Raw genomic sequence first — 72,089 nt, 5'->3', positions numbered from 1 at the left:
TGAAGTCAATAGTTCCTGTCATCAAGTAACTTCTATTTTCATGGGCAAAGGGGTGGTTGTTGTTGGTGGTGTGGGGAACCTTCTCTAAGGAGCTGATATTTGAATCAAGATCTGAATAATGAGGTCGAGTCAGCTGTGTGAAGACTTTGAAGAAGAGCATTTTAGGTAGACTAGCAAGTAACAATGCCATGAGGCCAGAAGGAGAACAGTGTGTTGAGGAACAGCAGAAGGGTGAGTGACTGGAGTGCAGTCAGAGAGGGGCAGAGCGGAGATTGATGACCGAGACTGGAGAGGCTGGCAGAGAAGTGGTCACATAGGGACTTGCAGGGTAAGAACTTGGATTTTATCTTACGTGCAGTGGAGGGCCACTGGATGGTTTGATAAAGGAAAGTGATGTCGTCTGATGTATGTTTTAGAAAGTTCACTGGATGTTATGAACTGTGTAGGACCAGAGGGGTGACAGGCTGTTGGGACAATACAGGTGTGATATGATGATGGCTGGGACTAGGGTTTAGCGGGGGAATATAACTTAGTGTCTAGTTGAGCAGTTGGGAGCATAGGATTTAAAGTCCGATCTCAATTTACAGCTTCACCACCTAAAAGCTATTTGACCTTGAGTACATTTTTTAACTCCTGTAAGACTTAGTTTCCTCATCTGTAAAAAGGGAATGCTAGTAACATGTATCTATATCTTAGAGCCATTCTGGGATTAAATGAGGTAATTTATGTAAAACACCTGACATTATATTAGGCCAATAATAAGCATTTGATTAAATGGCTTCTGTTGTTATCATCTATGATGTAAATACGTACATGCATAATCCTTGCTTCTTTCTCCCCTACTCCCAAAAAGCTAGTGTGTCTTATGTTAACTGCTGCTAACCCATGAGTACTGAACCCTTGTGTTTTCCTTGAAGACACAGTATTTTGGGGCACCTTACCTCAACGGTCAAGCATTCTGGTACCTTTAGATACTTTATAATGTGTCTGTATATGGCTTATGATGAATTTATTCAGTAAGTGGCAGTAGTGTCTGATTTCTAACATTCTCTTCTTTCTACCTAATGAATCATTGCTTGAATACCTATCCCCCTTTCTCCAACCTCTTCCACAGGTCCTAAATGAACAGCAACCCATATTTCTTCCCCAACTGCAAACCTAATGTACTGAACTTAGTCAGATTGCTTTGACAGTTGCTTCCTTTCATTAAACGCAGCTTTGAGTTCTTCTTCCCTCAGAAAAACCTGCTTGCATTTTTCAAAGCAGGTTCTCATTTTATTAGTTCCTGATCAGGACTCTTCCAAAGTCTCTTGTTCCATTTGCCCATCTTCCACATTACCATCATTTGAGACTATAAATAATAAACTGTTTACTTCCTCCTCCACATTCTTGATGAATGAAATAGGACTAGATGTTGATTCCTTCCTCTTTGAAGGGATCGCTTTCCCTTCCCCACCTAAGGCTGGTGAGTGATGAAAGCATCCTCAGTCTTTAAGGCTAAGCTCAAATGGTTCTTTCCCTCTGAAGCCTCTCTACCACCAATGCCTGCAGAGTTCATTGCCCCTATTGTCCTACAAATTCTTATATTAAAGCAATAGCCATATTGTATTAGAATTGTTCATTTATATGTTTGTCTTGTTGTAATATACAACAAGAAGGAGCATATTTCATTCATCTCTGTAATCCCAACCACTTTAACACACCTGACACAATGTCATGGTTGCTGCTCAATGTAGTTTGATGAACTGCTGGAGGACTGAACAATCAAATCATTCTGTAGATATTGGATCATTTCCTTAACCTGCTCTATAATGTTTGCTTTAGAAAATGTTAAACTTAAAATCATGTAAAATTTTTATTTTGAAAAACTCAAAGTACAAGAAAGAAAGTTAAAAAAAAAGAACCCTAAACACTAAAAACTCAAAACACTCTCTATGATATGCACACTTTCAGCAACTATCTCTTTGTACATGGCTTTACACATATGTAATTTACATGTGCATTTACATAAAGCAATTATATATAAATGTTGAGAATTATATATATATATGTATATATATACATACATTCATACATATACATAAATGTTGAGAAAACCTGTACATCTATAGGATTTTTACATTTCATTAGCCACTCCTCCACTGGATAAGCAATGTTAAAAGCCTGCTGTGAATCTTTGCATATCTTTGTTCATGTTCATAAATAAGGTAACATACATACGTATGCATAAAAACATATAGGGGCACTATTTTACTCTTTACTGCACGTAGTTTTTCTCACTTAGAAACATTTCAGAGAAATGTTATCCACATCGTCTGGTATAGACTTAACACACTTTTTAAACTAGTTATGTAAAATGCAATGGTTTGAGTGAGAGACAACTTATTAAACCATTCCTCTATTGAGGACATTCAAGTTGATTCCAGTTTTTTGCCTACTAGAAAAAAAGTTGCAATTAATCTGGATATATACATATAATTTATTTTGTTCATATTCACTGTCATATACCTGTGGTTTTATTTTCTATGGAAGAAGGCCCCGGAAATGGAATTGCTAAGTTAAAGTTTATGTAAATTCTTAATTTTATTAGAGGTTGCCAGATTGAATTCCAAATGGCTTTAATATACTGCACATTTCCCTCAGCAAATGTATGAGATAACATATTAACCTCCACAACACTCCAGCAATGTGTGATAACATGTTTAATGGTCTTAAAGTGATATTTCCTTGTTAATTTAATTTCAATATGCCTGATTGCTAGTAAAGTTGAGTAATTTCACTTGTTTATTGGCAAGGTGGTTTTCTGCCTCATTGAACAGCCCTTTTTACCCTTTTTAACCACTTTCAATTAGGGTGTTTGTCTTTTCTTATTAATGTGTAGGAAATTTTTTATATGTTGGATATTGAACCCTTTATCTGTCATGTGTATTACAAATATATGTTCCTCTATTATTTGTCTTTTGGTTTTATTTACCTTTACATTTGCCATATGATTACATTTTAAGTTTTAAGCACTCAAATTTGTCAGTCATTTCTCTAGAGTGTCTAGGTTTTCCAGCTTGCATAGAAATTTTTCTTGACTCCTAGATTATACATAAGTTTTCAAAAATATATATATTTTACTTCAACATTTTTATCTTTAGATCATACAGAACTTCATGTTGTGTGAGATAGGAGTCCAAACTTATTTTATCCTTTTTAATACATATAAATAATAAATGTATGCAGTATTACTAAGAAGAAAATAGAGTCAGAAAACCAAAAAAAGCCCACTTTATTTTGGATACAAAGCCAGCTCTGAAACTTACTAGCTGTTGCCCTGAGAAAGTCATTTAATTTATGTGAACCTCTTTCCTCATTTGTAAAAGGGAGATAATAATGTCAACATGACAGAAGTTTTATGAGAATTAATGTATGTCAAACACAGTGACTGGCATATATAGTCAGAGGTCAACAAAGATAGCTATAATGACTGTTGTTTACCTCCCTCTGAAATACTTTTGCCTTGAACACACTTAGGAATGCTGATAGGCCCCATCGTGTCTTGCTTCATGGCTCACTTTGGTTTTGCATCTTTAATGGTGTTTTTATTATACAATGCTCCTAAAGTAAAAAAAAAAAAAAAAAAAAAAAAGAAAAACATTACAGGAAGTTGGCCTCAAAGCTATTATCAACCAGGTAGAGTGCTACTGAGGTGAACATTAGAGGACAGACTAAGGTAGCCTAGATCCACCTCACACAGAAATACATCCTTTCACAAAGGGAAAAGATCTGCTAGAAGCTCCTGCTTCTAGAAAAATAAGACAAGGATGTTAATAAATGTGATGACTTGGGGGAAGGTGGCAAACATATTTGAGGCTCCGAATTTCCAGAGAGAATTTGAGAGAACACTTTGCTCTATATGGCCCAGGGAAATTAACCAAAAGTTCCCTAACTTGGGTGCCCCTCATGCCCCAGATACCATCACTGACAGAACTGGAATTTGTAGTCAATACTAAGTACCCTTATAGATCACTTTTCATTTCATAGGAAGGAGAAATAACTTTCCTAAGCAGTTAGGAAAGTTATTTATTTATTTATTTTGAACAAACACACTTTTTTTTTAAACATCTTTATTGGAGTATAATTTCTTTACAATGGCGTGTTAGTTTCTGCTTTATAACAAAGTGACTCAGTTATACATATACATATGTCCCCATAGCTCCTCCCTCTTGCATCTCTCTCCCTCCCACCCTCCCTATCCCACCCCTCTAGGTGGTCACAAAGCACTGAGCTGATCTCCCTGTGTTATGCAGCTGCTTCCCACTAGCTATCTATTTTACATTTGGTAGTGTATATATGTCCATGCCACTCTCTCACTTTGTCCCAGCTTACCCTTCCCCCTCCCCGTGTCCTCAAGTCCATTCTCTAGTAGGTCTGCGTCTTTATTCCCATTCTGCCCCTAGGTTCCTCATGACCATTTTTTTTAAGATTCCATATATATGTGTTAGCATACGGTATTTGTTTTTCTCTTTCTGACTTACTTCACCCTGTATGACAGACTCTAGGTCCACCCACCTCACTACAAATAACTCAGTTTCATTCCTTTTTATGGCTGAGTAATATTCCATTGTATATATGTGCCACATCTTCTTTATCCATTCATCTGTTGATGGACACTTAGGTTCCTTCCAAGTCCTGGCTATTGTAAATAGAGCTGCAATGAACATTGTGGTACATGACTCTTTTTGAATTATGGTTTTCTCAGGATATATGCCCAGTAGTGGGATTGCTGGGTCGTATGGAAGTTCTATTTTTAGTTTTTTAAGGAACCTCCATACTGTTCTCCTTAGTGACTGTATCAATTTACATTCCCACCAACAGTGTATGAGGGTTCCCTTTTCTCCACATCCTCTCTAAGAATTTGTCCATTTCTTCCAGGTTGTCCATTTATTGTTTGTAGATTTTTTGATGATGGCCATTCTGACCGGTGTGAGATGATACCGCGTTGTAGTTTTGATCTGCATTTCTCTAATGATTAATGATGTTGAGCATTCTTTCATGTGTTTGTTGGCAATCTGTATATCTTCTTTGGAAAAATGTCTATTTAGGTCTTCTGCCCATTTTTGGATTGGGTTTTTTGTTTTTTTTGATATTGAGCTGCATGAGCTGCTTGTAAATTTTGGAGATTAATCCTTTGTCAGTTGCTTCGTTTGCAAATATTTTCTCCCATTCTGAGGGTTTTCTTTTCATCTTGTTTATGGTTTTCTTTGCTGTGCAAAAGGTTTTAAGTTTCATTCAGTCCCATTTGTTTATTTTTGTTTTTGTTTCCATTTTTTTAGGAGGTGGGTCGAAAAAGATCTTACTGTGATTTATCTCAAAGAGTGTTCTCCTTATATTTCCTCTAAGAGTTTTAGTGTGTCTGGCCTTACATTAAGGTCTTTAATCCATTTTGAGTTTATTTTTGTGTATGGCATTAGGGAGTGTTCTAATTTCATTCTTTTCCATGTAGCTGTCCAGTTTTCCCAGCACCACTTATTGAAGATGCTGTCTTTTCTCCATTGTATACTCTAGCCTCCTTTATCAAGATAAGGTGACCATATGTACATGGGTTTATCTCTGGACGTTTTTGGATGGAACGTCCTATAAATATCAATTAAGTCCATCTTGTTTAATGTATCATTTAAAGCTTGTGTTTCCTTATTTTTTTCCACTTTGGATGATCTGTCCATTGTTGAAAGTGGGGTGTTAAAGTCGCCTATTATGATTGTGTTACTGTCGATTTCCCCTTTTATGGCTGTTAGTATTTGTCTTATGTATTGAGGTGCTCCTATGTTGGGTGCATAAATATTTACAATTGTATTATCTTCTTCTTGGATCGACCCCTTGATCATTATGTAGTGTCCTTCTTTGTCTCTTCTAATAGTCTTTATTTTAAAGTCTGTTGTGTCTGATATGAGAATTGCTACTCCAGCTTTCTTTTGATTTTCATTTGCATGGAATATCTTTTTCCATCCCCTCACTTTCATTCTGTATGTGTCCCTAGGTCTGAAGTGTGTCTCTTGTAGACAGCATATATACGGGTCTTGTGTTTGTATCCATTCAGCCAGTCTGTGTCTTTTGGTGGAAGCATTTAATCCATTTACATTTAAGGTAATTATCGATATGTATGCTCCTATTACCATTTTCTTAATTGTTTTGCATTTGTCGTAGAGCCTGTTTGGTGGTGCTGAATCCTCTTAGCTTTTGCTTGTGTGTAAAGGTTTTAATTTCTCCATCAAATCTGAATAAGATCCTTGCTGGGTAGAGTAATCTTGGTTGTAGGTTATTCTCCTTCAGCACTTTAAATATGTCCTGCCACTCCCTTCTGGCTTGCAGAGTTTCTGCTGATAAATCAGCTGTTAACCTTTTGGGGATTCCCTGGTGTGTTATTTGTTGTTTTCCCCTTGCTGCTTTTAGTATGTTTTCTTTGTATTATTTTCTTTGTATTATTGATAGTTTGATTAATATGTGTCTTGGCGTGTTTCTCCTTGGATTTATCCTGTATGGGATGCTCTATGCTTCCTCGGCTTGGTTAACTATTTCATTTCCCATATTAGGGAAGTTTTCAACTCTTATCTCTTCAAATATTTTCTCAGTCCCTTTCTTTTTCTCTTCTTCTTCTGGGACCCCTATAATTCAAATGTTGGTGTGTTTAATGTTGTCCCAGATGTTTCTGAGACTGTCCTCAATTCTTTTCATTCAGTTTTCTTTATTCTGCTCTGCAGTCGTTATTTCCCCTATTTTATCTTCCAGGTCACTTATCCGTTCTTCTGCCTCAGTTATTCTGCTATTGATCCCTTCTAGAGACTTTTAAATTTCATTTATTGTGTTGTTCATGATTGTTTGTTTGCTCTTTAGTTCTTCTAGGTCCTTGTTAAACGTTTCTTGTATTTTCTCCATTCTATTTCCAAGATTTTGGATCATCTTTACTATCATTATTCTGAATTCTTTTTCAGGTAGACTGCCTATTTCCTCTTCATTTGTTAGGTCTGGTGGGTTTTTGCCTTGCTCCTTCATCTGCTGTGTGTGTGTCTGTGTCTTCTCATTTTGCTAAACTTACTGTGTTTAGGGTCCCCCTTTTTCCGGTTTCAGGTTCGTCATTCCCGTTGTTTTTTGGTGTCTGTCCCAGTGGCTAAGGTTGGTTTAGTGGGTTGTGTAGGCTTCCTGGTGGAGGGGACTAGTGCCTGTGTTCTGGTGGATGAGGCTGGATCTTGTCTTTCTGGTGGGCAGGTCCACTTCTGGAGGTGTGTATTGGGGTGTTTGTGGTCTTATTATGATTTTAGGCAGCCTCTCTGCTAATCAGTTGGGTTGTGTTCCTGTCTTGCTAGTTGTTTGGCATAGGCTGTCCAGCACTGTAGCTTGCTGGTCATTGATTGGAGCTGAGTTTTGGCGTTGAGATGGAGATCTCTGGGAGGTTTTTGCTGTTCAGTATTATGTGGATCTGGGAGGTCTGTTGTGGACCAGTGTCTTGAACTTGGCTCTCCCACCTCAGAGGCACAGCCCTGACGCCTGGCTGGAGCACCAAGAGCCTGTGGTCCACATGGCTCAGAGTAAAAGGGAGAATAAAAAAGAAAGAAGAACATAAAATAGAATAAAATAAAAACGTTATTAAAATGAAAAATAGAAAATAATTATTAAATTTTTTTAAAGTAATTAAAAAAAAGAAAGAAAGAACAGAGCAACCAAACCAAAAAACAAATCCACCAATGATAACAAGCACTAAAAACTATCCTGAAAAAAACAAAACAAAAAATGGACTGACAGAACCCTTGGACAAATGGTAATAGCAAAGCTATACAGACAAAATTACACACAGAAGCATACACATGCACACTCACAAAAAGAGAGAAAGGGAAAAAAAAATATATCGTTGCTCCCGACGTCCACCTCCTGAATTTGGGATGATTTGTTGGATATTTAGGTATTCCACAGATGCAGGGTACATCAAGTTGATTGTGGAGATTTAATCCGCTGCTCCTGAGGCTGCTGGGAGAGATTTCCCTTTCTCTTCTTTGTTTGCAGAGCTCCCGGGGTTCAGCTTTGGATTTGGCCCCGCCTCTGCGTGTAGGTCGCTAGAGGGCGTGTGTTCTTCGCTCAGACAGGACGGGGTTAAAGGAGCCGCTGATTCGGGGGCTCTGGCTCACTCAGGGTGGGGGGAGGGAGGGGCACGGAGTGAGGGGCGAGCCTGCGGAGGAAGAGGACGGTGTGACGTTGCAGCAGCCTGAGGTGCGCCGTGCGTTCTCCCGGGGAAAGTGTCCCTGGATCACTGGACCTTGATAGTGGCGGGCTGCACAGGCTCCTGGGACGGGAGGTGTCGATAGTGACTGGTGTTTGCTCACAGGCTTCTTGGTGGCGGCAGCAGCAGCCTTAGCGTCTCATGCCCGTCTCTGCGGTCCGTGCTGATAGTTGCGGCTCTCGCCCATCTCTGGAGCTCCTTTAAGCGGCGCTGTTAATCCCCTCTCCTCGCGCACCAGGAAACAAAGAGGGAAGAAAAAGTCTTGCCTCTTCGGCAGCTCCAGACCTTTTTACCGGACTGCTTCTCAGCTAGCTGTGGCGCACTAACCCCTTCAAGCTGTGTTCACGCCCTCAGTCCTCTCCTTGGTATCCGACCGAAGCCGGAGCCTCAGCTCCCAGCCCCCGCCCGCCCCGCAGGTGAGCAGAGAAGCCTCTCGGGCTGGTGAGTACTGGTCGCCCTGATCCTCTGTGCGGGAATCTCTCCGCTTTGCCTTCCGCACCGCTGTTGCTGTGCTCTCCTCCGTGGCTCCGAAGCTTCCCCCCTCTGCCACCCGCAGTCTCTGCCCGCGAAGGGGCTTCCTAGTGTGTGGAAACCTTTCCTCCTTCACGGCTCTCTCCCACTGGTGCAGGTCCCGTCCCTATTCTCTTGTCTCTGTTTTTTCTTTATTCTTTTGACCTCCCCAGGTACATGGGGGAGTTTCTTGCCTTTGAGGAGGTCTGAGGTTTTCTGCTAGCGTTCAGTAGGTGTTCTGTAGGAGTTGTGGCACATGTAGTTGTATTTGTGATGTATTTGTGGGGAGGAAGGTGATCTCCGCGTTTTACTCTTCCGCCATCTTGAAGCTCCTCCCGGTTCTGTGGTTTCTATGTACAAGCAGTGCTAACCAGTGCAAACCATCAAGTAAGAGATTCAAGCTGGTTTTTCTGTGACATCCACTGCAGCTGGCCCTGTTGGAAACTCTAGAGACAATCCTAGGTCCATTGTTAAGCACGGTAGCTGACAAAAACCTATCAAATTCCACTTCCAGGTCCTCATTTCTTTACATATAGCTCCCAAATTTTTATAACCACTTTTTCCAGAGCTCACTCATTACTCACACATTTATATTCCATGTTTATAATCAGAGACAGTAAACTGGAATATTTATTGCAGAGTGTCTGTTTCTTGCCACCTTCAAGACCCACTGGCAAAAGAACCGAAACTGATATGAATAGTGAAGACGATTCTCATGAACGTTCTTCTAAGGTATGATTTGTGTCATACTGCAATTTTCCATCTCATTATGACTCTCAATCCACAGCCTACCAGAAATATAACTATTTTAAAAATAAATAATTAAACTTGTTTCTACTTTGAGCCCCAATTTTGACAGAGAGGCAGAAATGTAACTTTAGTCACTTTGGGGTTTCCACGCCCTATTTCCAATATTGTATCAACTCTCCATTTCCCCCTCCCCCCAGGCCCTGGTAATCACCCTTCTACTTTCTGTTTCTGTGAATTTGGCTACTCTAGACGCTCAGATAAGTGGAATCAAACAGTATTTGTCTTTCTGTGACTGCATTATTTAACTTAGCATAATGTCTTCAAGGTTCATCCATGCTATAGCATGTGAAAGAATTTTCTTTCTTTTAGAGGCTGAATAATATTCTATTGTTTGCATATACTGCATTTTATTTATCCAATTATCTGTTGATGAACATTTGGGTTGTTTTCACCTCTTGGCTATTGTGACTAATGCTTTTATGAACACAGTGTGCAAATATTTCTTCAAGACCTTTCTTTCAATGCTTTTGGATATATACCCAGGAGTAGGATTGCTAGATCATATGGTAGTTCTGTTTTTAATTTTTCAAAAAAACCCACCATACTGTTTTCCATAGTGACTTTACCACTTACATTCCCACCAACAGTGAACAAGTGTTCCAGTTTCTCCACATTCTCACCAGCATTTATTACTTTATATATATATATATGTATTTAATCATAGTTATCCTATGAGGTGTGAGGTGTTCATGCTATTCTTGTTTCTCCTCTCCAGTGTATGAGAATATGTCTTCTTAGTTCCATTGCAAAGTTTGTTATGGGAAAATCAGAGTTGTGGTAAAGCCTTTGGCTACATATGCACATTATCTGCTTCCTAATAGACTATGCAGAATTGACCATGTGATTCACATGCCTCAACATTTCCCCAATCTCAAAAACGCACCAGGGGGATAGCAACCTAGGCGTCAGATTCACCATCTTAACCTGGATTCAAATTTATGCTCATGATTAGGGTGGGCAAGATTTGACTGGGGTACAAAAAGGAGATTTCACATTCAGTTTTAGATTCTTTTTACAATGTCCTCTAAAGCAATGTACATGGGTTTACAATCTTTGCTGCATTCCCACTGTGCAAAATGCAATATCTGAAATATATAGTGTTCAATGAAAGTTTAGTTATCAGTTAGGTGGAAGAGAGAGAGGGAGAAATGACAGGAGAGAGAGTTACAGAGAATGAGAAAGAGGTAGGGAGGAATGGTGGAAGGAATAAAATAAGGAAAAAGGAAGGAAGGAAGGAAGGGAGGGAGGGAGGGAGGGAAGAAGGAAGGAAGGAGAAAAGGAAAGTAAGGAAAGATGGAAAATAAGTCTATTGGTCCCAATTTCTAGGTATGGAGTCTGGTTAAACTTTTTAAAAAAGATTACACAGGTGATTTTGGAACCTAGTCAGTTGAAAAAAACTGGTATAGTCTGAGAAGATAATAAGTCCTGGAAAGGGCAGGCCTCTGAAAAATAACAACATTTAAGTAATGGGGACAGAAAGAGTCTCCAGTAAAAGAGAAGGAAAAGCAGCAGATAAGGACAAAAGAGTAAAACCCTGAGATAGTGGTGCCATGGAGCCCAGGGAAGGGAAAGTGTCTAGAAAGTCATATTCAACAACCATCTAAGGTTGTGAAAGGTCAAGTAAGGTTAGATTGAGGTATAATCACTCATGGAAGCATGAGTGTTGAAGTCATAGATTTGGAGTAAATGGGAGTTGAGTAATTTGAGCAAGTGAAAACATCTTATTTAAGAAGCCAGTAGAGAGTGAGAGGTTGAAATTACAGGAAATTAAAACAAGTAATCAATGAATAGAAATCCTGGAAGAGAGGGAGGTGGTGTGACCAAGAAGACAAGTAGATATATTAGTGGGAAAGAGAATACAACCACATAGAACCTGGTGTTGCAGGTTCCTGGTTTATAGTTAAATAGGTGACATGTGGAGGGAAGTTGGAGTTTATACCTAATCACTTTAATTGTATCAATGATATAATATTCAAAGTTACTGGGTGAGAATATAGGGGGTAGAAATTGGGTTGGAAGGCTTGAATGGAGTCACACATGTTTGGAATATTAGTTGCTAGAATGTTAGAATGGAACTGGGCACTGACCTGAAACAAGTCAAAAGGAGGATCATCGAAGCTCAGCTGAGTTTGGATACTCTGAATTTAGAATGATACCTTCAGACTTCTTCTCCAGCAGTGTCCAGAAACTCAGACACAGGAGAAGAGAACTATGGATATGAGACTGATACTGGGGTTTGATTTTGAAAGGGAGATGTACTTAAGCTGGAGGAACAGAAAACACAGTTGTAGGGATTGGTGAGTACAGTGCAGGTGAACGACTGCAGGCTTCAGGATGAGGAAGGAGGGAGGGGTTTGCAAACAGGGGAAAATGGAAGGTGGTTAGGGGACTAAAGAGGTCTAAGGTGGTGGAAGAGCAGTGGGCTAGGACACTAATGGGTGGTGACAAGGTCCAAGGCATGACCATGAATAGGGGTGACCGAAGTGGTATTCAACTGAAGATAAGTCCTACAGTTGATATCATGGGATGGAGAGCTTAGAATGACAGATTGGACAGTAGCAGAACATAGAACAGAGGGAAGCCCAGATGCCAAGGCCATTGATTAATGTGGTCTGTAAATAACATTGAACAAAACTGTGAAAGGTGAGAAGGGAAAATGTGATGTTACAACTCTCCTAGGCAGGAAAGTTTTACACAATAGTAAAGGAATAGTAGTTACAAAGCAGCCTTGGTGAATTAGAAGAAGGTCAGTCTCACTTATAGACTCCTGTGTCATATATGGTAGAGAAGAGTAAACCTTTCTACATAAACATGAGTTCTGGAGACAGAAAGTCTTGGTTCAAAGCCTCACTCAGCCGCTACTCTTCATGCCCATCATGTCAGCTCTCCAATATTCTATCTTTTAATTTGCAAAATTGATAATGATTATAGCATTTACCTCATAGAATTTTTGTGAGGATTAAAGAAATCAATCCAGGTATAGCACCTAACCTAGTGTCTGGTGCACAGTAAGTACTTAATCAATATAAGATAATATTATCTAAACACAAATAAATGTAAGATTTCTGAAGATGAGCAGTTGTATTTCTGTTCTCTACCTCACACTCTTCTCCCCCACCCCTATCCCCAACCTGATGCTCCCACAGTCTGCTGCATTGAAGTTACACAGCAACTTCATTCTTCTAATTGCTCAAGCCCAAAATAACCATTTTTGTCTCTTCTCTTTTTTGTTGTTTGTTTCTTCCTTTTTAAAAAAAATTTTATTGGAGTATAGTTGGTTTACAATATTGTGTTAGTTTCAGGTACAGCAAAGTGAATCAGTTATACATATACATATACCCACTCTTTTTTAGATTCTTTTCCCATATAGGTCATTACAGAGTACTGAGTAGAGTTCCCTGTGCTATAAAGAAGATGTGGTACATATATACAATGGAATATTACTCAGCCATAAAAATGAAGGAAATAATGCCATTTGCAGCAACCTGGATGGACCTAGAGATTGTCATACTGAGTGAAGTAAGTCAGACAGAGAAAAGACAAATATCATATGATATCACTTATATGTAGAAGCTAAAAAAATGGTACAAATGAACTTATTTACAAAACAGAAATAGTCTTCTCTTTTTTCATACTACACATTCAGTCTTTCAGCAAACTCTATTAGCTCTATCGTCAAAATGCATCCCGAATCCAATTTTTGCTACCAGTTCAGATATAGAAAGTCTCATGGAACTCACTCTTATTATCGAACCAAAATAAACTAAATAATGTATGCAATCATAGTTTAAAAAAAGCACATTAGTGAGCTGAAGACAAGATAATCCAATGACCTAAACTCCAGAAAGTGAAGAGCCCTTTACAGAAGGAAGACCCATTGCTGTTCTCATCTCTGGTGGAATTGCAGGAAGAGGAATTCACCATACACAGTGTAGGCAGAAACAATGTGAAAAACAAGCTTTCAACAGCTGCCTGTGAAATGATAGCATCAGAGAGACAGGGAAGGCCAGAGACTTAATCCGTATCTAAGGAGTGTGTATATGGTGCATATTTTCATTTTTCTTTCCAATTCATTTTCCACCCTGCTCTAGACCCAGGGAGGATGACCTCTGTTGTCTACAACAAAGGACTTCCTTACCTTTTTTTTCCTGCTTGGATCTGGCGAATGGGAGACATAGGCAGGATATTGGAATGTGGGGAGAAATTGAAGACAGAGTATTTATTCTCCTGGTTTCTTCCCTGACGAGTCGCCATTGTTGACTTCAGTTTGCCTACTGAAGGCCATAGCTCCTGTCAAGCTACCTGAATACAGAGTTACCTTCTCTGGGTTCTAGATACCACCCCCTTATACCTTCAGGTCTAGGCATGGTAATGTCTCTTCCCTCTTGTCAGTAAAGCCATATTGCACTAAACCTGGTAAGTTTATCTAAATCTTGCCAACACTTTTATTAATGGTCACTTTATTAAACTCTTCTCAAATTACCCAGTGTGAGTGTGATACCTGTTTCCCTCAAGGATTCTGGCTGATACAATACAGCCTCCAAGGTCAAGAGTCCTGAGTAGTGTATCCACCATGACAAAGTGGAACATAGTCCTAGATTGAATGAAAATAAAGTTCAGGGAAACCATCACCTATTGGCCCTTTGGGGTCATAATTAGACAAACGAGGTCTTCAGGTTCTCCCGGGCTTTCTCTGCCCTTTAGGTTTGTGGATCACGCATTTCCATAACTTGAACATATTGTGTACTACATGCAGGGCACCCAGAGTCCCTTTGAATATTTTGAAATTTAGTTCCTACAGACAGTGGCTTTTTCTTGAGAAACCTTTATTGAGATATAAGTGACATATGACACTGTGTAAGTTCAAAGTGTACAATGTGATTTGATCTATGTATATATTGCAAAATGATGACCACAGGAAAGATTACTGAACACATCCATCACCTCACACAGTTACTTGTTTTTGTGGGGAGAACTTTTAAGATCTACTCTCTTAACAACTTGCAAGTACACAATATAGTACTGTTAACTATAGTCACCATGCTGTACATTACTTCCCTCAAACTTATTTATTTTTATAACTGGAAGTTAATAACCTTTGACCATCTTCACCCATTTCCCTCAGCCCCTACCCCTGCCTCTGGCAACCAGCAATCTACTCTTTGTTTCTATAAGTTCAGTTTTTTAAGATTCCACATATAAGTGAGATCATACAGTATTTGTCTTTCTCTGTCTGACTTAGGCCACTTACCTTAATCCCCTCAAGTTTCATCCATGTTTTAGCAAATGCAAAAATTTCTTTATTATGGCTGACTATTCCATTGTATGTATATGCAACATTGTCTTTATCCATTCATCTGTCAGTGAACACCTTAGGATGTTTCCGTGCCTTGGGTATTGTAAATAATGCTTCAGTGAACATGGGAGTACAGATATCTCTTTGAGATAGTGATTTCATTTCCTTTGGAGAAATACCCAGAAATGGGATTGCTGGATCACATGGTAGTTCTGTTTTTTATTTCTTGAGGAACCGCCATACTGTTTTCCATAGTGACTATACCAATTTCATTCCCATCCAGAGTGTAGAAGGTTTCCTTCTCTCCATATCTTCACCAGCACACATCTCTTGTCTTTTTGATAATAGCCATCCTAACGGGTGTGAAGTCATACCTCATTATGGATTTGATTTGCATTACTCTAATGATAGTGCTGTTGAACACATTTTCATGTACCTGTTGGCCATTTGCATATCTTCTTTGGAAAGACATAGATTCAGGTCCTTTGCCCATTTTTAAATAGAAGTATTTGTTTTTCTGCTATTGAGTTGTATGAGCTGAGTGCTGGTTGCTGTTAAGCCCTGTCCCCTTTCTCAGTCCCTATCTGATCCCTAGTGGTTGAACCCCACAGATTCACCCAGTGATCCCCATGAGGCGACACTTGAGTGGGCCTTCCTGGAAGTGTTTTGTAATACCTTGGGCTCTCTTTTCCCACTGGAGGAACCATGGGCCCGGGGGGCCCTCTCAGTGTAGCACTGTGCTGGCCTGGGGGAAGGGTGATGTGGTCAAAGGGAAACTGCTCCTCCTATCCTTCCAGTGTGGTCTGTCTCAGTCTCTGTGGTCCAAGGAGGTGCTTCAGCCTCATCCCTGGGTTCTGGGATTTTCACAATGGAGTCTTCTATGGATAGCGGCTAGTTGGTCTTCTTGTAAGGGGGACCAAAATCATGAACAACCTATGTCATCATCTTACTGATGTCACCTTGACAGTGGCTCTTTCTACAGCACTGGGTAGCTCAGTCACAAGGCTGTTTACATAGGAGCGAGGCAAGAACAACATAGCAGTGCAGTATTCTGCAGATTCTTTTCACACAAAATTGTTTCATTTCTGAATGGATGGATGGCCCCATGGGTCAGGGCATTTCATGCTTGGGTGATGGAGAAAAAAGGCCATTAATTCTCAAAACTTTTTCCTCTTTGAGAATTTAGCTAGTTGGATAGTGAGGCTAAGAAAGTCTGTGATAACATTCAGTCAGTCGGTAGTAGTATGGCAAATTGAGAAACCTCAGTGTGACCTTTGATGGTTGGCTGGGGAGAAGCAGGTCCATCTAGGACTTAGCCTGTATCACTGTTACTTGAGTCATTTTCACCTGCATCATTCAGTGTGGAAAATATATGTGCCACAGGGACCTGACCTCAGGCTGTTCAAAATGCATACTTTTTCTAGTTTCCATGGAGATGGTTGCAGTGAGGCCAGCTCGGGTCCTGTACATGGCTGTGTCTAGGGAGTGTATTAGAACTGTGTCTGTGACCAATTCCACTCCTCTTCCAGGAGAGAGCATACATTACTATTCTTTGCGGGCATGGAAAAGGTCAAAGATCATGCCTTGGTTTTTTTTTTTATTTAACATCTTTATTGGAGTATAATTGCTTTACAATATTGTGTTAGTTTCTGCTGTATAACAATGTGAATCAGCTATATGTATACATATGGCCAAGCGTCCTCTGAATCAAAGAACACTAGTCAGAATACAGACATAAAGCAGGAAGATTGAGAGTTGGAAAACAGGGTAAATTTTGCTGTAAACTGGAAAAACTAAGCAGGAGAGGAGCCACAGACTGTGAGGAGCAGTGTGAGCAATAAAATACCCAGAGGTTTAGTGAGCAAGGGGTCACTCTGTCTGGATTGCCTCAGAGATGCCCACTGGCCACTAGACAAAGGGATATTTAGGGCATTGCATGTGTTCAAAATGAGAAGAGGAGCTTTCAAGGGATGTAGGATATACCTTCAGGTGGCAATCAAGAAATGGATGGTAGGAGGAAAGGGGGAGCTCCACCTACTTGGGGCAAAGACCCAACTCAGAAGGGTGTTTGGAATGATAGATAATGGAGATGGTGAAAACTCTGTGTTCTGTAATCCACTGATACTCCTTGAAGTCTATTATATTTGATGTCTCCTCTTTTCCAGCATGATCTTCAGTAGAACCCTTAAAGAGGGAAGATCTTGTTTTTGAGGAAGAAGGAAACTGCAGTATCTCTGGCTGTGCTGGGAGGGAGGGCAGGTAAACTCTAAGCATGTAAGTGAGAGAAGAGTGAGAGAGAGGGAGGGAAGGAGGGAGGGAGAGAGAGAGAGAGAGAGCAGAGTAATAACCCTAGGTTCAGTAGCCAAAGCAGGAAATGCAGCCAGAGGCTATTGATCAGTGAAAAGACCTCATGAGACCACCTCGACAGTTGGTTAATAGGAGAACCAAGAGAGTGAGCTACTACAAAAAATATGAGTCAATCAGGAACTAATTTTTATGAACACAAACTGAAAAGTTGTCCCTTTTATGGATGGCCTATGGTGCTGGGATGTGCTGAGGAGTATCTTCTTATAGATCTGTGTGAAAGCTTGCTGGTCATTGAGTGAAGCTGGATCTTGTCGTTGAGAAGGAGATCTCTGGGAGATTTTCGCCATTTGATATTACGTGGATCTGGGAGGTCTCTTGTGGACCAGTGTCCTGAACTTGGCTCTCCCACCTCAGAGGCACAGCCCTGACTCCTGGCTGGAACACAAAGAGGCTTTCATCCACACGGCTCAGAATAAAAGTGAGAAAATATAGATAGATAGATAGATAGATAGACAGATAGAAAGAAAGAAGATAAAATAAAATAAAGTTATTAAAATAAAAAACAAAAAATAATTATTAAGGAAAAATTTGTAAAATTAATAAAACCAAGAAAAAAACCAAAAAAAACTGGACTGACAGAACCCTAGGACAAATGGTAAAATCAAAGCTATACAGACAAAATCACACACAGGAGCATACACATACACACTGTTTTGCACAGCAAAGGAAACCATAAACAGGACCCAAAGACAACCCTCAGAATGGGAGAAAATATTTGCAAATGAAGCAACTGACAAAGGATTAATCTCCAAAATTTACAAGCAACTCATGCAGCTCAATAACAAAAAAACAAACAACCCAATCCAAAAATGGGCAGAAGACCTAAATAGACATTTCTCCAAAGAAGATATACAGATTGCCAACAAACACATGAAAGAATGCTCAACATCATTAATCATTAGAGAAAGGCAAATCAAAACTACAATGAGATATCATCTCACACTGGTCAGAATGGCCATCATCAAAAAATCTAGAAACAATAAATGCTGGAGAGGTTGTGGAGAAAAGGGAACACTCTTGCACTGCTGGTGGGAATGTAAATTGATACAGCCACTATGGAGAACAGTATGGAGGTTCCTTTAACTTTTCATATAAGTTTTACAATAATCCCTGCTAAAATCTAGGCAAGATATTTTTGTTGGTATATTGTTTATATATCTATATATAGTAGATATTATATGGTCTACAAAAAACCTTGTTTGGATTTTGGTAGGAATTATATTACATATATATATCAATTTGTGGAGAACTGACATCTTTACTTTTTTGAGTCTTCCAATTCATGGACATGCTATATGTCTCCATATATTTAGATCTTTTTTGGTTTCTTTTATTTTGTAGTTTTCAGCATACAATTCCTTTACATGTTTTGTTAGATTTACATCTAAATCTTTTACTTTTTGAGCAATTGTAAATGCTGTTATGTTTTTAAAATTTAATTTTGGTATCCACCTGTTCACCAGCTACCTGATCACAGATTGATCATTAAAGGGGCAGTGTTTTGTCCTTAAGGGAATACACACTCTGGATATGGTTTGCCTTCCCTGCATGTAATGTTTCTGCCAAAACTACCATCCACAGTCTTACAGAATGCCTTATTCACTGTAATGTTACTCCACACATCATTGCTTGTGATCAAAGAACTGACTTTGCAGCAAAAGAAGTGTGGCAATGGGCCCATGCTCATGGAATTCACTGGCCTTACCATGTTTCCCACCATCATGAGGCATCTGGCTTGTTAAAATGGTCAAATGGCCCTTTCAAGACTCAGTTACAGTGCCAGCTAGATGGCATTGCCTTTTAAAACTGGGGCTAGGCTCTCTAGAAAGCTGAATGTGCTCTGAATCAATGTCCCATATATGGTGCTATTTCTCTGATGGTCACAATTCATGGGTCCTTGGAATCAAGGGATGGAAATAAGAGTTGCACCACTCACTATTCCCCTAAGTGACCCACTGACAATTTTTTTCTTCCTATTCTTGTGTGCTGAGCTAGGAGAGACAGCTATGGAAGCTGCTATCTGTGTTCTCTCCTAGCCTACTAGACTCATCCAAGCTGCAAGATTGACAGGGCAGAGGTCAGTCCTCTGGGGAGCCTCCTCAGAATAGTCGGGACACTGGATGCACAAATCATCCTCTTATACCTCCCCCGACAAAATCCAGGATCTTGGGAGTCTTTTTCTGATAGTATGGCATTGAACTGGGGGCAAGGACTCTGCCAAGAGGATATCCTGAATCTCTCCACCTGCTTCAGTCTGGTTTCATGGTTGCTTAGAGTGCACGGGCTTTTCACTTAGTTTCTGGGTTTCTCACAAAGTGAATCTGTCCATGAATTATTGCTGAATTGGTGTGTTTGTGGGCGAAACAATGGCCCCCAGGTTCCTACTCTGCCATCTTCCTGATGTCACTCTCAAGGCTTTTTAAAAAGCTTTGTTAGGGTGGACCAAATATGTCTTACTCTAGCCTTACTACTAGGGTATTATTGTAGGCTGAAAAAAATGCTCCTTCCTCCCCCAGAATATTCACTTCTAAATCCCCAGAACCCATCAACATTACCTTTTATGACTGAAGGGTAAATATTATTGTATTTGTAAAAATATGTGACTAAGTTTGGGATCTTGAAAGGAGGAGCTTATGTTGACTTATCTGGGTAGGCACTAAATGCAATGTATCCTTATAAGAGAGAGGCAGAGAGAGTTTACACACCACACACACACACACACACACACACACACACGAAAGTGATGTGAAGAAGCTGGCAGAAATTGGAGTGATGCAGCCACAAGCCAAGGAATGCCAAGTCATCCATCAGTCAGCAGGAGCTAGAAGATACAAGGAGCACATTCTCCTCTAGACTCTCTGGAGGGAGTGCACCCCTGATGGCACATTAATTTTATGCTACTAGCCTCCAGAACTGTGAAAGAATAGATTTCTATTGTTTTAAGCCATCAAGTTTGTGGTAATTTGTTACAGTAGCCACAGGAAATTAATCCTTCTGAGATCTCTACTGAATGCTCCAGATTTCAGTAAAATTTATCCACTTTTGCTGGATGAAAGCCAAATGTTTCCCATTCCTGTGTGAGCACTAAAAAATTTTCAACCTAAATCTCTCTGGTAACTGTTATTTGCCTAGCCTTTTGGCATTTCACCCTTTGCATACACACCTTAATATTCACCAGAATAGTTACAAGGAACCCTTAGCAACTTTGTCTGCATAGTTTCCCCTCTCTGGTATTCAGCTTTGCAAATTCCAGCCACCTTAGCTTCTGTATCATCCAGACTCTGTCTTCTCAACTCATTGGTACTACTTCACTCTGCTTGGCTTCCTACTACATGTGTGGCACTTCAAAAAGTGGGCAGGCCAAAAAAAAAAAGAATGGCGTGGTTATAGGGCTCATCTCGGGGTCAGTTGGGGAACCGACCTCAATATTATAGCTTGAAAATCAGAGCATAATAATTGATAATAGCAAAGATATGCAAATTCACCATAAAGAGCAAATATAGTCTCAAGACATTAATGTAACTTAAGGAAAAAAATGTGTTAATATGGAGGTGGTTTCATCCTGTTGAGAGCACTCAGAAGATGAGTTAAAAAGGCAAATGTTGGCAGGGAAAATTGTAAATTTGTCCATGGGAGAATGTTTCCTAGAATAACATATTTTAACTCCTGGTAGTTGTAAACAAAATGAAAAAAAACCCAAGAGCTTTAGGAACCAAAGATAGTTAATGCAAGAGCTAGAATTCAGATGCTTGCTGTGTCTTCTTTTGCAGAGCTCATTAACCCAGTCATAGACATGGTAGGTAGCAGTCAAATATGTTGACATTTACCACACTACTTCATTACCTTCTTCTTTGGGAAAGGCAGGTCAGGATTTTGACCTATGGAAAAACAGTGCCTTCTTGAAGATTTTTCTGAAAGTGTATTTCTATGTCTGCTTCTGTGGACCATAGTCTTCTCAATTGGTTTGGTAGTTTTCCTGCCAAAAGTCTAGAAGTTTTTCTGTGATGTACTCTGGTTCTCTATTCTAGATTGTTGTGTCAGCGTGGGGGTGGTAGTGAATTCAGGTCCCAAGGGAACAGACATTCTAGAGAATGGTGGAAGTAAAATGTATGCAAATGAAGATGGCAGTTGGCATCAAAAGATGGTAATTGACAATCCATCATTCAAATGGTCCTAAGTAATCATCTTTCAGCACGGATGGTAGGTACTTGCCTATAAGCAATTATATAGATTTCTCATATGCATATCCTCCCCCAATATATATCAGTCCTTGACTTCCAGCCCTTGTGAAGATCTTGCAGTTCTCTTAGTACAGACCATTTAGCAGGTATTATTTGTCCTAGGGGAAGAAGACATGGCTGCTTTGAAAGAGGTGTTTCATGTGAAAGAATGTTTTATTTTGTAGTCAAACTCTTATAAGTACATGACAGTATTGAATTGTTAGTAGGTAGAACATCAGAAGTATTCCTCAAAAATTGGTTGTGCTCCATTTAGCCATTAATAGTGGATGCCATTATGAACAGCCTTCAATAGTATTCTTCAAACTTCGTGTTAGAATTGGAAACTTCAAAGATCCTGGAAGCAAAATAGATCAATATTTTAAATTATTATCTGTGCAAATGAATTGAGAAGCAGAAGAGGGATACTGTGTGACATTTTTAGTAAGGAATTCCATAATCACCAGATTGAAGTTATGGCAGTGGAAAGGGAGCAAGTTAAAGATAAATCCTAATGTTGTGGAATCCTAGAGACACATATAGGGGCTGTGGGTAGTACATTGTTTTTTCAAATCACTAAGGGTATTTCTTTTTTTTTTTTTTTTTTTTTTTTGCGGTGCGCGGGCCTCTCACTGCCGTGGCCTCTCCTGTGGTGGAGCACAGGCTCCAGACGCGCAGGCTCAGCGGCCATGGCTCACGGGCCCAGCCGCTCCGCGGCATGTGGGATCTTCCCGGACCGAGGCACGAACCCGTGTCCCCTGCATCGGCAGGCGGACTCTCAACCACTGCACCACCAGGGAAGCCCACTAAGGGTATTTCTTGTTCTGCCCACAGGTCTCCCAGATGCTACTATGTTGGAGAATGTTATAGTAGATATGGATCCTCCAAAAGTCTCTGTAAACTTTAATTAATATCTTGAATGATCACTGGACATAAAATGTCTTTGCATAGGCACAGTATTTGAGGACAGGTCTCCTAAATAGGAGGCAGCCTATTATTCTGTACTTTCCATTCTTGTTTCTGGATATACCTGACTTTCAGTCCAGCACCAGTATGCCCAGGTATTTGTGTACTTTCTCTGTCAGATCATTTTATTTAATTGTAGTTGGAAATGGATGCCCCTGAAATGATCAGTTTGGGTAATCTACCAGGGCATGCTTGTTGGTGCAAATAATCTGGCCTCAAACTCTGGTGATTTGGGCTGTCTGGTAAAATCAAAGGATTCCAGAAATGTGATATACCTAGCATTGTACTAGTGCCTTATACATAGTAAGCACTCAGTAATAATTGTATGGTGGCACAAGCTGAGCTTCTCGGTCTGCCTTAGGTGTTCCCAGCTATGTAGTTCTGAGTAAAGTCTCACTTCTAAATCTCAGAGAAAGCCTTGATGGTCAATACCCTAATTCCCATAGCATATGGTGGACTTAATGTAGATACAGCTTCCTGGAGACAGCTTCCTGGTGTTGAAATGGATGTCCCCAAAAGATGAGTCTTCTGGAGGTAGGATAATCCTCACTGTGTAGTTGGAGGCATTTTTCTTTATGGTACAAGACGATGCCAGGTTCAAGTACGATAATGTTAGGGCCAGAGAAAAGAACAAAATGTAGGGAAGTGAATAGGGGATTCTCATCTTCATCTGCTAGATGGCTATAACTAGTACTCCCCCAAAGTTTCATGTTATGAAGTACATAGAAAATGATATCTATATGGCATACTGGAATTGGACAAGATTACTCACAGCTGATGGCAACTGGCCCTCATGCTCTGGATGTCCCAGATCTTCATGGCCATTCCAAGGGACAAGAGGATCAATATTTCACAAACATATAATCCAGTAAGTAGGTGGGAAAGTTGCCAATGAAAAAAAAATCCTCTCCTCTTCTTGAATCAGTTATTGGGCTAACTAGAACTGTGGATAGAACCTGGTAAACACCAGCAATCCCAGGACAAATTGTATTTAACCAGGATGTTCCTAAGTTTAATAAGACCGATGCTTTATAGGACATCATGTGAACATCTTGGCCATACAGAATATATAGGCCATGGTCCAATAATTCTACCTTTGAACTTTCGAATGGGTCTTCTTCCAGAGTTATTCCAAAGTGGTGCTATTTCAGGTGATCGGGAAACTCTGTGATCTCATCATCAGAAGTAAAACCAGAATGTCATTGAGGTATACCATGATCTCTTGGTTAGGCAGTCATGTGGGATTTCAATTTATCTGTTTCTGAAAATGGATATTGAATAAGACAAGCGACAGAAAAATATTGCCTGAGACACATGTAGTCTACCACCTTCTGGACATCACTCTCACTCATGTTGAAGATATAACTCCAGTTTTATAAAAACGATGCCTCAAAAATTTTTGCAAAAGAAGATATAGCAATGGCCAAAAAGCATATGAAAAGATACTCAACGTCTTTAGTCACTAGGGAAATGTAAGTTAAAGCCACCATGGTATACAAATATAAACCCTTTAAAATGAGTAAAAATTTTTGGTCTTTTTTTCTTTTTAATTGGAGTATAGTTGCTTTACAGTGTTGTGTTAGCTTCTACTGCACAGCAAAATGAATCAGCCATACATATACATATATCCCCTCCTTTTTGGATTACCCTCCCATTGAGGACACCACAGTGCATTAAGTAGAGTTCCCTGTGCTATACAGTATGTTCTCATTTGTTATCTATTTTATACATAGTATCAATAGCATGTATGTGTCAATCCCAATCTCCCAATTCCTCCCACCCCACCCCTTTCCCCCTTGGTATCCATACATTTGTTCTCTACGTCTGTGTCTCTTTCTGCTTAGCAAATAAGGTCATCTATACCATTTTTCTAGATTCCACATATATGCGTTAATATACGATATTTGTTTTTCTCGTTCTGACTTACTTCACTCTGTATGACTAAAATGAGTAAAATTTAAAAAGCCTGAAAACTCCAGGTATTGACAAGAATGTGGAGCAACTGGAACTCTCCTGCATTGTGGTGGGATTGTAAAATGGCAAAACCACTTTGGAAAAGAGCTTGCCAAATTCTGATAAAATAATATACATTTACTCTTTGACCCAGCAATTCAATTCTTAGGTATTTACCCAAGAGAAAATAAAATATATGTCTTCACAATGAATTGTATGTGAATGTTGAAAATGGTCAAAACTGGAAACAACCCAAATTTCCATCAACAGCTGAACTGAACAAATTGTGATATATCCATAAAATGGAATCCTACTTAGCAATTCAAAGTAATAAGCTACTTCTATATGCAATAACATGGATGAATCTCAAAAATATTATGTGAAAGAAGATAGATACAGAAGGGTACATAGTATATACTTCCATTATATGAAACTCCAGAAATGATAAATCTATTCTAGATGATGAAAGCATATGCATGGTTGCCTGAGGCTTGGATTGGGGTGCTAGTTGACTGAGATAGGCACAAGGGAACTTCTGGGGTAATGAAAATCTTTTATATTTTGACTATGGTAGTTGTTACTTCCAGGGGGTATATAAGCTTGTCAGAACTCTTCATAAAGTACACTCAAAATGGGTGAATTTTATTGTATGTAAACTATATCTCAAAAAAAAAGATTTTAAAAAGAAGCTATGCTTTGCCAAGATGATCTGACAGGTCCTGAATCAATAGGTATGGTCAGAAGCTTATTGCCATGAGGCTGAGGTAATGCCTGGAAGAGGCAGAACTCTCCATTTTGTATAAGACTAGTACAGGGGTCTGACGTACTTCTCCTATAAGTTATCTGTATATTATTGGAAGGACTTGGCCTTGGGCTTAGAGAAACTATTCAAGTGCTTGACATAATCGTGGGCCCCAGATCCCAGATTAATCATATTCACATGTAGTTTTGCCTTCAATTCTGAAAGTGCCTTCTGGTAAGTGGCAGACTTGTCCGGAACCTCAGGCAAGGAAGTGACAGATGGTGTAGGGCCATAGTGGGCAGAGCTAGAGAACTTAGGCAGAAGTGCAAAATAAGATGAAAAACAAAGGTTTTCTTAAGATCCGAGGCACTTGGATCTCTATCTGTAAAGGCAATAGACCAGGGAATGGGTTATGAGCAATAATAGGCTGACAATACTGGGTTTTTTTGCATGTTATCTTATGAGCATGTTAATTCAGTTATCTCTATCCCTTCCAACATGGGATATTTAAAAGAGTTTCCATTTAAACTAGGATAACCTTGGATCTTGTCACTAGTGTAAAGGCCAGAGCATACCACCCAGAGTTCTATGTTATGAATTGCCCTTCCTACTGCCCTTGGCAGGTAAAAGGTGAACCTTCTACTCTTACCCTGGGACCCTGGTTAGTAGGAGTTTCCAATGGTGGAGATGGTACATATGGGCAAAATGGTTAGCTCTACTTTGGTACATATTCAGAGATTAGTGTGTCCAGGAGTCCTCTGGCATGGGTTCCTCTATTTCTCTAGTTTTGTGGACACATTTGTATTCATGCCCTGAGGCTTATTATTTTTTTAATTTTTAATTGAGGTACAGTTGATTTACAATACTATATTATATTGTATACCTTATACAATATAGTGATTCAGAATTTTTATAAATTGTACTCCATTTAAAGTTGTAAAATATTGCTATATTCTCTGTGTTGTACAGTATATCCTTGTAGTTTATTTATTTTATACATAGTGGTTTGTACCTCTTAATCCCCTATCCCTATCTTGCCCCTCCCCTCCCATCCTGAGGCTTATTATTTCTGAAAAAATAATACTACTCTGACTGATCCATCTAGTAGTTTCCCCTGAGACTCTCTGAGAACTCAGACTAAAGGGCCTATTCTTTCTAGTCAACCAATGGCACTATAGGCTGTCTCCTAACTGGTGGGGCTACTGAAAAAAAAATTATTGCCTAAGAGAATCGAGCTTGCCAGACTCTTCTCATGTTCTGTCAGAATCGGGTCTCTAGAGTCCTTCCTAACCTGGGGTTGCACGTTGCTGGTGAAATTTCCCCCTGAATTAAGAGCAACAGGGGGCTTCCCTGGTGGCGCAGTGGTTGAGAGTCCGCCTGCCGATGCAGGGAACCCGGGTTTGTGCCCCGGTCGGGGAAGATCCCACATGCGACGGAGCGGCTGGGCCCGTGAGCCGTGGCCGCTGAGCCTGCGCGTCCGGAGCCTGTGCTCCGCAACGGGAGAGGCCACAACAGTGAGAGGCCTGTGTACCGCAAAAAAAAAACAAAAAAAACCCAGCAACAGGGCAATGATGCTGGTTGAAAGCAAAGGTTCCCAGCTTTCTCTTTGCCCCTGAATGCATCGTGTGGAACACTGGAGGGCACTCTTGTGCTATTAGAAGTTGAGAGCTGTGGGAATCATTAGATGCCGCAATAACTGTGTGGGATGCAGAGAATTTTGCCCAGCCTCCTGAAGGATTTATCAGATGGTGCCACCAGGGCCTGGACTGGGTTTGGGGACATAAGGAAAAAGATTAAATACTGATTAGGAATTCAGGCAATGGTGGCCTAACTTTTTAGGCAGACCTCACCTGAGCCACGAGCATGAGAGGAGACATTAAATAAGTCAATCAAAAGGAATACATACTTTCAACTGTCATCTGCATGCAGATTCGCAAATGTGTATTTCCAGATTTTTCTTCTAAGCTTCATATATATATATATATATATATACACACATACATACACACATAATATACATACACACAACTGGCTACTTGATATATAGCCAATTGAATATCCATCAGACACCTTAAACTCAAAGTTTCCAAAAGGGAACTACTATTTTCCTTACTCTCCTTGCCATCGACTCTCCTCACATTTCCATCCCATGTCAAAACCCCTTCTTTGCCTCCCAGACTTAATCATTTCCCAGTATTCCCCATCTCATTAAACAGCACCACCTTGTTCAAGTCATCAAACTGGTGGTATCATCTTTGACACATTCTTCCTTCTATCTTCTTTTTCATTCAATTACCTCTTCCTGTTCATTCTATTTCCTAAATATCTCTTGAATTTACGCAATTTTCCACATTCCTCATTCCTGACTACCATCTCCTCTCACTTGGATTACTGCAGCGACCTTATAGACACTCTGCCCACATCCTGTGTTGATTCCTCCCATTTATTCTCCACCCAGCAACCAGACTCTATCTAAAATCTAAATCTAACCATGTTACTTCTCTGCTTGAGAACATTTAATGGCTGTTCTTAGCCTTCAGGATGATGTGTAAATGCTTTAGCGTAGGACTCCTTCATGTTTCTTTTGGACAACCTATTCTGTGCTATGTACTATGTACTATGTTAGAGACATTGGGGATCAATTCATAAATGAAACATATACAGTCTCTTCTTTCATGAAGCTTAATTATTAAAGTCATAACGTATTTGGAGCTTACAGTATAGTGCCACAGAAGGCCGTGCATGATCTGGTTCCTGCTCCAGCCTCTTATCTTGCCATCTCTTCCCTACCCCTTCAAACCCTATAGTGCAGCCAGGCAGGGCTACTTCCGGTTTGCCCATGCTTCTGTTTAATGCTTTCACTCCTCTGAACAGGCTATTTTCTTTCTGTGTGGAATACGTGCCACAACTTCTTCATCCAATAAAATCCTGTTCACCCCTCAAAGCTCATTTCAGATGTCATATCTTACAGGAAGCCCTCCCTGGTACCTTTATCCTCTAAGCCTGTGTTAGGTGTCACTATAATCCCATAGAATCTTGTGTTTATCTCCTTTACAGCATTTTACATACTGTATTATAATTGTTTGCTTCTTTGTCTCTCCCTTTTTGGTGAGAATCCATTTCACAGAAACCTTACCCCGGAGTAAAGTAGAGGGCCACATTAAGTTGCTCATGTTTGCCATCTCTCAATTTCTCTGTTGCCAGCTAGTGCTGACTCAAGGGCTTTAGCCCAACTGTAACCTGTGGCTCTTTGTTCAGTGTCTTTCATTTCAGCTATTTCTTCCAGCACTCTTCTTTAGAAGTGCCAGGGATAGACCAATAAAAAGCTGGGGAAGAGGTTCATCTGCCTGCCTTTCAACATTCCATGCTGGGGATACTTTACCCATACACTAGAAATTGAACAATGATGATGTAGGACTGAAAATGGCACTCCCTCATCTCTGACTTTCTAGACAAGCCCTGAGGCACCCAGTTATTCTCCAATTTGGATTTTCAGGTAGACATACAGTGACTTACTGTACTGAGAAGACTAAAGATGAAAGCAGACTTCACCATTTCAATTACAGTGTCACACCCTTTGGTTTATGTAGGGTTCCAGTTATATTTTAATATTTCTTGAATGATGGTCTACATGACCTCCTAGAATTGGGACAAAAGTTATGTTTGAATTATATACTCAAACTCCCGTGGATACCCTCATACCACCTTCTGTTTCAGTTGGTTCCATCTAGTTCACCATGAGAGCAACCAATTTTATGTCTGCCATTAGAAGTAAATTGGTGTTTAGATAGTTGTATTTCTGGGGTCCAGCTACTCAAGCCAATGTATTCAGAAAACGCTGGTAAATTTTTGACGATTCTAGAGTGGAAGTGCTATGTAATATCATAGATATTAGTGGTTATTTAACCTCGGTACACAGGAGGGGCACATGATTCAGCCTGGAATGAGGATAGAGAGTCACACTCAGCACTCATTGCTCTAGTTCCTATAGCACACTGCTGTGTTTTTGCTTGTTACTTACTGTTTACATACATGCATGTAAACATGCACACACACAAACACACATGTGGATACCAGAAAAGCCAGAGGGGCCCATCTTACAGTGAAACACAACGACGAGGTTGTGTTTACTACTGTGCATAAATGCTTAAAATTGATTATCATGCCCAGGTGCTTTGCACTGTACACTAGCAGGAGATGAAGTTAAATAACTCTACTGGAAAAGTGTTAGGCAGTGATAGTCTGGGCCACATGTGCCTCAAGGGCAATGAAACACTGGGAGCCGGAGGCAAGTGGCATAAACCTTTGTAGGACTAGAGTGGAGATATTCCTTGATGTAGCTTACCTGTCCCTGCCCCTGAAATTAGCCTTGTGGATTGTTTTTTGAGCTGTTGTTTACAAAAATGTGTTAAAATTAATTAATTAATTAAATACAGTTTACATTAATCTTAAACTCCATAAACATTCAGTCGGCTGCTCTTCAAATAGTGAGGTGACTGGGTGCTCTTGTCCTAAATGTCCTTGAAATCTCTAGGCTAACAGAAGGTCTACCTGCTTTTACCTGAAATATATTCCTAATTTGTCGCTACAAACTCCTTGCTCCTTCTGTCATAGCCAAGCAGACCCTTCACACTTGTTAAAGCTCTCCACCATGTGGAGAGCAGCCTTGTGAATATTTGAGGGTGAGATGAAGTTAGGACCAGTATTTTTTTTTTTTTTTTTTTTTTTTGCGGTACGCGGGCCTCTCACTGTTGTGGCCTCTCCCGTTGCGGAGCACAGGCTCCGGACGCGCAGGCTCAGCGGCCATGGCTCACGGGCCCAGCCGCTCCGCGGCATATGGGATCCTCCCGGATCGGGGCACGAACCCGTATCCCCTGCATCGGCAGGCGGACTCTCAACCACTGCGCCACCAGGGAGGCCCCAGGACCAGTATTTGATAGACCACTTTTCTCTCTTCCTCTCACAACCCCACTTTGCTACATTCTGGGTAAAGTGGTTCCACACTACAATCAGGAAAACATAAACATGGAGAATGCCATTGAGCCTAGTTCTAGCTTCGGCAGCAAAATATTCTAGAATACCTAATTGAAAACACTGTCAAAAGCACCTAATAAGGTCTTATCAGAGGTCTTAATAATTTAGGGGCTTAGGGATGATGCTGAAGGGAAATTTTGGAAAATCCCTGATAGTTTGGATCTCTTTTCATGCACAAGCTATTTTGTACGCCTTACGCCTAACTCAGGTTATCACTTAAAGTTGAACCCTAGTTCTGGAAAAGTGATACCTTTGAGCAACAACCTAGTAGATTTCTGAGGAAAGAACCCTAAACATGTTACTTTGCTTTTTTTTTGTTTTTTTGTTTGTTTGTTTGTTTTTGCAGTACGCGGGCCTCTCACTGTTGTGGCCTCTCCCGTTGCGGAGCACAGGCTCTGGACACGCAGGCTCAGCGGCCATGGCTCATGGGCCCAGCCGCTCCGTGGCATGTGGGATCTTCCCGGACCGGGGCACGAACCCGCGTCCCCTGCATCGGCAGGCGGACTCTCAACCACTGCGCCACCAGGGAAGCCCATGTTACTTTATTAAAGGAACCATATTGGATTTATTTAGAATAAAACAGTAAGCTATTTTGATTCTGTCTATACACGTATAACCCAAGGAAAGCCACTATGTGGCAGGATTTCTGTCATTCACAGGATGTAACTAGAGGCACAACCCCATACCAAAGGTTATTTGTAGGGCAGTCTCTGTGGACAGCCATCCAGTTTGGCAGATATCATTTTAGGGACAGCTGCCCATGATGCAATTAGAGGGGTCTTGGCTGCTATGATTTTGCTTTTGGAGGAGCTCCTTAAGTGATGGGACTCAAGGGGCTTCTTCCAATTCATACTTTTTCAGGTAGTTGATGTGAGGCATGACTGGGACAGTATGAATATAACATATTCACATATGACATATAGAATGGTATGATATTTATTTGTATATACAATATGGCAGCAACCATTAAACACATGATTTGAGAAGCCATCTTTATATGGTATGGTTTTATCTGCCAGCCAAATACAATCTGATTTCAGGGACAGCCTCTGCTATTGGTGTGAACCAGGTACCAGCTGACTCATTGGTGGACAAGAAGAGGGGAGGGTCCTCCAAACCATGTGACCTGAAGAACGTAGGGTACTTAAAGCACAATGGCTTATTTAGATATATTTGAGGAGTCACCTATCTATAATGTATGAATGTATGTATGTATAATGTATGTATGACTTCAGTGTAAAGAAGGCAGGAGTAGCTTGTGACATATGAAACTAGCCCTGAAGGGGACAGCAGAACCTGGCAAAAGGACTACATGAATATTGAAGCAATAACAAAGATACTAATAATATCAGAAACAACGAAAACAGAACTAGCCACCATTTATTGAACACTTACTATGTACCAGGAAGTATTCAAACCACCAACTTCTATACATTTTTTCAGTATTTCATTTTAAATATTACAACTTTGGAAAATAGGTATGATCCTCATTTTATACAGTAAGAAACTAAGGCTCAGTGAAGCTAACAATGCAAAATCATGCAGATATTAAGTGGTAGAGCTAGGTTTAGAACCCAGGACTGTCTGACTCCAAAGTCCATGCTTTTTTCATTAGACTGCTCAAGTTTCAAGAATACACTATAAGCTTCAGATGCATTGAGTCCTAAGCTTTTTTTTCCCTCTTGGCTTCAATCAGAGGAAGGATCGCTTATAGCTATCAGCTACAGAGTGGAGTAATGAAGAAGGATCTTTAGGAAGAAATACAATGATTCAAATAAACTAAAATCCCATTTAGTCACCAAGTTTTCTCAAATCTATCCTCAACCAAATGTCTCTGTAGTTCTCTCTAATCCATTTCCTCCACTCTGTGCCCACTTTGGGTAGGTCCTCTCATCTATATTATTGAAAAAACTCCTTAAATGGCGCCTTTGCCTCCAATATCTCTTCCCAATCCATCCTCCGCAGATATTCCCTAGAGAGATTTTCAAAACACAAATGTGATCAAATCATTCTCATGCTCAAAAGCCTTCAGTGGATCTCCATTGCCAAAGGAATGTGAGGACATCAACTCTTAGGTCCCTGATTAACTTTTTCAGCCTCAGATACTATGCTTTCAGCCATAACAAACTCCTATAGTTTTTCAAGCACAGCATACTCTCTTGGGACATTGGAATTCATCCCTATCTCAATTTCACGTGAATTAATTAAACTCTTTTCCTGCACGTAGGCCTTATTCAGGCCATCTTTTACTACATGTAGACTGCTAAATATTGCCAAGACAAGATCTCACACCTTTGTGAATTTATGCTTCTACATATTTATGGCTTTTAAGCTCTCGTTGACCCTCCATGTCATGATAATGTGATGTTTTCCTAGACTGCTCTCTTCTCCATTTCTCACAGTAGCTTACTGGAACCTCCATGAGCCTCTCTTTATCTTCTCCTTCATCATTTCTACCTTCACTCTCAGCACCTGACTTCTCTAATACTCCAAAAAATAGAAGTCATCAGGTTAGAATTCTTACACTTCCTGTCCCCTCCTCCTACAAACAGGTATATGTTTGATTCATCACTGACTCCTTCCCTCCTGCCTAAGAAAAATTCTTCTACCTGTGCTCTGGATTCCATTTCCTTTTATTTGCTGTAGAATAAAATAATTTACTTTGTTTTGTATTAACACCTCACTTCCCTTTTCTACTGACTCTTTTCCCTTATCCTGTAAGCATGTTCAAGTTTTTTTTTCCCCCCACTATGCTATCCCTTCTCTGGCTATCACTTTTTATCACAGTTCAACCTCTTGAAAAATGTAGTAATCACTAGCTCTAGTCTTCACAAATCAGGAAAGGTCTGTATGAAAAAGAGAGATTCAGGGACTAATATGTGTGGATGATAGGTTTATGTTGAAGGGAGGAATAAAAATGGATGTTAGGAGGGGTAGAGAAAGGAGTAAAGGAAAACAGTAAAATGGAAGTGCAGTAAAAAAGCTGGGGTAAACTGAAGTAAAAAGACAATGTGGAGTTGCTACATAAAACATCTACAGAGCGGGGAAAGAAGGACCATAGAGACATACACAAGAACATAAATACTACAGATTTCCTGAAGATGGACTTCAAGACATAGAAGTACAAGGAATAAAGAAATGGGTAATAGAAATTTAGATTGATCAAAGAGGAATAATATCTGTTTGCTCCTTTCTCTCCTTTCAATTTTAACTCTTTCCTATATCCGAAACTATACTTTTTTCTGCCTCTAAGAAAGAAGCTCCCACTTGCCTTCTTGTTGGAGCTAACATATACATGGTTAACTGATTTCACTTCCTCTTGATTTTTCAGGATCTTGCTTTAGTAGTTAATCCTCATGTTCCATGCTACCAATTTTACTATATAAATATATAAATATAAATATAAATATATATATATATATATCCCAATTTGTACCAAACTCCATTCCTTATGCTTACAGTCATACAGAGGAGTCTCCAATTTTAAGATCACTCATCCCTTAATCCTGATAAATTCATGAGCTATCTCATTTCTTACCTTCCCTTTATCACCAAACTTCACTAAAGAGTAGTCTACAATTGCTGCCTCTACTTTCTCACTTCCCCCCCACCGTCTAGCTTCTGCACCTTCCTGTCTACTGAAATACCTTATTTGAAGGTCTCCGATCACTTCCTAATTGCCAAATCTAATGCTTCTTAGAACACATTTTCATCTGTATCTCTGAAACATTCAGCATTGTTAATCACTCCCTTCCTTTAAATTCTATATTCCTTTGGCTTCAATAATATTTCAGTCTCTGGATTCTTCTAACTCCCATACAATGCTTTTTCTCCTTAACCTCCCATCTTTCTCTTCCTACCTCTGTGGGTATTCTCCATGGAAACTCCTTCTGACCTTTTCTCTGACTTTAGGCATGGTGATTTCATTCACCCCTATAATTTTAACTTCTTTCTATGTGGTAGAATTTCAATCTTTATCTGTATATTCAACAAACCTTCATATCCATGTTTCTGATGAATAACTTGATTTGGATGGCTTTCAAGCACCTTATGTTCACTTATATCCAAAGCTGAGCCCATTTCCCTTTGACCAAAGCCAGCAGCTCCCCTTCCTTCTTTCCTTTGTTAACAGCGTTGCTCTCTTCCTACTCATCCAAATAAAACATTTTGGATTTATCTTTGATTCACTCACTCACTCTTTTGGCAAAGATTTGAGAGTCTACTTTGTTACTCCTTTTTAAACTTCCAATGGCTTACTCTTTCCTATAGAATAAAAGATAAACTTCTTAGGTCAACAATATGCTCTACAGCATACCCCCACCTTACCTTTCCTGATTTATGACTCTTGCAGCCCATCCTTCGGCCAACAGGAACTAGCCATTCTGAAAATACACCCTATGACATGATACACCCTATTTACACTTGTGTGCATTTTTTCCCTGCCATTTGGAATATGATCATATCCCATACCATTAAATGCTATCCATGCTTCTAAACCCAGCTCAAATTCTTCAGTGTTAAAGAAATATAGTACATTCCTTCTTACCCATAGATAATTTATCTATTTACTTTATATCCATAACATACTGTTGTTTGCTTATAGTACACGTCCATTATTCATTTGACATGGCTTTGTTTGATGTTCTTGTTATTGAAAAGGCGAAAGAGACTACAATAGAGAGGAAGATTTTTGGTAAAATATCACCATGCAAATATGTGAAAGATGGGAGATCTGAATTGGAGGGCATGATCAAGGATGTCAGGGAGGAGAAGAGCTTGGATTTGTAAATTAAGGATGTGGTGCCCATTCTTCATTCTTCATAAAGTAAGTGGTTTTGGAGTGGAGGGACATTTCAATTACATCTCAGAAAAGGGAAAAGGGCCAGAGATAATTGGAAATTGACCAGTGAAGCTGAATACTTAGAAAATTGTGTGCAAAAATTTAACTTGAAAGATTATTTGGAAGCGTATGCTAACACTTTGCAATATGCTTACATAAAAGGGAAGTGATCCAGTAGGGTTGACTGGATTTATATGCAAGAGACGGTAGAGGTCCGACATATAAAATGAAAGATAGCACTTTTTCTGATCGTGCAAAGGTAATAGCCTAAATTAATTTCTTAAAAGCTTGGAAATTTGGCAGAGGTAAATGGAGGATGAGCAAATTCATATAAGTAAGAGAAGGCATTGAAAACGATGAGGAATGGTCAAGGGGAGAGAAGCCCAGCTTTCATTTCAAGCTGTCAGAAAGGATTGGTACAGATGAAAAAATAATTTGAAGAAAGCTCTCAAGGAAAGAAATGAAGCCAAATGCTTTGAAGAGAAAAATAGGCATTTTGAATTTTAGAACAAATTAATGTAGAGCACAGAAAAAAAATAAAGAAATTAGAACAGAAATAGGGAAAATCAAAGAGCAAGTGATAAATGTCTGCAATAGACAGAAAGTCTGGGTAATATAAGGAAGAGGCAAAGGCAAGCAAGTCTACTGGCATTTTCTCATGTGCATGAAGACAAGAAGGTTGCCACGTGCTTGAGAGATTATAGACAGGTAGGTTAAGGTGACTTTAAGTCAGTTATGAGAGTCCTTTATGGATTTATAATGCAGGAAAGGATATAGGCTAACATGGGGGTATGAAAAAACAAGCAACAAATGAAAGAGTGACTCAGCAACAGACTTCACAGCTCGGGTGTGAATGAGCATCATGAACAACTTGTTGATGAGAAAACATGAATCTGCTGCCTTATGGTTGCAGCACAATGGAAAATCTACAAGCTTTGGGGTTAGAGATGGGTTTTAGTCCTATTTTTACCTTAGGCAAATCTTTCCAGCTTCCAGATCCTTGGATTTCTCATCTGTAAAGTGACTTCACACTGTTGTGAAGCTCAAATGAAACAATATTTGTGAACATATCTTGAACAAAATTTAGATATTATTATTCTAGGACTTGTATTTGCATGGACTGAGCAAGTATTTATTTGTGGGTTTCTTTCCTCCCCCATCTTTATTGAGATATAACTGACATGTAACCTTGTGTAAGTTTAAGGTGTACAGCATAGTGATTTTATATATGTATATATTACAAAATGATTATATCTGTGGTTTCTGTGGTATATGGGATAAGAAAGAAATGACCAATATGATAAAACAAGGCGGGTTAATGGCATTTGAGCAAAGAAAAAGAAACTGGGAGTCACTGACATTACTAAACACTATTTTTAGAAATCTTTTTATTAAGGCTCATGGTGGCACTATTCATGATGCATGAGATGCAACACTATGTCTAAACGAGTGACAGGTGATCAGTGGACTTCAGAGATCATATGAGAAGCCAGAGGATATTTATTATCTTTAAATAAACACATTTTGTTTGAACAAAATGCAATTTTATATGCCTTACAAAGCTATTCTGGGTCAGAGAAAGGACTGTAATGTATGAGTAAAACACACAACTAAGTGACTTTGGACCCTGCTCTCTTCATATTTCTCTGTGCTCATGGAATGTTAGGAAAGAAATGAATGATGTTGAGGATGAGGTCACCCAACCCCGAGGCCCCTTATTATATTTGTGCTAAAGATCTTGCTTCTGAGAAAATGAATGTTGAATGTGAATGAAATTGCATGTAAAAACGAAAAAGGAAGGTTTACTCTAATGACCCAAGTTTCTTCCAAATCCGTATTGCTACAGCCTTAGTTTGGGTCTGCATCAGGTCTTAGATTATTGTTAACAGCCTCCTAATTGGCCCTATGTCCAGTCTTCTATCTCTTCAATCAATTTTACACATTTGCTGTAAAATTGAGCTTTTAAAAACACAATTCTGGGGCTTCCCTGGTGGCGCAGTGGTTGAGAGTCTGCCTGCCGATGCAGGAGACATGGGTTCGTGCCCCGGTCCGGGAGGATCCCACATGCCACGGAGAGGCTGGGCCCGTGAGCCATGGCCCCTGAGCCTGCACGTCTGGATCCTGTGCTCCGCAACGGGAGAGGCCACAGCAGTGAGAGGCCCGCATACCACAAAAACAAAACAAAACAAAAAACTCCACAATTCTGAACATGCTACTGATCTGCCCAAACTTTTCAGTAGTTACCCACCACCTATAGCAGGGCTCAGCAAAATTTTTTCTGTAAAAGGTCAGACAGTAAATGTTTTAGGCTTCACAGGCCACACACAGTCTTTGTCAATAGTCTTCTTAGTTGTTGTTGTTTTTGTTTTTACATCCATTAAAAAGTTGAAAACCATTCTTAGCTCATGGGCTATACAAGCCAACAGCTGGCTTTGGCCCTTTAGGCTGTAGTTTGTTAACCTATAGAATAAATAAAGTGCAAGCTCCTTAATATAGCATAACAATCTTCCCATAATTTGGCCTTCTGCTTTCTTTTCAAGTTTTATATTTTGCTAAAACACTTCCCACACCCTCTTCTGTGGGAGTTGAATTGGCAGTATCTGGAAGTACAGCAAACTGGGTTTTATACCTCTGTACTTGTTCACATTGCATCCACTAAAATTGTCCTTCTTTATCCAACTGGCAAACTATTCCTCTCTCAAGACTCTACTAAAAGTGTCATCTCTTCTGTTAAATATTTCCTGACTGCCAAGTTAGAACTGGTCTCTGTAACTTGTACAAATACGGATCGCAGTATCTGTAGCACTTCACTATGCTTATTTACTCCCAAACTCAAATGTGAGCCTCTCAAAGGCAAGAAAATGACTTACTTGGATTGTATTCCTAACATACGGTAGCCACTTTTTAAATCTTTATGGAATGAATGACCCCAGGCCTTCTGTTAGCAAGTCATTCAACACCAGCACTAACATAAAAAGCAGTCCTCTGAATTGTGCATGACCCATACATAGAAGCAAGTTACTACATTTTTAGTCGCTAGAAAAGCTTCCTGAGTCTCATTCTTACATCTTGTGGAGATTTCCTCATACACCCAGCAGGTCATGAGAGTGGTTACACAGATCCTCATGGCAGATTTTTTTTTTTTTTATCATTAATGCCATCTTACAGTGCCTGTGCTTTTAGAATCCAAATGGGGACTCAAAACCTATCTTCCAATAAACATACTTTAAAAAATTCTCCTAAGGCCTTTAGTATTATTAGTGATAGAATGATGACCTAAATAGGTGTTGGTGAACTGCCCTTGGAATGTTGCTATCCTGTCTCAGTGGGGAAAACGTGCTCAGAGTTCCAAGCTGATGACTTATGAGTTAACTTTTGGACATAACTCATTCCTAAGTTTGAGGCTGTCTCTACTTAAAATATATCAAGCATAGGTCAGAGGAACTGGAATAGGAGTCAACCAGATTAAGAGTAAAGCCATAAAAGTGAGAGCCAAAGGGAAATATGATATTACTGTGTTTCTAAAATTAGAGAATGGGCTGGTGAGGCTCCTCATTGCACACCCTGGAGAAAATGATGCATAAATGAAAATGATTTTAGAAAACAAAGAATAGGAGTATTTGGAAGCTTTTAGAAAATAGCAATAATATCTACATTTATTGAACGCTTACTATGTGCTAGGAACTGCTCTAAGAACTTTAAATAGACTATCAATTTAATTTTTCCAACAGCACAATAAGAAGGGTACTATTATTATCTTTATTTTATGGGTGGGGAACTTGATGCACAGAGCAGTTATTTGCCAAAGATGCCATAGCTAATAAATAGTGGAGCTTAAATTTGAACCAAAGCTTTCTGAATCCATTGCCCACAATCCAAATAGCTTCAATTATATACACGGAACCACCAACAAAGTGCAGTGTGGAATATAATTACATTATATTATACCTTTATAATATATTTTATATAATTTATATATTTACTTTAAATTTATTTTATTTAATTTTATTAAATATTTAATTTAATTTACTATTAATTAATTTATATAAATAATATATATTTATATATATTACACATAATATATCTAAATATATGTATACATGTATATATATAATTTGTCAGATAATATACCTTCAGAATAATCAACCTTTAGAAAGTGAAGAAAAAGGCCAAGGATAGAAAGTATTGTGACCAGATAGTCATCTACCCAAGAGAAGGCTCTGGGAATAAAGGAAATTTTAGAAGCAAGACATAACTACCTTCTGAATGTGCTATGGCAGAAGGTTTCTGGAGTCAATCAACTTAAGATGAGAAAAAGAATCAACAAGTTACCATAATACAAAGTGTAAAATAAATGTTGCTTGACAACAATAGAAACTGCATATGGCATCTTATTAAGTTGGGAAAAAGGAGAAAAATAATCACAATCTTGGCCATGAACACTTTTGAGTAGAGCAGAAATGCTGAAGCTCATGAATGTGTATGAGAAGTGGGAGTAGAAATGGCCAGAGGGTCACTAAAGCACACCATGGAAAAGAAGGCAGAGAAATAGAAGAAGGCAAAAGAATAACAATTTCAGTTTAGACATTTTTATAAGAAATTGATATGATGGAAATTTAATATTTGCAGAAACAAATGTTGGTTGAGAAAATATTTATTAATATGTATAATATGCAAACTATTTTAAAATAAGATATTATAAGTATAAACTAGAATAATTTATTTAAAAACACTTTTTAAATGATAAAGTGCATTACAAACAAAAGATATGTCTTGGCATGAGATATTTTCACCTAAATGTGGGAAGTGAGAGGTCATTTGTCTGTTAGGTTCAAAATTGGGTCAGACATCTATAAAATGTGATGTGAGGAGCAAATGCTCTATTATGGTTGCATAACCACTGCCCTATATATGAATTCTATCTATCTTGTGTGGCAAATACAAAGATGTTTGGTTGCAAAAATCTTGTGGTTTATATCCCAGAAAAGAAACTTCTTCCTGATGCGCTACTATGGCTGTAGCAGTCACCTTTGCCTACCTACTACTATTATTCTCTTTGTGAACTATTTTGCACACATTCATGGCTTTAGCTCTTAATATGGCTTGAGAAAATGTTAACATTCACGGTAGACTTGATGAGTGCCTAGTGATGACCACGGAAAGAATGCTCACTAAGATTTTCGTTGTTGTTTGTTTTTAAAAACATAAATTGAAATTTTATGGACTGAGTTTTCATTTTTATTCTTGCACATTGGAGAGGCTTATAAAGAGAGCCATTAGGATTTTTCATTTCCTTTGGCTAACTTCCTAAGTGCACCTTTTACATCCTTATTTCTCAGAGTATAAATGAGGGGATTTAACATGGGGGTAACCGCTTCATAAAATATTGAGATGACTTTGTCTTCTTCCTGATATTCCTTTGACTGAGGTTTCAGGTACATTTAGATGACTGTCCCATAAAATACAGTGACCACAGTTACATGGGATCCACAAGTGGAGAAGGCGTTAAGTCTGGCCTCCGCAGAACGGATCTTCAGCATGGCAACAACAATGCAAAAGTAGGAAATGAGAATGAAGGTGAATGGCAGAGGCAGTGTGAACACACTGATAACCAGACCCAGAATTAGACTGACAGGGGTGTCTGAGCAGACAAGCTTCAGCAGGGCCTGGATCTCACAGGTAAAATGGTTGATGATATTATGCCCACAATAATGAGCAGGGATTGCAATGATTGGTGTGACTGCTACTAAGAAGGCACTGGCCCAGGTTCCCAAGGCCAAATGTATGCAAACCCGATTGTTCATAATGATGGTGTAACACGGGGGATTGGAGATTGCAACAAACCTGCCATAAGCCATGATAGCAAGGAGACACTGTCATCCCCAGAAAGAGGGATGTGGTCATCTGGGCATAACAGCTGGTATAGGAAATGATGCAGAAGTCTCTGAAGCATTGGGCCAACATATATGGCTCTGAGCTGGTGGAGTAACAGATATCAAGGAGGGATAAATTAATGAGAAGAAAATACTTCGGGGTATGAAGTCGAGAATCCCATCTCACTACAACAACAATAGGTTGTTCCCAAACATTGTGACCAGCTGGAAAAACAGCTGTCCTAAGAAGAAGGCAGCCTGGATTTGAGGCTGTTGGGAAAATCCAACAAGGATGAATTCAGTCCCCTCAGAGGCATTGCCTCTCTTTAGACTGCCCATTTAATTGTCTCAAGTACTAGGAAAGAAGACAAAACATAATGTCACCTACATGAGGAAAATAAGAAGAGTAGCATCTCAATAGCCTGTTAGAGTTCCTGTTCTGCAGCTCTGATTATTGTGTGTCATTTGTTTTACTGGGTTAGACTCAGCTGTTCAAGTATCCAATGGTGGAAATACAGGTTTTCTCTTTGCTTTTCTGTCTTGTAGAACCGTATATCAGGAAAGGCTTATTAAGTTGTTTGGACTGTTAGATACTTATATTTCATTAAGTAAGACAATCATTAACAGTGGGTTAAACAGAATTATTACTCTCATAAAGGGGCGTAGCTAGATGATTGACTTTATTCTTGACCAAAAAAAAAAAAGAGGCAAATATGCTACATCTCCCCACCTAAAATGCTCGTTAATAGTCGGCTTTATTTAAGCTGGTTCATTAATTAGCAAGTAATAATTCTTTTTCTATGTTTTACCTTCAAATATTTTTTATTTTTTTATTAGTTTCTGCTTTATAACAAAGTGAATCAGTCATACATACACGTCTGTTCCCACATCCCTTCCCTCTTGCGTCTCCCTCCCTCCCACCCTCCCCATCCCACCCCTCCAGGCGGTCACAAAGCACCGAGCTGATCTCCCTGTGCTCTGCGGCTGCTTCCCACTATCTATCTACCTTACGTTTGGTACTGTATATATGTCCATGCCTCTCTTTCGCTTTGTCACAGCTTATCCTTCCCCCTCCCCATATCCTCAAGTCCATTCTCAAGTAAGTCTGTGTCTTTATTCCTGTTTTACCCCTAGGTTCTTCATGACATTTTTTTTTCTTAAATTCCATATATATGTGTTGGCATACAGTATTTGTCTTTCTCTTTCTGACTTACTTCACTCTGTATGACAGACTCTAGGTCTATCCACCTCATTACAAATAGCTCAGTTTTGTTTCCTTTTATGGCTGAGTAATATTCCATTGTATATATGTGCCACATCTTCTTTATCCATTCATCCGATGATGGACACTTAGGTTGTTTCCATCTCCGGGCTATTGTGAATAGAGCTGCAATGAACATTTTGGTACATGTCTCTTTTTTTTTTTTTTTTTTTTTTGCAGTATGCGGGCCTCTCACTGTTTGTGGCCTCTCCCATTGCGGAGCACAGGCTCCGGACACGCAGGCTCAGCGGCCGTGGCTCACAGGCCCAGCCGCTCCGCGGCATGTGGGAGCTTCCCAGACCGGGGCACGAACCCGTATCCCCTGCATCGGCAGGCGGACTCTCAACCACTGCGCCACCAGGGAAGCCCTATGTCTCTTTTTGAATTATGGTTTTCTTAGGGTATATGCCTAGTAGTGGGATTGCTGGGTCATATGGTAGTTCTATTTTTAGTTTTTTAAGGAACCTCCATACTGTTCTCCATAGTGGCTGTACCAATTCTCATTCCCACCAGCAGTGCAAGAGTGTTCCCTTTTCTCCACACCCTCTCCAGCATTTATTGTTTCTAGATTTCTTGATGATGGCCATTCTGACTGGTGTGAGATGATATCTCATTGTAGTTTTGATTTGCATTTCTCTAATGATTAAAGATGTTGAGCATTCTTTCATGTGTTTGTTGGAAGTCTGTATGTCTTCTTTGGAGAAATGCCTATTTAAGTCCTCTGCCCATTTTTGGATTGGGTTGTTTGTTTTTTTGCTAACGAGCTGCATGAGCTGCTTATAAATTTTGGAGATTAATCCTTTGTCAGTTGCTTCATTTGCAAATATTTTCTCCCATTCTGAGGGTTGTCTTTTGGTCTTGTTTATGGTTTCCTTTGCTGTGCAAAAGCTTTGAAGTTTCATTAGGTCCCATTTGTTTATCTTTGTTTTTATTTTCATTTCTCTAGGAGGTGGGTCCAAAAGGATCTTGCTGTGCTTTATGTCATAGAGTGTTCTGCCTATGTTTTCCTCTAAGAGTTTGATACTTTCTGGCCTTACATTTAGGTCTTTAATCCATTTTGAGCTTATTTTTGTGTATGGTGTTAGGAAATGATCTAATCTCATACTTTTACATGTCCCTGTCCAGTTTTCCCAGCACCACTTATGGAAGAGGCTGTCCTTTCTCCACTGTATATTCCTGCCTCCTTTATCAAAGATAAGTTGACCATATGTGTGTGGGTTTATCTCTGGGCTCTCTATCTTGTTCCATTGATCAATCTTTCTGTTTTTGTGCCAGTACCACACTGTCTTGATTACTGTAGCTTTGTAGTATAGTCTGAAGTCAGGGAGCCTGATTCCTCCAGCTCCGTTTTTCGTTCTCAAGATTGCTTTGGCTATTCGGGGTCTTTTGTTTTTCCAAACAAATTTTGAAATTTTTTGTTCTAGTTCTGTGAAAAATGCCAGTGGTAGTTTGATAGGGATTGCATTGAATCTGTAGATTGCTTTGGGTAGTAGAGTCATTTTCACAATATTGATTCTTCCAATCCAGGAGCATGGTATATCTCTCCATCTATTTGTGTCATCTTGAATTTCTTTCATCAGTGTCTTATAATTTTCTGCATACAGGTCTTTTGTCTCCTTAGGTAGGTTTATTCCTAGATATTTTATTCTTTTTGTTGCAATGGTAAATGGGAGTGTTTTCTTGATTTCACTTTCAGATTTTTCATCATTAGTGTATAGGAATGCCAGAGATTTCTGTGCATTAATTTTGTATCCTGCTACTTTACCAAATTCATTGATTAGCTCTAGTAGTTTTCTGGTAGCATCTTTAGGATTCTCTATGTATAGTATCATGTCATCTGCAAACAGTGACAGCTTTACTTCTTCTTTTCCAATTTGGATTCCTTTTATTTCCTTTTCTTCTCTGATTGCTGTGGCTAAAACTTCCAAAACTAAGTTGAATAAGAGTGGTGAGAGTGGGCAGCCTTGTCTTGTTCCTGATCTTATTGGAAATGGTTTCAGTTTTTCACCATTGAGGATGATGTTGGCTGTGGGTTTGTCATATATGGCCTTTATTATGTTGAGGAAAGTTCCCTCTATGCCTACTTTCTGCAGGGTTTTTATCATAAATGGGTGTTGAATTTTGTCGAAAGCTTTCTCTGCATCTATTGAGATGATCATATGGTTTTTCTTCTTCAATTTGTTAATATGGTGTATCACATTGATTGATTTGCGTATATTGAAGAATCCTTGCATTCCTGGAATAAACCCCACTTGATCATGGTGTATGATCCTTTTAATGTGCTGTTGGCTTCTGTTTGCTAGTATTTTGTTGAGGATTTTTGCGTCTATGTTCAGCGGTGATATTGGCCTGTAGTTTTGTTTCTTTGTGACATCCTTGCCTGGTTTTGGTATCAAGGTGATGGTGGCCTCATAGAATGAGTTTGGGAGTGCTCCTCCCTCTGCTATATTTTAGAAGAGTTTGAGAAGGATAGGTGTTAGCTCTTCTCTAAATGTTTGATAGAAGTCACCTGTGAAGCCATCTGGTCCTGGGCTTTTGTTTGTTGGAAGATTTTTAATCACAGTTTCAATTTCAGTGCTTGTGATTGGTCTATTCATATTTTCTATTTCTTCCTGATTCAGTCTTGGCAGGTTGTGCATTTCTAAGAATTTGTCCATTTCTTCCAGGTTGTCCATTTTATTGGCATAGAGTTGCTTATAGTAATCTCTCATGATCTTTTGTATTTCTGCAGTGTCAGTTGTTACTTCTCCTTTTTCATTTCTAATTCTATTGATTTGAGTCTTCTCCCTTTTTTTCTTGATGAGTCTGGCTAATGGTTTATCAATTTTGTTTATCTTCTCAAAGAACCAGCTTTTAGTTTTATTGATCTTTGCTATCGTTTCCTTCATTTCTTTTTCATTTATTTCAGATCTGATCTTTATGATTTCTTTCCTTCTGCTAAATTTGGGGTGTTTTTGTTCTTCTTTCTCTAAGTGCCTTAGGTGCAGGGTCAGGTTGTTTACTCGAGATGTTTCCTGTTTCTTAAGGTGGGAATGTATTGCTATAAACTTCCCCCTTAGAACTGCTTTTGCTGCATCCCATAGGTTTTGGGTCGTCGTGTCTCCATTGTCATTTGTTTCTAGGTATTTTTTTATTTCCTCTTTGATTTCTTCAGTGATCACTTCGTTATTGAGTAGTGTATTTTTTAGCCTTCATGTCTTTGTATTTTTTACAGGTCTTTTCCTGTAATTGATGTCTAGTCCCATAGCATTGTGGTCAGAAAAGATACTTGATACAATTTCAATTTTCTTAAATTTACCAAGGCTTGATTTGTGACCCAAGATATGATCTATCCTGGAGAATGTTCCATGAGCACTTGAGAAAAGTGTGTATTGTTCTTTTTGGATGGAATGTCCTATAAATATCAATTAAGTCCATCTTGTTTAATGTATCATTTAAAGCGTGTGTTTCCTTATTTATGTTCATTTTGGATGATCTGTCCATTGGTGAAAGTGGGGTGTTAAAGTCCCCTACTATGAATGTGTTACTGTCGATTTCCCCTTTTATGGCTGTTAGTATTTGCTTTATGTATTGAGCTGCTCCTATGTTGGGTGCATAAATATTTACAATTGTTATATCTTCTTCTTGGATCGATCCCTTTATCATTATGTAGTGTCCTTCTTTGTCTCTTCTAATAGTCTTTATTTTAAAGTCTATTTTGTCTGATATAAGAATTGCTACTCCAGCTTTCTTTTGATTTCCATTTGCATGGAATATCTTTTTCCATCCCCTTACTTTCAATCTGTATGTGTCTCTAGGTCTGAAGTGGGTCTCTTGTAGACAGCATATATATGGGTCTTGTTTTTGTATCCATTCAGCCACTCTGTGTCTTTTGGTGGGAGCATTTAGTCCATTTACATTTAAGGTAATTATTGATATGTATGTTCCTATTCCCATTTCCTTAATTGTTTTGGGTTCGTTATTGTAGGTATTTTCCTTCTGTTGTGTTTCTTGCCTAGAGAAGTTCCTTTAGCATTTGTTGTAAAGCTGGTTTGGTGGTGCTGAACTCTCTCAGCTTTTGCTTGTCTGTAAAGGTTTTAATTTCTCCATCAAATCTGAATGAGATCCTTGCTGGGTAGATTAATCTTGGTTGCAGGTTTTGCTCCTTCATCACTTTAATTATGTCCTGCCACTCCCTTCTGGCTTGTAGAGTTTCTGCTGAGAGATCAGCTGTTAACCTGATGGGGATTCCCTTGTGTGTTATTTGTTGTTTTTCCCTTGCTGCTTTTAATATGATTTCTTTGTATTTAATTTTTGACAGTTTGATTAATATGTGTCTTGGCGTATTTCTCCTTGTGTTTATTCTGTATGGGAGTCTCTGTGCCTCCTGGAGTTGATTAACTATTTTCTTTCCCATATCAGGGAAGTTTTCAACTATAATCTCTTCAAATATTTTCTCAGTCCCTTTCTTTTTCTCTTCTTCTTCTGGAACCCCTATAATTCAAATGTTGGTGCATTTAATGTTGTCCCAGAGGTCTCTGAGACTGTCCTCTGTTCTTTTCATTCTTTTTTCTTTATTTTGCTCTGCAGCAGTTATTTCCACTATTTTATCTTCCACCTCACTTATCCGTTCTTCTGCCTCAGTTATTCTGCTATTGATCCCATCTAGAGTATTTTTCATTTTATTTATTGTGTTTTTAATCGATGCTTGATTCATCTTTAGTTCTTCTACATCCTTGTTAACTGTTTCTTGCATTTTGTCTATTCTATTTCCAAGATTTTGGATGTTGGAAATAGAATCTTGGATCATCTTTACTATCATTATTCTGAATTCTTTTTCAGGTAGACTGCCTATTACCTCTTCATTTGTTAGGTCTGTTAGGTTTTTATCTTGCTCCTTCACCTGGTGTGTGTTTTTCTGTCTTCTCATTTTGCTTATCTTACTGTGTTTGGGGTCTCCTTTTTGCAGGCTGCAGGTTCGTAGTTCCCGTTGTTTTTGGTGTCTGTCCCCAGTGGCTAAGGTTGTTTCAATAGGTTGTGTGGGCTTCCTGGTGGGGGGGACTAGTGCCTGTGTTCTGGTGGTTGAGGCTCGATCTTGTCTTTCTGGTGGACAGGTCCACGTCTGGTGGTGTGTTTTGGGGTGCCTGTGGCCTTATTATGTTTTTAGGCAGCCTCTCTGCTAATGGGTGGGGTTGTGTTCCTGTCTTGCTAGTTGCTTGGCATAGGGTGATCAGCACTGTAGCTTTCTGGTCGTTGACTGAAGCTGGGTGCTGGTGTTGAGATGGAGATCTCTGGGAGATTTTCGCCGCTTGATATTATGTGGAGCTGGGAGGTCTCTTGTGGACCCGTGTCCTGAAGTTGGCTCTCCCACTTCAGAGGCACAGCACTGACTCCTGGCTGCAGCACCAAGAGCCTTTCATGTACCCAGCTCAGAATAAAAGTGAGAAAAAGTAGAAAGAAAGAAATAGTAGAAGAAAGAAAGAGAGAGAGAAAGAAAGGAAAAAGGAAAGAAAGGAAGGAAGGAAGGAAGAAAGAAAGGAGGGAGGGAGGGAGGAAGGAAAGAAAGAAAGAAAGGAAGAAAGAAAAAAGAAAAGGAAAGAAAGACAGGAGGGAGGGAGGGAGGGAGGAAAGAAAGAGAGAAAGAAAGAAAGGAGGGGTGGAGGGAGGGAGGGAGGAAGGGAAGGTAGGAAAAAAGAAAGAGAGAAGATAAAGTAAAATAGAACAAAGTATAAAATATAGTAGCGTTATTAAAATTAAAAAGTAATTATTGAAAAAAAAACGGACAGATAGAACCCTGGGACATATGGTGGAAGCAAAGCTATACAGAGAAAACCTCACACAGAAGCATACACATACACATTCACAAAAAGAGAACGGGGGAAAAAATCGAAAATCTTGCTCTCAAAGGCCACCTCCTCAATTTAGGATAATTCGTTGTAAAAAGAGGAAAAGGGGAAAAAGTCTGAAATCTTGCTCTCAGAGTCCACCTCCTTAATTTGGGATAATTCGTTGTAAAAAAAGGAAAAGGGGAAAAAGTCTTAAATCTTGTCCTCAAAGTCCCCCTCCTCAATTTGGGATGATTCGCTGTCCATTCATGCACTCCACAGACGCAGGGCACATCAAACGGACCGTGGAGCTTTAATCCGCTGCCTCCGAGGCTGCACAGAGAGATTTCCCTGTCTCTTCTCTGCTCTCACAGCTCCCGGGTCTCAGCCTTGGACCTGGCCCCACCTCTGCGCGTAGGTCGCCGGAGGGCGTCCGTTCTTCGCTCAGACAGGACAGGTTTAAAGGAGCCGCTGATTCGGGGGCTCTGGCTCACTCAGGCCGAGGGGAGGGAGGGGCACGCAGTGCGGGGCGGGCCTGCGGCGGCAGAGGCCGGCGTGACGTTGCACTAGCCTGAGGTGCTTCGTGCGCTTTCCCGGGGAAGCCGTCCTTGGGTCCCGGGACCCCGGCAGTGGCAGGCTACACAGGCTCCCCCGAAGGGGGGGTGGACAGTGACCTGCGCTCGCACACAGGCCTCGTGGCGGCGGCAGCAGCAGCCCCAGCGTCCCACGCCCGTCTCCGGGGTCCGCACCCTTAGCCGTGGCTCGCGCCCGTCTCTGGAGCTTCTTTAAGCAGCACTCTTAATGCCCTCTCCTCGCGCACCAGAAACAAAAGGGAAGAAAAAGTCTTGCCTCTTCAGCAGCTCCAGACTTTTTCCCCGGCCTCCCTCTGGGCTAGCCGTGGTGCACTAACCCCTTCAGGCTCTCTTCCTGCCGCCAGCCCCAGTCCTCTCCCTGCGCTCCAACTGAAACCCGATACCCGAGCCTCAGCTCCCAGCCCCGCCCGCCCCGGTGGCCGAGCAGACAAGCCTCTCGGGCTGGTGTGTGCCTAAGGGCACCGATCCTCTGTGCCGGTATCTCTCCGCTTTGCCCTCCACACCCCTGTTGCTGTGCTCTCCTCCGCTACTCCGAAGCTTTCCCCCTCCACCACCCGGGGCTTCTAGTGTGTGGAAACCTTTCCTCCTTCACGGCTCCCTCCCACTGGTGCAGGTCCCATCCCTATCCTTTTGTCTCTGTTTATTCTTTTTTCTTTTGCCCTACCCAGGTATGTGGGGAGTTTCTTGCCTTTTGGGGGGTCTGAGGTCTTCTGTCAGCGTTCAGTAGGTGTTCTGTAGGAGTTGTTCCACGTGTAGATGAATATCTGATATATCTGTGGGGAGGAAGGTGATCTCCGCATTTTACTCTTCCGGCATCTTCTTCCGTCTCTCCTGCCCTCACACTGGATGTGTGCAGAACGGGAAGTATTCAGTGAGGGCGGGACGCAGCTGACAACAACCTCTGACGTACTGCCTGGGGATGCTCGCCCACGCGGCTGTCTCGGCGGCGGCCACTGCCAGCACCAAGGCCAAGGCGCGGCGGCGGCGGCAGCGGCGGCGGCTGTGCCGAGCCAGACTCTGGTCCAACAGGCCCTGACTACCTGGAGGGAGAACCGGGAGGTGGTGCCGGGCTCCGTCCCTACTGCTTCCCCGTGTGGACCGGTGCACACACGTCCTCTCGCTGCCTCTGCTCTTGGAGGGGCAGCCCCTTCGGGCACTGAGTCCCCGTCTCAGTTGAGCACCACCCTGGGGGGGGGCTTGCCCCAGGCGCAGTCTCAAGTTGCTGCTGCCAAGCGCTGCTGCCGCCACTGCAGGAAGAAGAGCATAATAATTTTTTTTATAACTGGATCATTGAGCTTAAACTTGAAAATTATTACTTGGAATATTACTCAGCAAGTAATAAGTTTTAAGTTTAAGCTCAATGATCCAGTTGTGAATGCTTGAAATACTTAAAATACTTCTTTGCTTTCCAACCTTTTTTTTTGGTTGCTGTTCTTATATGTCATATTAAAACCACCTATGCATGTTAAATTAGACAGTGTATATGTAGCTAAAGCTATCAGTCAATTCAACAGAAAAACATCACTAGCCAAAATGACATGAAATAAACCAAGCAACTGGTGGATTTGTTGAAATCTCACCCTATTTAATTGTTCTGACATCCATTTTCAAATGACAGAAACTTACTATGTGCACATCCTGCCATCTCCATATAGTTCCAAACAAGATCTTAAAGGGTGATGGGAAAATCTTATTAGATAAAAGGATTTCATGAAGACAACAGTTACCAGAAATTGTGAAGAGGGACAAGGCAAATTTTGGAATGCATGTTTCCAGAAGTGTTTAAAAATAAAAGAAAGAAAAAGACAAAGCCCTGTCAGTTTTATATACTTTCAGTAGGTAGTAAAACAGATGACCCATTGAAGACTCCTTTGGCTTTAAGTGGCATGGACATATATACACTACCAAATATAAAATAGCTAGTGGGAAGCAGCCGCATAGCACAGGGAGATCAGCTTGGTGCTTTGTGACCACCTAGAGGGGTGGGATAGGGAGGGTGGGAGGGAGGGAGACATAAGAGGGAAGAGATATGGGGATATATATGTATATATATAGCTGATTCACTTTGTTATAAAGCAGAAACTAACACACCATTGTAAAGCAATTATTCTCCAATAAAGATGTTAAAAAAAAAGATTTTCTTATTTAGACACAGAATCAAATCTCTCCTTATTGTATAGTTATATTAGTGCTGCATATAATTAGGTAATTCTTCATGCTCAATAGGCAGAATGTTGAAATACAGAGCAAAAGCAAGGGAGTCAGCTGGATCAAAGTCTAAATTCTGGTTCAGCCACTAATAAGCTGCATAATCTTGAGCAATTCAGTTTTCTCATACGTGAAATGGGAATATCACCTAGCCTCTGGCAGGACTGTTCCAAGAATCAGATGAGATTATTTCTATAAAGAACCTAACACAGTGCCTGGCACAATTATACCACCCAAGAAACTTTAGCTCCCTTCTCACTTTCACACCCCACATAGACCTTTCCTTCAGCTTAGATTTCATCCTTGTAAACATGTGCCGAAATGTTATTTCATCCTACCTTTCCTTGTAAGGTTATCATGTTACCAGAAACAATACCATCTGAAGTTTTCAGTTTGAGTAACAACTAAAGAAAGTTTGACTGTGTAAGTCATTAAAATTTGTTTCTGATGTTAGGTGGGAAAAGACATATAAAGAGATGAAAATTACTCACTGACTTAGGGCTGGAAGACAGTAACAGAGAAGTGCACCTCATTCATAACAGAAGCATTTTGCAGTTGGCGACACCCCCACAAATGACTAATCTCCAAGAAGAAATTTGATTCCTTCAACTGCAAGGAAAAGAGGTTTAACACAGGCAGCTGTGGTGATAAATCTTCCTATCGGTTGTGGTTATAAGGTTGGAAAATCTTGAGTTAACTGTGCTGGTGAATCATGCACATTTATTTCTACTTGTTAAATATCGTTTTCTTTTATTTACACAGAGTTGGCTTGTAATAAGGCTACCATGAAAGGTTGGTGTCTAAAAAACAATAAAAAAATTCATTTTCTAGCCTTATAATAATAATATAGTTTCCAGTTCACGACATGCAGTTTTTCTTTGCCTGTGCAAATATTAGAATGATATTTCTTCTAGAGGTGTCCAAAATTCTGTTACTTTGTTCCCAGCCACAGAAAAATAAATTGAGGAGATGTCCTTTCTGAATACATTGAGATATTTTTAAAGTATTGGTGTTTGCCAAAAGTGTATAGTCTACTTACAGACCAAAAATATTTAGGTAGTATTAAAAGAAGCCACAATTCAAATGCAAGAAGGAAGTTTGGAAATTTGGATAATCTTGTGATGGGTTTAAGAACTTATAACCTCAGACTTGAAGAACAGTTTCCACTTTGGGGATTTAGGAGATATCCCTGCTTTGTAATTAAGTTGCCTAATGCAAGTAGGGAGAGAGAAAACAAATAAGGAGGAGGAGACATCTGCTATATTTAGCTCATTAAAATAATGTTCACTTTCCTCCTAACTTGGTTAATGAGCATTTCAGTGAATGCTCCCTATAGCAATGATTCTGGTCAGTAAATATGGTGGTGGTCAGGAACCAGGGCTGGTTTTCCTCAAGGAGAAACTTTCTTCTGTTTGGGCAGTTCTTCATTTACTTTCTCTTCTGATAGCAAGTTAAATGTTCAGGTAGTGCTATAAAGAATTTATATTGAGGAATTTGGGGGATCAAAATGTACATCATAGTATGATTGTATAACTTAATTTTGTGTTTACTGGGTCTTCCAAAGATATGCTATATTTGTCAATCCAATTGTCTCCCAAGTATGATTGTGAGTTCAATTTTTATTTAGTTTTTTTTTAACTTGAGGGACTTTTGACCCTGTATAATGGAAGTAAGACTGAGTGTACATTTTGGAAGCTGTGAGCTCCTTGATTTAGCGACCATATCTGAGTCATCTCCGTTTTCTTTGGAACTCTACCTTGCACAGAGGAAACTCTTGAAAGATGTTTGCTGAAATAAAAGCTCTTGATGTCACTTTCACTAAGTGGATTTTTCCATTCAGGTATTTTTATATTGCATTTAATCATACTATCTGTTTTTGGCTATCTGACCCTGAACAATTTTTTTCCTGAAGTTTTTACTTGTCAATTTCTTGGTGCAAAAAAATGTATCAATTGACAGAGCGGTGCTCTGTAGAAAGACAACAGAAAAGGAGAACTTTCACCCAGATAGTCACTTCATATCATGCTTTTGTGGGTCACTCCTTCCACAGAGGGTTGATGGTAAGGTTCTGCTTATGTGAGATACCCATTCCTGAAGAATTTTCTGTGTGATTCTATCCTAGGGACCTTCTCACATCCATATATAAAAAAATACATTAAACCTATGTGGAAATTCACAAAATGTGAAGGAGAATAAGATGATGAACATTTGTAGTAGTGTACAAATTGAAAGAAATTGCAGTGCCATCAAGGAAATATTTCATGGAGGACATGGTTGATGCTTCCCTAATGAAGATTACAGAACTGGCATAGAGGCAAGCTACAGTAGGAATGGAAAGCTTCAGCTGTCCAGGCATTTGATAGAAGTCTCAGTCTGGTAAAAGCAAGGCATCTTATAAATTTGGTATTTGCCTTGTGGACAATTTCATTTTTCAGAAGGTTCAAGAAGCATTGAGGGGAAATGATGCTGTGAACTTAATTATGATGGAATGGACCAGAATCTTGGGAGAAAATAACCATATCATCTGGGAGTTCATAATAGAAAGAAAGTCTATAGCCAGTATTTCCAAAAGGGAAGTTGGCTATGAGACCATAGATATCTTTTCTCTCAATCTTTTAATTTCAGATTTCTTAAAGGCTCTGATGATAGTTTGACCAGAGGCAGAGAATCATGAGATTTAAGGTGAAAATAGACCTTTTACACTTCAAGAGCACAGCACAGAACCTGCAAACAGCCCAGACTCAGATCTCCTGGGTGTAGACAGTACTTACGTAGCAATCTCATAAGGCCTAATTGACAGCAGCTTTCCTGCCTTGTAGTCAGATTCTACTAGACCCATCCCTATAGCGTCCTGATCTGTGTGGCCTAATCTGAAAGTTTACTAAGTACCTGGATTTTATTTATCTTGTGGATATTTTTCTCAGAGCTTTCTGGTGTGTCTATGAGAGAATTCAATATAGGCTTTATAGTCAGGCAGAATCATTCATTTGTCCATTCAACAAATATTTATTGAGTTCATACCATGTGTCCAGTACTGTTAAAGTTGCTGAGGACACAACAATGATCAAAAAGAGACAAGGCTTACCTTCTTATTTGACTTATACTCTATTGGGATGAGAGTGAGAACAAGAAGTAGCAAATAAAGCAATTGATTTAGTAATAACTGTTATGAAGGAAACAGAGTGATATGAAAGAGAGTGCTTGAACAAGATTGTTATTATACAATAGATGTTAGCTTTCAAGGAAGGTAATGTTTGAGTTGAGATCAAAAGGACAAAAAGGAACTATGTGAAAATTTAGGTGAAGAGAGTTCCAGGGAGAGGGAACAGCCAGTGCTAAGACTCTAGGGCAAGAACAGGTTTAACTATTTGCTGAATAGATAGCAGATAAGTGTGGCTGAAGCATAGTGTAGGGTAACCAATCATCCTGGCTTGTCCCAGACTTTCTTGGTTTTACCACTTGAAAGTCTCACGTCCTAGGAAACCCTTCAAACCCTGTGTGGGACTTAGTATTACCGTAGAAACTCGTTAATGACACTAACCTCACGGAGTATTTTTTTTCAAGTTAAGCATTCTGTAGTCCTTCCATCTCAACTCAGATGATATAGTTAGTTCTAAGACCTCTCAATCACAAACCCAGAACTACTCCTGAGAATATACTTGATTTTTTCCCCCATGTACTCTTGAAGAGTGGCCCTTTGAACCAGACACCCTTCTGAAAACATGGGATGACCAATGTCCATGATGGAGAAACTACAGATTGTGGCAGCATTCTTCTAGTAAGTCATCCTAGGATAGCCAGCTATTTTTAGTAGTATTATGCTTAGCAAGGAAATAAGTCCACTAGCCCTGATTTTTCCACACAAACTACTCTCAAACCAGTTAGTCGTCCACTTCCTGTAACTGTAAAGCTGATTTTCTTTCAACCTCAAGGCTCAACTTTACCATTTGCTAAGCAATGCTCGTTCTTATTCACTTTAGCTCAGAATTCCCTTCCTTTTGAGGTCTTTTTGAATGCTAATTCTGGTATCTGAAACTTTACTTAAGCACTTCTTACTTTCTTTGGGTCATCAAAAATTCGACAAATGTGTCTTCTGGGTTTTTATCGAGGTCATTTGATAAAAATGTTGGACAAAACATGGCCCTGGGCATGTCACTGGAGACCTTCCAACATAGCATTAATTCATTAATCAATACGTTAGGAAAATTTTGTTTAAGCAGATACTAAATTTTAAAACTTCAAGTGTACTCTGTTACTCATGATTTGGGATATGGCATGTAATCATGAAGCCAAAATATTGCCTAAAGATAAAGCCCCTTTTATTTGTCCTTGCAGATTACTGGGAATAATGGATGATAAGATTGGAAATGAGGCTAGAACAGCTGGAGAACAGTAGGCAAATCTAGGATGGAGAAAAAGAGCTGATTCAGAGGTCTTACAATTTGGGAAAGACCAGAAGAGGAGGGGGCTTGAGTATAAATGAAGAGTTAAATGTCTTAGACAGTTATTGAATTCTTTTTTTGTAATGATGCTACAGTCATAGAAAATATATAAATGACTGGGTGTGATTGTGTTCCAATGAAACTTCAATTACAAAAACACATGGTGAGCCAGGTTTGACTGGCAGGGTGTAGTTTGCCAACATCAGCTTAGATGATTCAGAATCACCCTTATAGAAATATCCTCATACACGGTCCAGGAATATACAGTTTCCCCCTGCCCTTCCTTCTCTATGTTAAGCTCTTTTATTACTAAGCTTCAACACTGTAGGTTGGGATTTCTTTAACTCCCTTTTATCTTGGCTCCCTTTCAGGATTATTTCTTCCAACTTTTTTCCTTTATGATCTAGAACAGGGGTTGGCTAAGTTTTTCTGTCATCAGGAATATTTCAGATTTTGGGGGCCATAGGTCTCTGTTGCAACTACTCATCTCTACCACTGTAGCACAAAAGTAGCTACAGGGATTATGAAAAAGAATGGGCACGGTTGTACTGTAATAAAACTTTACCTACAAAAACAGGCAGTGGGCCAGTTTTGGCTCTCATGCTGCAGTTTTACCAACTACTGGTCTAGAAGGGATGGTGATTATTCTCAAAATCCTATCCTATAGCCTAGCTACTACCTTGCATTTGCTTTTTGCATTATACTAATTGGAAATCACCTGTGCCCTACAGGTCACTGCCAATAGTAGTCCCTCAGGCATCTGGAGGTCTTGTGTCCTGTGGCTAACAGCACTAATTTGTGGTTGTCTGTGCCCTCTGAATCCCTCATAGAACTAAGGCCTGGAAACATGCTGTTGATGTCACAGTCCCCCGTCTCAAAATCCTCTGAGAAGGCTGCTTTTAAGCCTACCAGTTTTCATATCCCCTGTCCCTGGAGTGAAATTTCTGCCAATCTAATTATGAGGTGATAGCAATTAGCAGGAATTAGCACCCATCATGTAAAAGTTCAGGTTTCTTTCACTGAAACTATTTCATATCCAAAGCATTGGCAGCCCTTTACCAAAACAGTCTAATCTCCTTTTGCACCAGAGGTAATGAGCATCCTTGGATGACTGAAGCCACTGTTGGCAACGGGCAGTTGGGTAGAGCAAATGACTGAGAAGAGAAACTAGAGCAGGGCAAGGGGATCCCTGTAAGACGATGAGTCTGAATGACTGTTCCATCTAAAAGAGAGTGGAAGTCTCCTAATCATATCCATTGCTTATGTAAAACCACATTTCCTACTTGACTCTAGAATGAGTGCCAGGTTTTCAAATGCATAGAATTCTTATTTTACTGAAATTTTAGAGTAATTGAAAAATGGAATTCTATGTCTTTGCCAAATCTCAAGTCAAGGAACAATTTACTCTAGATGTCCTGTGGCCAGATTTCTTGTCCTGGTTGTGCCAGAACACCCGGGACTTTCATTTCTCCTTTGTAAAGCAAGTGACTCTCACTGGACAATTACTCTTTTTAATCAACATTTTTTCCAATCAAAAGAGAAAACATGAAAGCCACAGAAAACTGTAGGTAATTGAACTAAAACCACAGAGAATTGTACTGTTCAGTCATGGCCATTAACAGCATTTGGGCTCTTTCCCTATTCCTATGCCTATTTTCACAGTCATTATGTCAAACTGTAGAAAATGCTGGGACCTGTTTCCCACTCAAGCATTTTCCCGTGGCAGTAGACAATTGTTAAGAACTCTTCTTGCTCTTTTTTTTTTTTTTTTTTTTTTTGCGGAACTCAGGCCTCTCACTGTTGTGGCCTCTCCCACTGCAGAGCACAGGCTCCGGACACGCAAGCCCAGCGGGCACGGCTCACAGGCCCAGCCGCTCCACAGTATGCGGGAACCTCCCGGACTGGGGCACGAACCCGCGTCCCCTGCATCGGCAGGCGGACTCCCAACCACTGCGCCACCAGGGAAGCCTCTTCTTGCTCTTTGATTTCAGGTATGTTTGGTTTCTTATGGTCCATGTAAATTAGACCATCAAAAATCATGGTAAATAACATTTGATTTTTTAACCAATAAAGAAGTCAATATAAAGTTTTTCATAGAAAATAAATGTAAGAATTGTAAAAATAAATTATTTATAAACTTAGAAAGAATTATTACAATCCTTTATTTACCCTTGTTGGCCCTTGATTGGATTGTACCCTAAAGAACAGTCCAGTGTGGTAAATTAAAGAACCAATTATACCATTCCTTTCTCCCCCAGGAGAAGCATATGGTCCCTAAGGGCAGAAGTCAGATTTTATGAAAATTACTGGAGATGAACAAATATAATGTTTTTTAAAAAACAGAAAACTCCTCTGAATTAAGGAGTTTAGAGTATAACTTTTAGTACCCAGTAAAAAAATGAAGCAATATTGATGCCATATCGAAAAGAATGAAGATGGCTGACTTTGAGAGTGAATTATGGCAGGCCATTGTAAAGCAATTATACTCCAATAAAGATGTAAAAAAAATTATACTAGGTTTTGCAGACATGGATAAAAAACCAGTATCTAGAGACCAATAAAGCAACATTGGAAATTTGGACGTTGGCCAAATATTGGATGAGCACCTCCTCATACAAGGTATTGGCCCTTGGCACATAGCACCCCAGGAAAACCTAAACACTGTTGTTGCCTGCAGGGACTCACACCTGACTTGCACGGGGGAGGGGTGACCCTTGGACACAAGTAAATATAAGGTGAGGGGCAAAGTGGTAGGTATCCTTGCAGAGAGGCATCTGAGGTGTTATAGGAATTTCTTTCTTCTGTTGAGCTGGAGCAGTGTTCCAGTGGATCATTCCACACCAGGAAAGAATCCTTGGGCTGAGCAGTGTTATGTATCAACACAGAACATGCAGTAGCAATAGGCTTTTCCTTTCCATTTCGTACAGACCTGAAGTGAATTCCAAATGTAACTCAAAAGCAGCAGCACCTTTAGTAAATGGGGAGAGGAACACTCCAAAGTCCATTTATTAAAACGGCCAGGGAAGGAGTGGAATCGCACCTGCCAGGTGACACAGTATCAAAGGTTTTAAAGTTGCAAAGGGAAATCATTTCAAACCCTCCAGGATTAGGTCCCAGAGATGCAATTAGAAGGCTGTTCACATGAAAGAGTTCAGTAGTATTTACAAGAACAGGCCCAAGTTAAGAGTTTATTTCTAGATTATTAACGCTAAAGTTGCTTTCCTCCTTAATTAATTCTCTATCTTTGGAAACATAAAAGATTTCATTGCCTTCTTGGCAACTTTTGATTCTAAATGGCCTGGGAATCCAACATGTGGGTCTAAGTGGTACCAAATGCCAGGATGAAAGGCCAGCAAATCTGCGGTAGTCACCTGGATGATTCCAAATATCTGGATGGATGATAAAACATGTATTAATTTGGTGCCAACATCACTACCTTGGGGCAGCATACCTTGACTCCTCAGGAAGAAATCTGGTTCCTTTTCTTATGTTCACACTTACGCCTCTATATTTTTATTATCTGTTCACTCGTGTGTCTCCAGCTCTGGGTCTAATTTTGGGTGGAGAGACACTGTGTCCTTCCTGCCCACTGTTGTTTCCTTTCCACCATATGTAGCACAGGGTGTGGAATGTTACTATACACCCACAGATATTAGATAAATGAAAGAACACTTGGGCAACCTGTGGTGGGCCGTCACTAATGGAATGTTCTATGATGAAGGCAGTAGGGAAAGGGCTCTGTCAAGGGTCGGCCAATACCTGCAGATTTGTCTAAGTGGGCACTGGCACAAAGGCTAGAGCTGTACCAGTGTACAAGGTTTCTTCCTCATGTCAGTTGATGAAGATCAGGAATGGGGCTGGGGAAGCCGGTGTGATATTCTGATACCATTTTCGTACCCAAATGAGCCCATCTGATACAGTGCCCACATTTTATTTTATTATTAAAAATTTTTTTTGGCTGTGTTGGGTCTTTGTTGCTGCACGCAGGCTTTCTCTAGTTGCAGCGAGTGAGGACTTCTCTTGTTGTGGAGCACAGGCTCTAGGCACACAGACTTCAGTAGTTGTAGCACACGGGCTTCAGTAGTTGTGGCACGTGGGCTCAGTAGTTGTGGCTTGCATGCTATAGAGTGCAGGCTCAGTAGTTATGGCACACAGGCTTGGTTGCTCCGTGGCATGTGGGATCTTCCCAGACCAGGGATCGAACCCGTGTCCCCTGCATCAGCAGGTGGATTCTTAACCCCTGAGCCACCAGGGAAGTCCCTGCCCACATTTTAAAGATGGAGAAATTGCAGCCCAGAAAGGAATAGAGTCTGCCCCTAAGGTGCTAGCTAGCAGAGGAGACTTTCATACCTGTATCTCCAGATGTCCTGGTCAGTGCTCTTCTCTCTGGAATCAGCTGCCTCTGCTAAGAGCTCTGAAACTCAACAGTTTCAATGGCAGCTCCACAAAGGAAGTAGTTACATGGTCTTAGGAGAGGGTTTCCCCCTTTTCTGATGTCAATTTCCCGATTGGGAAATTGGCCTTATAACATGTGACTCCTGGGGCCATTGTGAGCTGGCCTTAGAGGAAAGAGTGCGTGTGATGGTCCTGGCAGAGTGCCTGTTACGTAATTGGTTCTCAACTCTTAACTCCCTTCACCCCTTGCACATGAGGTCTTCCAAGACAAGCAGAGGTGAAGAGTGTCCTTAGTGGTTCCAAGGGTCAGCTTTGCTGGGGGTTTGACTGCTCTGACCCATCTCATGCCTCAGGAAGCAAATTCAGAACGCAACCTGGCATTGATGTGGTCTTGCTCTAAAGAGACTCTCGCAGCTCACTCCTAACATCCCCCAAGGAAATACAGACTTTCTAATTTTCCTAGTAAAATGAATGAAAGATGCTTTTGGGGAATAAAGTGATTTCTTTTTAGCTCCACTTGTTTACTTTTCCATAAGCTCCCAAGATGGCTTACATGTTAGCTGTTAATCACACCATCTGTTCAAACAGTACTTCAGTAAATGATTTGATTCATACTTTTTCTTCTAAAAGAATCTTTTAAAAGACAGTGTTTATGTCTGTTATCCTTCATTTGGCAATGTAGCATGAGCTATTTTAATGTTGCTATCATTGTAAACACATATTGAATTCTCCATTTCTTAACTGCGCAGAAAATAGGACAACTTCTCTGCATTTGTTCCACTTGACTCTAGGCTTAGGGATGAAAGAGCACTATTAGACAGAGATTTTATATTTCTAAAAAGAAAAAAAAAGATGAAGACACAAAGTTCCAGCCGATATTTTTCTGAAAGCTTGAATTTAGTGACAATGAGTAGGTTCCATCCACTTGAGACTTTTCAGGCCAAGCAGCTATGAACAGAGTGTCCTTAGTGGTTGGGAAGGGTCAGCTATACTGCAATCCTGGCTGGTCAGACTCATCTCATCTCTCAGGAGCCCAAGTTGCCACTGAGGGACACCTGGAAGAAGGACCTCAGTCCCACCCAACAAAAGCTTGGGTGGTGCAAGCCCTGAGGAGGAGGTAAATGGGCTGTTGATGCTTCTGAAGAAGAGAGAGTCCCTTGAATTAGTAGAGTGAGAAGGATACAAGCGTAGAGGTAGACTTCTTATTGTTGCAGCCTCTTCTTTGGATCTCTGGAGACCCCATATTCATGAGAGCCTCTGGGGAAGTTCATACAGCAAAGGGTATGTCCTAGTGCTGGCTCATATGGATGTCATTGTCTCTTGCTTTCTAAGACCTGCAACCACATGGAAAGAGTGCTACATTGTAGTCATGTACAAAGTATAAGAGATGTACAAAATAGGCAAATATAGATTTGTGTGTGGGAGCACTGATAAAGAAGGGATTCGCTTTCCAGGCCTAGAGATAAAAGGTAAATGAAGAAGGCTCATATTAAAGGAGACAGTTTTGTTGGGTTTCAAGGGTTGGATAGCTTACTAGTTCAGTATACAAACATTTTATAGAGACCACATGAATCCTATGCACAGAATTGTAAAAGAATAAAGTCTTTATGGGAATGGTAATCAGTTTGTGTGGTTGGATTAGCAAGTCAGGACACCCATGTGAGCTGGGTCCAGATCTCAGAAAGTCTTAAATGTCACACTGATGAATCTAGCTTTTTGCCTCCATGTGACTAAATATCATTGAGGATTTTTAAACGAGAGAGTGACATGCTCTGACATGTCTCGGAAAGATGGGTGACACTATAGTGTAGAGCCTAGTTGCAGTGGGTTGTTGAGGAGACCATGTCTGAAGTCATTGCAATAGTCAAAGCAAGAAATGATGAGTGCTGGAATTAAGAGGGAGACAGTGGATGAAAGACTAGGGATGAACTTGAGATTTATCACAGAAGGAGAATAGGCAAAGCTTCAAAGATGATTGGATTGTGTAGTGAGGGAGGAGGAAGATTATAGGCTGTCTCTCAGATGGATGGTGGCACCATTAAATGACATCCAGAAAACAAGAGGAAGGGGAGATTTTAGGGGAAATATGAAGCTTTCTGGTTTGGAATGGTTCCATTTGGGTTGTCTGTGGAGCTTTGAGGTAGATACATGTCCATTTTTCGAGAACACATGTGACTGGAGCTCAGAAGAGATGTCTGAGCTCTAAATAGAGCTTTGGCAGTTATTACTCTAGATAATGATTTGTGACAGTGTTCATGAGTTTGAACTTGCCCTTACTAATATCTTCTGCTCTAGTTGTCTTGTAGAAGTCATGTTTCACCCATACCATGGTATATCCTCTCCCTTTATGGTTTGGGGTAGAGAATGAAATCAATATAAAGCAATAATCTCCAAGTATACAATGAATAATAAGAAATTGGTATGTAGGCAGTAAAGGAATGAACAGTACAGTTAGGATTGAAATGTTGTAAATATCCATGTACCATACATATATAGAGAGGTATAATTAGTTAGGCATGTTGAGTATTGAAACATTGTGGGGTAAGGCTTAGTTATTTTCAAATGGACATGACAAACTGGCAGGGACCATGTATCAGTCAGAATCAGTTTCAGCTTCAGGGGACAGAAAACTTAATATATAGTGGTTAAAAAAATGGATAATTTTTTGTACCTCACATAATAGATAACTGAAGATGAGAAGTCCAGAAAAGCTATGGTAGTTCTACAATATTTATGGACTTGCATTCCTTCCAGCTAAACATTCTGTCCTCATTCTCATAGAGCAAGAAGCTTGGTAGAACTCTAGATATCATATTTACATTCTAAACATCCGGATAGAGGAAGAGGAAAATAGGGAGGACTCATTTTCTCCTTTTTAGGGCTTTCTAAAAATATACCACAGTATTTTTACATATATTTCATTGATAAGAATTTTGTCACCTAGAATCAGGGGAAGTTGGGAGTTGTAGTTTTTTGTTTGTTTGTTTGTTTTTTAGCTACATATGTTGCTACCTAAATAAAATTCTGTGATCTATTACCAAAGAAGATTGGGAGAATGGATAATGGCATAGATAACTAGCAATCCCTGCCATAGGACATAATCTCAGTTTGGACCCATTTGGTATAAAGAAGACCTAAAAGAAAGTACCACCTAGAAGATCCATGGGAAGACTTCCAGTCTAACAAGTGGAACATAACATTTTGAGGGGTAGCCCAGGCAAACACTTGACATCAGAGAGATCCAACATGAGTTACCAGGTATAACCTCACAGGTACTTAGAGAAGAGTAAAGAAAATGCAGGAACAAGTAATGTTTGGAAAGTAAACCGATCAAGTGTGTACATCAGGGGGGGTCCATCAGTAGGTAGAAGGATCCCAGTCACAATATCCCATTTCAGGTATAGGATGCTAATCCATGGGTGATGGTGATGTTGAAGGACATTGACAAAAGCACAGCAAGATCTCAGTCTTAGAAGGAATGGGCTGCTAAGCAAAGGTTCAAGGCAGAGACATAGATCCAGAACTGAGACACAAAGTAAGAGGGGAATAGCAAAAAGATAGACTGGTTGTTGGGTCCCCAAGAAGGACCTTAGAAACATGCTTCCCCAAATTTTGGATTTCACATATTAGTGCATAATTTTTTGAGTGAGTTTGCCATAATGTTGCCAACTTTTTATTTCCCAAGTAAATATATATTAAAAACAAAGCAACTAACTAGGCACAATTTATAGACCGTGTTATTTCATTTAAAAGACAGGTAAAAAATAGGAGATAAATTCAAAGCAAAGAACAGTCCTTGTTGAAAATTCAAAATGTACAGAAGAATAGATAATAAAAAGGCTCCCACTTACCCCTGTCCCTTCATCACACTTTCCCTCTCTGGAGGCAGCCATTGTTATCTGCCCCTTACACATCCTTCCAGAGATGTTCTTTGTATAAACAAGCAAATACCTGTCTGTGTACACCATTCTATACATACATTTTTCAACTAAAAAGGATATCTTTAAAAGCATTCCATGTCAATACATAAAGAGATTCCTAATTCTTTTCATGTCTGCATAGTAGTCCATTGTATAGGTTTACCAAATTTGCTTAATAGCCATTTATTAATGGACATTTGATTATTTTTAACCTTTTGCTATTATGAGCAGTGCTTCAGTAAACTGGCTTAGAACACTCTTTGAAATGAATCTAGTTATGAACAGCTCATTACTTTGCTTTCATTTCTTTTCATTTCAACATAGACTGGTAAAAATTTTACCACTACCAGCACCATTTTATGTACTGGTCTTTGACAAACACTTTTCCACTACATCCTTGAAGTCATTCAGGCTTGTGAAATGGGCCATTTGCTTTTGGCTGTCAGGTACCTCCTTTATAAAGTAGAATCCATCCGAAAACTTGGTCTATCTCACTAAGCGGGTACTGAGTTTATGTTTCCAGCTGATTTTTTTCATACTGTTTTCCCCATGGTGAAATGTTCTTCCCATTTGGTTTTGCCTATTGTTATTTGTAACCAAACACAGAAATTTGATATGGCTAGACATGGGCTAATTAAGGATGCTAGATGTATCAACAAAAGGACAAGATTCTGAATACTATTCAGGCATTTGGGTGGATCTGGCACAGGGAGACAAGAACATCCTCAGGTGTTGGGATATATTAGCATCTCTTTTGTACATCTTGGCTTCACCTGTATATTATTTTACCTGTCATTATGACAATCAGCTGTGTGGATTCCAACATACTTCATGCAGGTGCAACCTGACAATACCTCATGCACTCTTTGTACGCCTCTCAACTCCTGGGCTGGGATTTACCAGTGAACATTACTATAAGACCATCACTGATGCCTATATATCTGCAATCTGAAAGCATGAATGACTGATGAATGAACCTTTTATCCATTGGGAGATAGGAGATGGTGGCTAAATTCATCCATCTTGTTTTCACCCATGAATAGGGTTGAGTTTATACAACTTCTTGAAAAATCCAATGAGATTAAGCAAGCAGTCTCACTTAGCTGAGGTCAGCTCAGTAACACATCCTTGAATTGGCTTTCCTTGTTTCTTTGATTCATTATCCATGTCCCTCATTCTTATTCTCTGGAATTGTACTCCCAATACAACAACTGCACATAAATACTGTGCCTCAAATCAGGGTAGTGGTATGAGATAAGACCTTGTATATTAGATATGATTTAGGCAAACATGGCCAAAACAAACAATAGAGGATACAGAGCAGCAGTCAGAATCAGGGATTTAGTGGTAATGAAAGCTTATCCAGACATGTATATGGGACCTGGTGATCAGAAATTCATTGTTATGGGTACTGGGTACTGTATTCAGTAGACTATGCATGTAATCATCACTCAGGAATTTTAATATCATAAAGTTGTTCTCCAGGTTAGGTAGGATTCTAGTTTCTGGAAGGATGGAGGGAACACTGCTTGCAAGAGTAAGACTACTCATGAGTCCTAGAGGACCTAGAGTGCTAGGCGTTTGACCATGACCCAAAGATTTAATTGGAAAAAAGGTAATGGAGGTCAACTGATGCACTGGGTCAAGTATGGAATAGAAGCTGTATGTCCTGATATTGAATCACAAAAGTATTTAGAGTTTCCTGCATAACCCTTGCCTAAGTTCAAGCTTGAAATTGGAGTGGGGCTTAGTATGTAGGCAGGAGGGCAAAGTAAAACTCGCTATGTGGAAAGAAGTGTTTCAAAGACCAAAGACTGGGAATGACACAGAAATTGACAGGAAAGTCAGCATTTCTACACTTGATGACCCTGGTAGGTGGAGTGAAACAAGTAATATACTCCTAATACAGACCCCATGCTTCTTGGTTTAGCATTTCACTCTATGACACATTAATTTCTTCACCTATTTGATGAGAAAGCTTGAACATGTCACCAAAATGAGTGATGATCAGGAGTTCACCTTCAACAATTTACTTTAAGACACACTGTTAAATGTACAATAGAAGCTACACTGGATTTTTAGTCAAGATACCTGACTGTAAATTGTGCCCTTAGTGAGTCATCTGACTTCTCTGATTCTCTTTTCTATTCTGAAAAAAAGGCTACTATTTTTGCCTTATCTACCTCATAGATTTGCTATGAGTATGAAATATGATAATATATGTGAAAACAATGTGTAAATGTTATGCAAATGCTAGTTATTATTATAAGAAATTATCTTTAGTGCTTAGGAGAATAAAGCTCTTTATATGATTTGCCTTAAATTTTGCATATGATACAAATGCAGTAACGTTGGCTTCAGGGTGGCTGAATTTCTTATTTATGATGTTAGGTTCCTGGGCCACTGCTCTGTCCTTTCCAGTCTAATGCCAAAAATACAGCTTACAAACCCCGTCTATGCAGCAAATGTCTCATTATCCTCTGAGGAAGTCTCAGTTTAGATGTCATTTTGTAAACAACATCATTAAAGATTAAGAAAAGCATCACTGAGTCATTGTCATGTAAGCTGTAGAGTCCTGAATGATATCTAAGGCAGAAATGTGTTCTCTGTTAAAACACTTTTTCTTTATTCTCAGTGTTATAGGAAAGCATAAGAATTATAAAACAGTGTCTAAATGTTTAACGATTTCTGTGTGACATTATGCATGTAAATTTTCTCTCCACTATCCCCATTCAAGTGTTACATGATATCCACATTACCATATCAGTGTTGCCAATTCTAGATGGAATTATCTGCACTCTTGATACTCAAATGTGTGGTCTATACACTAGCAGTGTTAGAATCACCTGGGAGCTTGCTAGAAATCCAGAATTTCAGATTCTAACCCTGACCTGTTGAATCAGAATCTGCATTTCATCAAAATTCCCCAGGTGATTCATAAAGTTTGAAAATCAGGGGTCTACACTAACCTGTTCTTTTGAGTCAACTCACTTCAATCTTCTTAACTTTTTAGGCTCTGTTCCTGTGCCCCACTCTGCTTTGCTTTGGGATCCTTACATCAATCCCTGACTCTAGCCCTATGGACTTGCCTTTCTTTATAGTATATGTGTTCTCTCAAGTGTCTGAAATTCCACTTTTTCTTATGCACATTGGTTTGACTCACCAACTTGTCCCAGTTGCTTTTAGTATATAAATATATACTACATATATTGAAGCTCTACTTCCTTACAACCTAATTCCACACCCTTACCCATTCAACTCAGCCAGTACTGAATAGGCCAGGCCAACTCCTTAGGAAGGAAGGGAGTTGGAGAAAGTTAGTTTGGCAGTACCATAGAAGTTGCCTAGATTAGATAGTGTATGCACATCTGAGTCTTGTTAAAGTTCTTATTCCTCTAGTCTTAGTTTTTCAGTAGTCATCTGGTCCTTTTCATGGTATAAGCTTCTGGAAGATAAACAGATTTCTACCTTTACTTCCTGGACTCTCATTTCTGTATGTAGGCAGGGATGTACTAGGGTAGGCAAAAAAAAGCAATGGCTGATCCAAAAGTTATTCTGATCTGGCTCTGGAAATTACAAACTTGTTGTAGCAAACATATCAAGATAAATGGCATACCAGGGAGAATGTGGAGAGCGTGCCTTCCTGCCACATCCTTTTATTCCATCAGGTGAACACCATGGCTACCTAGCTGCTTCAGAGCTAGTGTGTGAAATTTGTTGCTATTAGTGAGTTAGCAACACAATTTTTTTTGTGGCAATCTCTTCTTTGGGAAGGGACAGTTTATAAGCAAGAGTATACTGTATAGTTTGTATATAAGAGACCAGTTCTCTTCCATATGTGGAACCACAGAGACTGGACTGTCCACTCTACCCCAAGATCTAGCACCTGCTTTTTCTAATGATTATAATCAGTGAGAAATAAGTTCATAAACTGGAGCACTATCAAGATCCATTTTCTTAAAGATGAAACTGTCATGGAAAAGAGTCCTTTAAAAACAACGGACTCCCATTTGATTGGGTCTGAGATAGGTTCATCTTTTATTCAATTCTTCTTTGTGGACAATTGTGAAAGAGCAAAAGACTGGTGACTCATTGACAGAGATGCAGGACAAGATATATAAGGCCATCAGACCATTATCCTTCCTTTGACCACCTTCATTAGGGCATCTTTCACATCCTTGTTCCTCAGAATGTAAATGAGTGGGTTCTGCATGGGTTTTACTGCCCCGTACAACAGTGTAATGATATTATCCTCATTCTGGGAAGATTGAGAGTGTGGGCGCATATACACTGATTGCTCTCCCATAGTAAATTATGACCACAGTCAAGTGGGAGCCACAGGTAGAAAAGGCCTTGTGTCTGGACTCTACAGAGTGGATCTTCAGGACAGCCACAGCAATACAGAAATAAGAGAGCACAATGAGCCCAAAAGGCAGGAACAGTACTACTACACCACTAGCAAACATTAGGATCTCCTTTACTAGTAAAAGAGAGCAAGTGAGTTTGAAGATTACTTGTAGCTCACATGTAAAATGGTTAACTACATTGTGGACACAAAATTGGATTGGTGTGACTAGGACAGGAATCACAGCCATTAAGAAAGCACTGGCCCAAACTCCTGCCACCATCCAGATACAAACCTTGTTGCGCAGGCGTTCTGAGATGGCAATAAATCTGTCATGGCCATAACAGTAAGAAGGAAACACTCCATCACTCCCAAGTAAAGAGAGATCGTCATTTGGAAAAGTAGTCACTATAGGATATAGTGGGAAAGTCCTTCCAGCAGTTCACCAGAACCATGGGTGTGGAGCTTGTAGACTAGCAGATATCTAAGAAGGATAATTGGCTGAGAAAGAAGTACATGGGGGGTGTGAAGATGTGAATCAATCCGGATAATGACATTGATGAGAATATACCCACCAAGGTGACAGATTAGATTAACAACATTGCCCAGAAGAAGGAGCTGAGATGCAGGCTGTCTGGAGAGCCCCATCAGAATGAATTCCATCACATTTGGATTATTTTCTTCCGTTGGGGAAATCATCATCCTTTCTATGAAGAGAAAAAGGAGGAAAGTATGACAAACGTGATGTAATCCTAAGAAGGCACTGGGAAAAGGGCAAGGCTGAATGATGAGGAAGAACTTCACTTCACCAGAGGGAGAAAAAAATACAGTTTATGCCACTCTATAATCCTTTGGATCTTCTCATAGCTGTGGTTAGGTCAATGAGGCCGTGTTTTTAGCTCCTCATCCTCTCACTCAGCATTCAAACCTGAAGACGCAGAACCACACCCTCCTTATAATTTGTATTACAAGGGAGTATTTTGTATAGAGATTTGTTTTGGGTGGCTATCCTTGATTTCATGTCTGTAATGAGTGTTTTCATGGTGAAGTGCAGCTCTTCAAAGGAACTTCTGTACTTACTAAGGCATTTACTTGGCCCAGAATGATGATAGAAGCCATCAGACACAAGGGCAGGCATCTCAAATCCTAAACAGAACATTTCCCTTGTCTTTGCCTAGGTAACAAAATCAAAATTATTTTGCTTACAGTCAGATTTCAGGTCTTGAACATCTCTTGTCTTTTTTTTTAAACATTTTTTATTGGAGTATAATTGCTTTACAATGGTGTGTTGGTTTCTACTGTATAACAAAGTGAATCAGCTATACGAATACCTATATCCCTATATCTCCTCCCTCTTGCGTCTCCCTCCCACCCTCCCTATCCCACCCCTCTAGGTGGTCACAAAGCACCGAGCTGATCTCCCTGGGCTATGCGGCTGCTTCCCACAAGCTATCTGTTTTACATTTGGTAGTGTGTATATGTCCATGCTACTCTCTCACTTCGTCCCATCTCACCCTTCCCCCTCCCCAAGTCCTCAAGTCCATTCTCTACATCTGCATCTTTATTCCTGTCCTGCCCCTAGGTTCATCAGAACCATTTTTTAAGTTTTAGATTGCATATATATGTGTTAGCATACGGTATTTGTTTTTCTCGTTCTGACTTACCTCTCTCTGTATGACAGACTCTAGGTCCATCCACCTCACTACAAATAACTCAATTTTGTTTCTTTTTATGGCTGCATCTCTTGTCTTTAGAGAAAAATTTCTTAGGTACAAGAGGGTAAAATATACAGTAGAAATTAAAGATCTGATAATAGAATTCAAGGAACTTGAAGAAGGACTTGATCATGAAGAGAAGTCGAGAATGTGCCAAGGGCAGCTCTGTGCCAATTTTGGGTTTTGCTTTTTGCGAAATTGCATGCAACTCTTACCCAGGATAATTGTATTCTCCTGTAGCTGAGTTATAACTGAAAGAACCAGAGTAAATCATAGGAAAGAATACTGAAGTAAGGGCATTTTAGTTTTGGTTTGACTATTTACTTGCTGTGTGACCCAACTGAGCTGCAGTTTCATTACCTATAGAATGAGGAAAAATATATGCCTTTCCTATGTCACAGAAATATTAAGTCCCAACAAGATAATGGATTGGGGAATGCTGTGAAAATTATAAATGTATGAAAACATAAGTGATTATTGTTTCTGGAAGAAGGAATGCAACCAAGATGTCCCCTTATCCAACCTTCTTGTCTCTTTTCAAGGTGTAAGGGAGCCTAGGAATTCAGTAGTTGCATTTATAAACACCTTACGTATAGGAAGCTTTTTCCTACTGAGGATAACTGACTCAACTCCCACATATCAGTCAGGGGCCATACATAAGTAAAAAGTAAGTTCAAAATTTTGAATGGTTTTGTTTGTGAAGAAAAGAAGATGATTTTAAAATGTTCAATCTAACTTTTTCTTTGTGAACTTAAATACACTTATTTTAAAATTTATTTATTTATTGAAATATAGTTGATTTACAATATTATATTAGTTGCAGGTGTACAACATAGTGATTCAATATTTTTATAGCTTATACTCCATTTAAAGTTACTAGAAAACAATGGTTATATTTCCCTGTGCTGTACAACATATCCTTGTTGCTTATCTATTTTATACACAGTAGTTTGTATCTCTTAATCCCGTACCATTATCTTGCTCCTCTCTCCTTCCCTCTCTCCACTGGTAACCACCAGCTTGTTCTCTATATCTGTGAGTCTGCTTCTCTTTTGTTATATACATTCATTTTATTTGTTAGATTCCACATATCAGTGATAACAGAGTATTTGTCTTTCTCTGTCTGACTTATTTCACTAAGCCTAATATCCTCTAGGTCCGTCCAAGTTGTTAAAAATTGCAGAATTTCATTCTTTTTATTGGATGATTAATATTCCATTGTATGTATATACCACGTCTTTATCTATTCGTCTGTTGATGAACACTTAAGTTGCTTCCATTATTTACAGTCTAGGATACTGTAAATAATGCTGCTATGAACACTGGGGTGCATGTATCTTCTCAGATTAGTGTTTTCATAAAAACACCTATTTTTTTAAAAGAGGAAGCTTAATCCTCCTTTATATAACACTTGATGCACAAAAACCGTAATTTATATTTTATTTTTTTAATATCTTTATTGGAGTATAATTGCTTTACAATGGTGTGTTAGTTTCTGCTTTATAAAAAAGTGAATCAGTTATACATATACATGTGTTCCCATATCTCTTCCCTCTTGCGTCTCCCTCCCTCCCACCCTCCCTATCCCACCCCTCTAGGTGGTCACAAAGCACCAAGCTGATCTCCCTGTGCTATGCAGCTGCTTCCCACAAGCTATCTATTTTACTTTTGGTAGTGTATATATGTCCATGCCACTCTCTCACTTTGTCCCAGCTTACCCTTCCCCCTCCCCATATCCTCAAGTCCATTTTCTAGTAGGTTTGTGTCTTTATTCCCGTCTTAGCCCTAGGTTCTTCATGACATTTTTTTTTTAGATTCCATATATATGTGTTAGCATACGGTATTTGTCTTTCTCTTTCTGACTCACTTCACTCTGTATGACAGACTCTAGGTCCATCCACCTCACTACAAATAACTCAATTTCGTTTCTTTTTATGGCTGAGGAATATTCCATTGTATATATGTGCCACATCTTCTTTATCCATTCATCTGATGATGGACACTTAGGTTGCTTCCATCTCCTGGCTATTGTAAATAGAGCTGCAATGAACATTTTGGTACATGACTCTTTTTGAATTATGGTTTTCTCAGTGTATATGCCCAGTAGTGGGATTGCTGGGTCATATGGTAGTTCTATTTGTAGTAAAAAACGTAATTTTAAATACACATTAATCTAAGTTGTTTGCATAGCTAGAAATGTGGTTTTCTAACTCTCCTAAATACTGATATCTATATTTACATTTATGCATATTATTAAAAGTAAGGCCAGTTTATTCAATAACTTGGTGAAGCTAAGGATATTAAACATAAAACTAATGTTAAGTTTGTAGTTCAGGATAATGACTGAGAGATAGGAAGTGAGAGATGAAAATGAGGAATGGAGAAAAGAAGACAGAGAGAAGAGAGAACATCAATATCAAGAATGAGGTATAGAAGAGAATAATTTTGTTGTGATATAGGAGAGTAGACCTAGAACTGGAAGACAGTTAAAGAGAGGCAGATTTCAGCTGAGTAGGAGGACAGATTTCCTGTCTAGATCAG

General features: G+C 39.7%; 1 protein-coding gene across 1 annotated transcript; it reads right to left on the bottom strand.

The window, feature by feature from the left end:
• Nucleotides 1–40,268: 40,268 nt before the first annotated feature.
• Nucleotides 40,269–49,339, bottom strand: LOC307069803 (olfactory receptor 13H1-like; the record flags this gene model as incomplete). The annotated part of the gene is given in 4 exon segments (XM_079728116.1): nt 40,269–40,433; nt 40,437–40,836; nt 40,955–41,107; nt 49,329–49,339. Coding segments are annotated over 4 exon segments (729 nt in total).
• Between the last annotated feature and the right edge of the window lie 22,750 nt (nt 49,340–72,089).

Source organism: Hyperoodon ampullatus, assembly GCF_949752795.1.
Source record: "Hyperoodon ampullatus genome assembly, chromosome: X".
Lineage (NCBI taxonomy): Eukaryota > Metazoa > Chordata > Mammalia > Artiodactyla > Ziphiidae > Hyperoodon > Hyperoodon ampullatus.
This window is presented reverse-complemented; position numbering and strand designations above follow the sequence as displayed.